This window comes from Stegodyphus dumicola, chromosome 6 (genome assembly GCF_044657685.1).
Source record: "Stegodyphus dumicola isolate Sdum_Otavi_A_Nest chromosome 6, ASM4465768v1".
Lineage (NCBI taxonomy): Eukaryota > Metazoa > Arthropoda > Arachnida > Araneae > Eresidae > Stegodyphus > Stegodyphus dumicola.
In genome coordinates, this window is record NC_140773.1 from 143,765,036 (window position 1) to 143,820,741 (window position 55,706).

The 55,706-nt window shown below is 32.3% G+C and overlaps 2 protein-coding genes and 1 long non-coding RNA gene across 3 annotated transcripts in view; 1 reads left to right on the forward strand and 2 right to left on the reverse strand.

Annotated features, from left to right (window-relative positions):
- The window catches only part of LOC118195167 (uncharacterized), an 8,868-nt gene extending 1,997 nt beyond the window's left edge, over positions 1-6,871 (reverse strand). Inside the window, exon 1 of the long non-coding RNA XR_004759207.2 lies at positions 6,725-6,871. This is a non-coding gene — a long non-coding RNA (uncharacterized LOC118195167). The remainder of the gene's footprint in view (positions 1-6,724) is intronic.
- Positions 6,872-14,276: 7,405 nt separating this feature from the next.
- LOC118195168 (uncharacterized) lies at positions 14,277-20,104 on the forward strand. The gene has a single exon (XM_035366426.2). It carries the CDS (start codon positions 15,576-15,578, stop codon positions 17,133-17,135), a length of 1,560 nt encoding a protein of 519 aa, XP_035222317.1. The 5' UTR covers positions 14,277-15,575; the 3' UTR covers positions 17,136-20,104.
- Positions 20,105-27,249: 7,145 nt separating this feature from the next.
- On the reverse strand, positions 27,250-30,649 carry LOC146996852 (uncharacterized). Its single transcript, XM_085818939.1, has 2 exons — positions 29,955-30,649; positions 27,250-27,718 (listed from the first exon to the last, which is right to left on the reverse strand). The coding sequence occupies exons 1-2, from the start codon at positions 29,987-29,989 to the stop codon at positions 27,250-27,252; spliced, it is 504 nt and encodes a 167-aa protein (XP_085675065.1). The 5' UTR covers positions 29,990-30,649.
- Positions 30,650-55,706: the final 25,057 nt, after the last annotated feature.

The following is a 55,706-nucleotide window of genomic DNA, read 5'->3' on the forward strand; positions in this document are numbered from 1 at the left end:
GAAAACAAGTTATTCTAATATTTGCGCAAAACATTTTTAACAATTTACATTCAAGTTACTTTAAAACAATTTTCGGAATTAAACTTCCTACCTCTGAGTTCACTCTTTTTAGATACTTCTACTAAAATTAATATTAGGAGATAATATAATCAATATTTCTTTAGTAAATAAATTATATATATATACATATACACAAAAGTAAGAAATTTAGAGGCAACTCTGTAATTCTCCAAATTCAAAAGCAGTAAATTTTTAAATTCCCCAACAATATTTAAATAAACCAACCAAAGGTCAGAAGAATTTAAGAAATGTGAAAAACCACAAAATAATAATAATAATAATACAAAAAAAAAAAAAAAAAAAAAAAAGGAATAGGAATTCAATTAAGACTACATTCGACACCCAAATTTTGGAAAATAGAACAAATAAATCTATTATTGATGTTCTTTAGCAGAATACTGCATGAAATGGTAAAAACTGGTAATAAATATATTATCAAAGTATAATTTTTGTTTTTTTCTTACATTGTGGGTTTGAAATATGTTAAATTTCAGAATTACTAGATATGTTCCTACAAACTAGAAAATGTTACTTTCATATTTTTTCCTTATATTTATTTACGTGAACTAAAATCCCAGTGATAAAGTAAAATATCTATTAAATATACCTGTCTAGTTATTTTTTCATTTATGCATTAGTTATTTTTTTGAAGAATTTCTCTCCTTTCATTTACAAAATTTACTGAAGAAATTTTAGATATGTACATAAACCTAACTTTTAGCTCATTTAATTCACAATATTTCACAGAATATTAGCAAAAAGTTTCATAAAATTACTATGGTAATATTTTAAGCTAATTTTTTTTTTCTAACAGAAAATTTGAAAAAAAAAAATCAAGTTTTTCAAAAAAAAAAATAGGTTTCATGCAATGCAAACACAAACAGAAGGAAAGGGAAATACTGCCAAGTACGGTGCGTATTTTTTTTTTTTTTTTTTTTTTTTTTTTTTGGTGTATTCAGAATACGGCAAAGCACACTAGGGCTATCTGCCTAAGGGGAGGGATGCTTTTGTGGAGGACTTTCTAAGGGAAACTGGCTCGCATACACGTTACACATGGGGAAAACCACAAAAACGTCCATGCAGCCAGCCCGTTCGCGGGATTCGAACCTCGGACCGAACTACCAGTGTTCAGCGTGGGACCTACTGCCAAGTATGAAAATTAAATTCGAAACTAAACATGTTCACTTAATAACAAATAGAAAGGTTCAAATTCATCTTCTGAATATCACCAAAAGTATTCAAATGAAAAATTCTCATTTTAAAGCTATTTAGAGCAGTCTGGATACCTTTAGACATCAAGTTTGGGATTCTTAAACAGAAACTTCCGGGTCATGGCATAGAACAAGAACAGGCATAATTCTGTTTCTAATGGCCGAAGAGACAAAATAAAATACTTTTAGATGTATAGGCTTTAAAATAAAGTAATAAAAAATTTTTTGAAAAATTTCATTAAAATTGACGACTAGAACAATGTCGCATACCTTAAATCTGATTCAACGTTATTGTAATGAAATAGATCACACTCAATTTAAACCCTCTTCCCAATGGGAAAACACTGCGTTTCCGTTCATCCAAAATCTGCTTATCAATCACTTTTGCGGCACAGTGTGTCCGGTCTGGACACACCTAAAAATTTCCTTCTGTATGCACAGAAAAATTGAATGAAAAAGGATTTATAGGTTACTATAGGTTACCCTGAACTTTCTTTATTTATAGTAGATGGCAGCTCAACACAAACCAGTCCATATATTTTAGCCATGTTCAGTTTTTTAAAACCCTCATTTTCCAAAGAAATCTTCCAGATTTTTTTAAGGTATAAAAAAATTGTTTGAAAAGAAATTTCTATGTTATTTTTTTGGCTGTATGCTAATCTCCTTATTCTATATTAGTTTTAAATTTTTACCTTGAAATCTTGCCTAAAATCAAACGGCGAACCCTAGGTGCGCCCAGACCGGGCTCACCGATAATCTAGAACAACTGAGAGTCTGCATTCTTTGTTTCTCCGCATCTCATCGGTCAGTTCATTGACAACAATACTCATTTCGGCACTCTTTTCTAAGCTCAATTCAATCAGTGTGCCCAAAATGGACACACCCACAGAATTAAAAAGATGCATGTATCTTTATAAAATTTTACTTGTGTACTCCTCTAGGCCTAATTAGACTGCCTACCTTTTTCTTTTTTTTTTTTTTTTTTTTTTTTTTTTTTCAATCAAAACTCCAACTTTAAAAGTTAGCGTGCCGGAAAGGGTTAATTATCACAGTTCACTCGAAAATTTTAAATTGTAACACAAACATCTCTAAAAAAGTAATAGAAAATACAATTTCAATCAAATTACCAGAATTAAAAAAGTTTGCACACAGACTGAACAACAACAGGTTAAAATTTTACAAGAAAATTAAATTTCAATTAACTTCATTAACAGACCTTTAAGAAAAGCTGGAGTAGTCTACACCCTATAAAATTTTTTCAAGGTCTAAATATTTTATCTGAAAGCTCAAACTGAGAAGAATAAAGAAGGTTAGGTTATTTAATTACGGCAAAGCCTCAAGGGCTATCTGGCTAAGGGAAGGGATACCTTCATGGAGGACTTTTTAAGGGTAACTGGCTCAAATAAAGAAGGATATTTTAAGGAATTTTATAGTTTTTCATTATAAATATTTGTATTTCTGTGCAATTTTTCTTGACATTACTTTTAACAACAGAGGATCTACTCTATTCTAAGTCATCATGATAAGCCCATAATGGGAATACTTTATTTTTTTCTAACCTTTCTTTTCTTTCACTACTTTAAAAAAATTTGAAACTTTACTCATCCTACTTTAAACTCATTCTACTTTAAAAAAAATTGAAAATTTCTTTTAAGTGTTTAATTCATAGTTTGGAAGATTTCAAACTTGCCATCACCAATGAAGCCAAATTGGCACCCCTAAGCATCTATTTCTGAATCTTACTCTTCTAGTTTTTTTTTCATAGTGAATGTTCTGACTTCATTGCACTCTGTTAATTTCGAAGTTATTTATTATTGCTCCATTTTAAATTTCAATCTTAAATTCAGTGAAACTACTTAATTTCTTTCTTTTTTTTTTTTTTTTTTTTTTTTTTTTATTAGTGACTAAAGTTCTTTACATATGAATGTATTTTATATATTTCTTTAACAGATTGCCTCAGTGTCAACTGAGTAAGTTATGATTTCAAAGTTCCTAAATATTTTCATATTTCAACATTTTAATTTCAATCTTAAATTTGGTAAAAAGTATCTATTAATTTCTTTTACTTTATTTAACTTTGGAATTTTTACATATGGGTTTCTTTGGGTACATCTCTATAACGGACCGCATTGCATCAAGGAGGAGTTCAAAATTTTGGAGTGAACTGTATAATTTAAATAACTTAGAATGGCTCATCAGCTAATTTTGAATGAATAGAAATGCAGTGGTTTTTCCAATGGGAAGAGGGTTTAATTGAGTGTGATCTACTTCCTCTTGATAACGTTGAATCAGATTTAAATGAATTTCTCTTCCAACAGTTTTGTATTTTTGCCGTTTGTTTTTCATATTTCTTCAATTCTTCTGACCGTTGGTTGATTTATTTATATATTTTGGGCTTATTTTAAAATTTTCTGGTTTTGAATTTCATTTCTTTGAGGTCTGTGGATTTGTTTCTAATTTTTTTTTTTTTTTTTTTTTTTTTTTTTTTTTTTTTTTGTCTACAACTGTTTAATTTTCAGCAGCATATTGTGTAGGAATAAGATTGGGATAGTTTTGTTTTAAAATAAAAATTTTTGATACTAGATATATATATTGATAATTAAATTTAAGTAAATAGATAAACTTCATATTTTTAAAATTTTATTTTATATCTATAAGAGTAAAAATCTAAGAAAATATTAATTCATTGAAAGAAAAATAATTCAAAACACATTCTACAGATTTTATAAAATAAATCACTTAGAACAAAAATGAAAACAAAAACTATACCTATCTATGGAGAAAAAAGTAAAGAATAGAATCACCAAATAAAGAAGTTAGCATGAAAAGAAAAAAAAAAAAGATGTATGATTTGATTCAAAATGTTACTTTTACACTTAACTATGAATACTTGTTTTCTGTATTGAATATACTCCAGAAACATATATTAAAAAAAGCACATAGTGCATAATTTGATAAATTTAAAGTAATGAGATATTTGAGATAAATATGACAGAATTAAGAGGAATACAAAATAAAACCTGTGTCATTCATTTTTGCAATTGGTTACTACTTTTATTTTATTGGAAATTTGAAATAACAACATGAGTTATATATAGCATGCACTTTATTTTACATATTTAGAGCAACAACTGTTATGTATACTGTGATACGTGACAAGTGACTGTGTGATTATGTACTTACAGCAGCAGCTCCATTTTGCTACCATATATTTTACATTTATACTAATCAGAATATATTTGTTGATGACGAGCAAATTAAAATACAAGCCAGTTTTACCAACAGACAATAAGTAGCCTAGAAGGCAAATGCTAATATTTAAAAAATATACAGCTAATCTTGTTCGAAGTTCCTGTACTGCTGTATTAAATTGTTATATTATACATATTTTGTTAACTTTCTTATAATATGTAAACACATAAGGAAGGCATACATAATGGCAAATTATTCTTTTAATGTTCTTATTCAACTTTTCATATATTTAATTCTGAATATATTTTCGAAATATTTCAATTCATGCATATCAATTATGGCATTACAATCCAGATTCTTTTAAAGCAATGACATGGCTTAAAAGACTATGCAATGCTAATTTTGGTATTTTATATAAGGGGTGTTCAAATGAAATGGTATGAAACATTGTAATAACTAAACTAGTTGAAATTTGAATATGCCACTTTGGCATTTTGTAGTGAGACATCTAAGGACGCGAATTCAGTATCCGACATAGTTGCGCGCATGCCCAAGCACCGCACCTGACGCCAGAGTGGAGTAGGCAGTTGTGTGTTCTATCCAATTGATGCAGCAGTGTGTATGATGACAACTTGGCATTCACAATGCAAAATTCGACGACTGAGGAGCAGCGAGATGTTATCAGATATCTAACTGGAGAAGGGGTTAAACCGGCTGATATTCATCATCAGATAGTGGCCGTATATGGAGCAGAACTGGCACTCAACTTCCTTTCTGATTTGTTGGACACACAAACTGATACATATAGAGCCACCATCCGGCAATAAATATAAGCCGGTTTAACCTCTTTCACAGTCAAAAATCTGATGACATCTCGCTACTTCTCAATCACAGAATTTTGCATTAGGAATGCCAAGATGTCATCACATGAACTGCCGCATTATTTGGACGGAACACACAACTGCCTATTTCACTCCAAGAACATGTGTGGCGGCTTGCGCGCAACCATGTCAAATACTGCATTCATGTCCTTAGATGTCTCACTACATTATGCCAAAGCAGCATATTCAAATTTCAACTGGTTTAATTGTTATGACATTTCATAACTTTTCATTTGAACACCTCTTGTAGTTAACATAGGATTAGTTTTACCTTCTTGTTCTTAGTGATTCAGATTATTGATGCATTTGTAAAACTCAGACGTAATAAAATATTAGTATTCCATTAGATATTTTAAATTTTTTACCTTTGGCTAATTTTATTTTCTAATTTTCTTAGACTTTTTACATAGAAACTTTCGAATAGAGAAGAAAAGCTTTAATTAAGTACTTTTAAATATGATGAAAATAAAATGAATATTACTGTGAATGATATTTATCTGGATAAACTTAGTAATGTAACATATAATGAAACAAATAAATATTAACAGATTAAACATTGGTTGAATCTTCGGATTATGGTAACTTGGCGAATTTTTGGCGACCAACCCTGCTACAGCAATCTGCTAGTTTTTTTTTTTTTTTTTTTTTTTTTTTTTTTTTTTTGACGCCATTTTGTTTTCACGAAGTAAAGGCATGTTTTTTTTTTTTTTTCCAACATTTTTTTCCAACAATCTGCTAGCCGATAGGCGATAAGGCGATAAAGGTTACTAGCTAGGACTTTAGCAGTGTGCATGGATAAAGTCAAGAGTGTGTGCAATGCCATTTTTATGCAATTCTGGGATTTTTTTAAGTGAGAATAGGTCGACGTGCACATGGATACCGTGTATGTGCAATTCTTAAAAACGCGGCAAGCAGTGGGCGATTCTGCACTTTCTCCCAATTTCGCATCTAATCTTCGTAATGATTAAGCACTTTTGTTTCATAAAAGTTCTAGCATAAGCGTAATTCGGCTAGCAGATTGTTGGGGAAAATGTTGAGTAAAAAAAAATAAATACCTGTACTTCATGAAAACAAAATAGCGTCCAAAAAAAACTAGCAGGGTTGGTCGCCAAATTTTCGCCAAGTTACCATAATCCGAAGATTAACCAATAAATGTAATAACTTATTTGCTAATTTTAAAATAAATGTAATAACTCCTTTGCGTTTGCTAAGAAGAATCAAAAACTATACTTCATAAAGTATCTATTATCTTGTTTATTTTGGAGATTCAAAATGTTCCTAAGTCACTAAAATAGAAAGGAATGTCGCTTTATAATATGACAAGGGAAAATAAAAACGTTTTATTTTAATGTTATTCCTTAAATATAATTTGGTACTTACAAATTATCCTATCGACTGACCAATTACAGTCGAAAGTCGTTAATCCGGACTCGTCGGGACTTCGGCGATTCCGGATTATAGATCATCAGTTTAAATCTCGTAAGATGGCATGCAGAAATTCTAAAATTAAAAATATGAAACCGTAATTTATGAAATAAAGAACAATTATGATCTAAAGGGTATCAAAATTTGCAAAAAGAAAAAGCTTAATATTTATTTGTTTACTTTATTAAACATTTCTTTCAATGTAAGTTGTTTAAGTTTTGCTTCGTTTCATGTGATAATACTTTCTCTTTAATTCTATTAAACAGACATAATTTCTTGTTCAGTTACAAAGTTCCGCCGTTCAAGTCGTATAATTGCTGTGTCAAGAACACCGACTAATTTGTCAATCGAAATTTTTTTGTTTTCAATAACCTCTGTCACTTTTCTTCGCTATCGAAAGCGAATTATAATGACGAGGAACTTGTTTTAAATCATATCAAAGACGGAGCATATCGAGATGAAATACTACATTTGGTAAGGAATTATAAGCCAAATAAAATAAAAACATCTGCGCTGAAGATAAGGATAGTGCTGACAAATCAACTTCCAATTCATTAGGCGCCCGCCGCCGAGCAGCGTGAAATTGATAAACAGATTTCGGATTTCAAAACATACTTTCGCTTTAGATCCTTTACATATTAACAAATATATATCGGAAATTCTATTTGATATAATCGAAAGTTTAAGCTTACTTTTATAAAATTGCTCTTACAGTCTGCAAAAAATAATAAGCCGGATGCAATTCGAAAATTGAGGAACAACGCAATCATCAACATTAACTGAAATAGATAATTAGATAATTTTAGCTTATACGTCCATTATACATAAAATGCGCACGCGAAAACGTATTCTGCACTTGCGCACACTCATATGCGCAGTCGTAAAAGGCCTTACGCGCACGCGTGAACGCCTCTGCGCATGTGTCAACGTGGCGCATGCGCAGAAAGTTTTTAGTTTTGATGTCCGGATTATAGATCATTCCGAATTATGGGTGTCCGAATTAACGACTTTTGACTGTAGTAAGATTTAGTGCCAATTATGGATGACCATGTCTTTTAGAATTCTGAGTAACAACTGGTGACCATTGCCAAAATTTCTGCCAACAGTCAATGGGCTAATACGTAAGTAGTTAAAATTTTAATATATTATTATTTTAATGATATTGGTACTTTTTCAATATACAACTGCCATGCCTTTTCACGTTTGTAAAAAAGAAGCCAAACACATGTTGAGACACAAGGTTAACACCATCTGTCCCCAGATATCTGATGTGTATAAACTGATCTTAAAATTGACAAAATATTGACAAGCTCATTTAGTACCATTTAATAAAAAGAATTCATATCACAAAACAAGAAAAATTGTCTTTGAAATAATATTTTATGAATTCTTGATTTGCAAAAAAGAAATAATTTCAAAATGCTTATGTGGTTGATCTTTACAATATGGTAACTGGTAGTTTGGCGACATTTTGGAGGCGATAAAGGTTACTACCTGGGACTTTGGTAATAATGTGAGCAATACTCAGTTCCGATTACGCATTATTTTGCGTGAGGAAAATGAGAGATCATGGGATATGTCATGTGATATTAATGGACGAATTACGGTTCTTTAATCGGAAAAGGGGGGAAATCGGGAAAAAATGTGGAAATTTTGTATTTAGCTTTATTCTGTGTTGTGTGAAACAGTGTTGTTTAAGTTTTGGATCCCACGGCCCTAACTAAAGTGAATTCGAAATGGGTATTTAGGCATTGTGATAAAGAGAAGTTTGCTTTTTATTTAGCGGAGGAAGTATGGAGGAAAAATTCGCAGAAAAATCTTTCAATAATTTTATTGAATGAATTAGAAAAGTGTATCCGCCACGTAATCAAGATTCTGAAGAAGATTAGGTAAGTTAGTATTTTTAATTATTTGAGGATATTATTTTTATGCATTGTTCTAAATGTAAGGTGGAAAGGAATTTGGTATTATTGGGAAAATTGTTATTAGCAATGATTTAGTTTAAAATAATTAGGATTGTAAGGTAATTTTTATTAATTTAATGTATGGGCTCATTTATATTTTAAGTAGTGTTTTTGAATTTAATTATATTTTAATGAAATGATAGTTATTTTGTGAATTTTATGTTTGTAGGAATTTGGTATACGTTTTAGTTGAAGTAAACGTGCATGGAAATAATTTAAATATCTGACACTAAGTATTTGTAATGGTTGCGGTATGAATTCGTTGGTGACGTTTATAATATAATAGATGATTTAGAGGTAAACGTTTTTGGATATTTTATTTATTTTATATGTGGAAATGTTCATATTTGGAAAGGGTAAATACTTTTTCGCGATCAGGTAATTTCATATATGTTCTTTTTACCGGGTTTAAAGATTGAAAAAATTGTCATGTATTTTCGTGAAATTTTTCTAATTTATGAGAAAAAAGCAGTGTACATGGATATAGTGAAGAGTGTGCGCAATGCCATTTTTGTGCAATTCTGGGATGTTTTTTTAAGTAAAAATAAGTCGGCGTGTACATGGTTTATGTGTATGTGTTATTTTGAAAAACGCGTAAGGAGTATGGTATTGTGCATTTTTTCCCAATTTTGCAGTGAATATTTGTCATGATTAAGCAGTTTTGTTTGATAAAATTTCTAGCATAAGTGTAATTCGGCTACTAGATTGTTGGAAGAAGTGTTCAGTAGATAAAAAGAAAAGAAACATGTCTTTATTTCGTGAAGACAAAATGGCGGCGGGGAAAAAATAGAGGGTTGCTGTAGGAGAGGTGGTTGCCAAATTTTCGCCAAAAAATCGCCAAGTTACCATAATGTAAAGATCAACCGCTTATGTTTATGCTTCGCCTCTTGGCTAGAAAATCAAATGTCACTCTCTTTATGTTAGCAGTAAGAATAAACACATATGATAACCAGCTAAATACATAATTATCAAGAACGGCCAAAAAATATTCCTCCAAAATGCTAATTTATACTCAGAATGGCAATCATAAAGACAGACAGTAATGTCAGATGAATTAGAACCTTTTGCCAATTTTAGTTGAAATTAAGGACTTTTAAAAACCAAAAGTTGTTTCCATAAAACCTAAAGACTTTTAAGGACCATATGAACCCTGTATTAAATATGTTTTGAAATTCAATTCATAAATGTAATTAAGTTTACTTCTTCCACTTATGCAAAGTAACTTTCTTTTCAGCCATACTACAAATTGCTAAAAATATAAAAAACTGCATCACAGTGATATTTCACCATCATAATTAAAAATTACGTAAGGAAATATGAATGTAAAGTTTACGCCTGGTAAATGCGCAGTTACTTCATATAAGGTAAAATTTTATTTAGGAACACATACCCAGACCCAAGGATAGCACCATCTGGGGATTGTGTATGTCCCCAGATGTCTGATGTGCGAGCGAGAATAATTAAATACATACGCACAATATTACTGCGTTATTCAGTCTTAAATATAAGAAACTAAAAAAAAATTGCAGAATTTGATTAAATATATCAACACTATAGTAAAACATTTTTTAAGTAGAACAAATGACATCCTTTGTAAATAAAGGGCATTATCTTTTACGTGTACCTACTTGAATCTCTCCTCACATATAAAAAATTACATATTAAAAACTAATAAAAGAAATAATTTTGTCTGAAATATGAATAATATACTTCAACGCAGTAATAAGGAGAACTAGAATAAGCAGTATATCAAAAGTGATTTTACGTTTTATTTTAAACAAAATGAATAAACTAACTTACACTGGTTTCATTTTATCAGAATTACAAGTGCAAAAATCAATCTACCGAACGCCCAACTTACAGAATTACTACTGAACTCTCACATATCAAAGAAAGTCAGTAGGCGCTCAATCTCGGAACGAATTCTATTGTTTGCTGGAAGAGACCAAGATTTGTAGGTATGGTACGTGAAAGTAGGGATGAGCTAAGAGGAGAAAGGAAAAGGCATTTTGAGTATAGGGAATTTCAGTGGTTCCGGGATTGAGGGCCTACTATGAACGGGCTCCTGCTTTATGAGGATAGCTAGCGCTTCGTTAGCAAGTGTATTATTTATTATTCTTATTGATTGTCTGCTCCCCTTTTTTAGAGTTACAATTTTCTACAATACCTTAAGAAAATAAAAACTTTACAGTTACGTATTGTAACTTCATGCAATACTCTGTTACTTTACCGTAATAAGAGTTCTGATAAATATTAAATTTCGTTGGAATAAACAAAATTATGTAGTTTCGCCAAAACGTTATGCCTTTAAGCAAATTTTAAATAAGCATACTATTTTACACTGCAAACACGTATTTCTGTACGAAATATTTTTTTTTGTTTCATAAATTGATAAAAATTAATCTGTCCTTAAACAAAATGTTCAATAAAACATGGAGGATAAAAATAAGCAGTGAAACTCCTTCCACGGTTCGGAAATAAGTCAGTGAGCATATCCCTTTTTACCCTAGTACCCATTGAAAGCCATTCCACTATCTAATTATTTCCGTTGGAAAATATTCCGGAACCTTTCCTTTCTATTCCTCTCACCTGCGTATATTGAACTCGCCCAGCTAACAATAGCAGGCATTCCAAGATTGACGGTCTAGTAAAGAAAGTCTACAACACATACTCTTCGCATTTACATTTGAAATCGCGCGACACAGATGTCTTGTATTGCACTTGCACAGAAGTCTTTTTGCCCGCAAGGCAAAAAATGAAGCTTATTAGCTGGAGAGGAAAAGTATATAAAATGAAAAAATATGCAAGAAAAAAAATATATTTATTTATTACTGGCTTTATCCGCGTTGAATATGTAATATTTTGATTTTTTAAATTTTTCAATATATTATTTTAGTGTTTTTCACATTCTCTGATTCCTGACCAAGCCTGAATAAAATTTTTCAATCCTCGTTTAAAAACTTGTGTACGGCATCAGTTGTATTTCTAAAGTTTCTGTTTTAACCAAGGAAGTTAGAATAGAAGGAGGGAGGGTTCGCAGTTTCCTCCACTATCGAGGAATGAAGCTCCACGGAACAAGCGGCGTCCATGTTTGTAACTTCAAAACATTTGCTATACGGTAGTGAAACGTACGTGTTTCTCAGCTGTTAAATGCAGGGATTTTCCAGTAAAAATATCTTAAATTTATAATGAAATGTTTCGCTATTGTTAGTTTTTTTGTTTTAAAGTTATAAAGATGATACCCGTAATTTACTAAGTACAGAAAATCATTAAGAAATAGTTCGAAATCTAAATGATGTTTCTGCATAACTTCAAGAATTTGTATAGGTTTTATTATCAACTTGTTGGGTATACTTTCCAATTGTTTCTTTAAGAAGTGATATTTCTGATTTATTCGCAATATTATTACAATTTATTAAAGAATCACTTAGAATAATTTTTACCTGAAATTAATAGCAGATAATTATCTAAAAAAATGGTAACATGTTGCTTTTTTAAATGAATGTTTTACATAGATTTTTTTCACAACCAACAACCTTATATCAACAAGCAAATAAATATTAATAAAATAAACCAGATTTATGTGAATTCAATGATTTCAGTTTATGCGCGTTTCATATTTATAAATCTCAAAGAAATTACCCTGAATTAAGCTGAATTACAGAAATGTACCTATATAAATTTTTGGATATATCTTTCCACATGTTCAATTGTGTAAATATTTTACTTACGTTTATCGCAATACTGCCCAGAAATTTGTAAGCTTATGCAAAAACATTTTAACAACTGAACAGTTTATCTCGATCAAATGCACAAATTATATTCGTAACAGTTCACAAAACTTAAAAATGAATAATAATTAATGCATAAAGAAAGCGTTGCTTTATTTAACACTTTTACAATTCATAAAAATAGTAACAATTGATTTCTTACTTTTCATGAAAATTATGAAACTATTTACCTAAGTGTTCAAATCATACAGTTTAATTACTAGCACATGTCATTGTATGTTAAGGAACGAAGATACCAGCTGTAAGCAAAAACATTAAAATGTATTTAACATGTTTCGATTATTATTAAGTCTTTTTTTTCACATCTGAAAAGAAAACAACATGACATTGTGATATTTTTTAACATATTTATGAAATTACACACACACACACAAAAAGAAAATCAATACTTACGAGTAAACAGTAATCCCAGGAATATTTTTTGAAAATCTATTTGTGCATCCATATGCAATATAAGCTGACATGCTTCAAAAAGAAAAGGGGGGAAATGTTACAATTACAGACTTCCTTGCACAAGTCACAGTGATAACAGTAACATGGCCGCCAAGCTTCACCGTTTGAGTTGAACCTTCCCTCCTTCTATTCTAACCTCCTTGGTTTTAACCAAGAAGGTTAGAATAGAAGGAGGGAGGGTTCGCAGTTTCCTCCACTATCGGGGAATCAAACTCCACCGAACAAGCGGCGTCCATGTTTGTAACTTCAAAACATTGTATTACGGCAGTGAAACGTACGTGTTAAGCTGTTCCGTGCATGTGTTTTCCACTACAAATATGCAAAATTCATAATGAAATACTTCGCTATTGTTAGTTTTTTGTTTTAAAGTTATAAAGATGATATCCGTAATTTATTACGTACAGAAAATCATTAATAAATAGTTCGAAATCTAAGTGCATGTGCATAACATTAAAGCCTTTAAAAATAATGTTTCTGCATATTTCAAAAATTTGTTTAGGTTTTATTAGCAACCTGTTGGGTGTACTTTCCAGTTTTTCCTTTAAAAAGTGATATTTCTGATTTATCTACAATATTGTAATTTATTAAAGAATCACTTAAAATATATTTAACCTGAAATTAATAGCAATCTATCTAAAAAAATAGTCACAGGTTGCATTTTTTTTTTAATGAAAGTTTTAAATAGATTCTTTTCACAACCAACAAACTTATAACAACAAGAAAATAAATATTAATAAAATAAAACAGATTTATGTGAATTCAGTTATTTTAGTTTATGCGCGTTTCTTATTCATGAATCTCAAAGAAATTGCCCTGAATTACAGAAATATACCTATACCTATACCTATATTTTTGGATAATCTTTCCACATGTTCAGTTGTGTAAATATTTTACTTACTTTTATCGCTATACTGCCCACAAATTTGTAAATTTATGCAAAAAATTTTAACAACAGAAAAGTTAGTTTATCTTGATCAAATGCAGAAACTATATTCTAAACAGTTAAAAAAACTTTAAAATTAATAATAATTACTACATAAAGAAAAGCATTACTTTATTTAACACCTTTACAATTTATAAAAATAGTAACAATTGGTCTCTTACTTTTCATGAAAATTATCAAACGAATTAACTAAAACGTTCAAATTATACAGTTTAAATCCTAGCATACATCATTGTATGTTAAGGAACAAAGATGCCAGCTACAAACAGAAACATTAAAATGTATTTAACATATTTTGATTTTTATTAAGTCCTTTTTTTCACATCTGTAAAGAAAACATGACATCGTGATATTTTTTACCATAGTTATCAAATTACATAAAAAAAAGAAAATCAATACTTACGCGTGAAAAGTAATCCCAGGAATCTTTTTCGAAAATCTGTTTGTGCATCCATATACAACACAAGCTGACATGCTTCAAAAAGAAAAGAAAACAAGTATTGCAATTACAAACTTCCTTGCACAAGTCACAGCGATAACAGGAACATGGCCGCCAAGCTTCACCGTTTGAGTTGAACCTTCCCTCCTTCTATTCTAACCTCCTTGGTTTTAACACGTATATACAAAAATGGAACTGTAATGCGAGTCTTGAATTAAGGATGCTTCGAAGTATCATCTGCTTCCTTCCCTTCATTGAAACCTGCAAACGTCGGTGAATATTTTCTTGTAAGCTTCATACTACTTCATAAAGTGAAATGTGCAATCTGACTAGCAATATCTTCTTCAAAATGTTAAGCACTGCTTAACAACTGTAGAAAAATCATTTCATTTAGTCGAAATGTAGCATGTATGATATTATTGCATAAATTCATAATTAAAATATTATATATTCTTGGGCAAAAAGTCATATTTCTGTAAAACGTAGTAAATTTATTCTTCGTGAAGTGTTCCTGGAATTCATGGCATGCGTGAATCGTCCATTAGATACTTCTCATGCATAATATGCATTCATATTTTTATTAGCAATTGTCAGTTTGGGATAAATACACCAGAAGTCAGTGTGAAGCCTCCAAGAATTACTTAGACAAGGGTAAAATTTCTGTAAGCCGATCACTTTTACATCTATGCAGAACAGGATTAACATTGTGAGGTTTGTAGCCAGTAATATGGTATCAAGGCTGTCAACTTATAGTTGATATATGTGAAAGAAATTTGATGATAGTATATGTGAAAGATATTTGATGTCTTGGAGGTATATAACATTTTTCCAAAAAAGAAGGGATTTTTAAAAGAATCGTGTATATCGCACAAGAAAGAAGTCTTGTGTGTGAATTATGGAGCAAGATATTTAAATAAAGGGGGGATTTAAAAAAGCATATGTTGGCCCGTACAGGAGATAAACCTCATGTGTGTGAGATATTACACAGTCATATAGAGAAAAGCATAAATTAAACATGCACATACTTGTTCACACAGCAAAGAAACCTCGTGTATCAAGCGTGTAACAAATAATTAACACTGAAGCGTATCTTGAGCCAACACATGTTTATTCATACAGAAGAGAAATCTAATATGTGTGAGGTATGTAACATGTATTTAGCTGAAGAGCAATTTAAAATTTGATTAATGTATGTTAAAGACATTTAAACAAACATATGTTTACACATACAGGAGAAAAACCTCATATATCTGAGGTACGTAACAAATCATTTGAGCTAAAGGGTAATTTAAACAAACATATGCTTATTCACACAGAAGAAAATCCTGATGTGTTTTGTGAAATATGTAACAAATCATTTAGAAAAAAGTCTGATTTAAGCAAGCATAAGCATATTCACACAGGAAAGAAACCTCATATTTGTGAGGAATGTCACAAGTCATTTAGACAAGCCGGAGATCTAAAAAGGCATATGTGGATCCACACAGGAGAGAAACCCTATATGTGTGAAGTATGTTACAAATTATTTGGAAAAAAGTGTGATTTAAGTGAGCATAAGCTTATTCATACAGGAGAGAAACCTCATGTGTGTGGGGAATGTCACAAATCATTTAGACAAACAGGTGATCTAAAAAGGCACATGCGAATCCACACAGGAGAGAAACCACACATGTGCGAGGTATGTAAACAGTCATTTAAGGAAAAGGGTAAATTAAATAATCATATGCTTCTTCACACCGGAGAGAAGCCATATGTGTGTGAGGTATGTAACAAGCCATTCAGACTAAAAGGTAATTTAAATGAACATATGCTTATTCACACAGGAGAGAAACCACATGTGTGTCAGCTGTGTAAACAGTCATTTAGACAAAAGGATAATTTAAACAAGCATATGCTCATTCATACAGGAGAGAAACCTCATGTGTGTGAGGTATGTAACAAATCATTTAGGCATAAGAGTGTGTTAAACCAGCATATGTTTATTCACACAGTAGAAAATCCTAATATGTATCATATCACATCATATACACAAAAGCATGATTTAAATGAGCTTATGTTCATTCATACAGAAGCAAAACCTCATGTGTGTCAAGTATGTAACAAATCATATAGGAGAAAATTTGATTTAAGTGAGCATAAGCGTATTCACACAGGAGAGAAACCTCATGTGTGTGGAGAATGTCAGAAATCATTTAGACAAAAGGGTGATCTAAAAAGGCACATCCAGATCCATACAGGAGTGAAACCTCACATGTGTGAAGTATGTAAACAGTCATTTAAAGAAAAGGGTAAATTAAATAACCACATGCTTCTTCACACTGGAGAGAAACCATATGTGTGTGAGGTATGTAACAAATCATTCAGACTAAAAGGTAATTTAAATGAACATATGCTTATTCACACAGGAGAGAAACCACATGTGTGTCAGCTATGTAAACGGTCATTTAGACAAAAGGATAACTTAAATAAGCATATGCTTATTCATACAGGAGAGAAACCTTATATGTGTGAGGTATGTAACAGATCGTTTAGGCAGAAGAGTGTGTTAAACCAGCATATGCTAATTCACATTGAGGAGAAGCCTCATTTATGTGAGGTATGTAACAGGTCATTTAGACAGAAGGGTTGCTTAACCAACCATATGCTTATTCACACAAAAGAGAAGCCTCACATGTGTAAGATATGCAACAAGTCATTTAGACAAAAGGGTGATTTAAAAAGGCATATGCTGATCCACACAGAGAAACCTGATGTTTATTCGAGCAAGTTAGATTAAAAAAGGGTACTTACATACTATGACAACTACCTAGATATCCCGCCAAAACTGGCAATCCTTGTAGGTTATACAGGTTATAGAAGGCACTAAGATAAAGAATATTATCCCGCACTTGTTATTACCACACCTTCTTTTGCTACATTTACGCAGATTATGTTTAGGTTAAACACGGGAAACTTTTTGTAGCAGATTATGTTTAGGTTAAACACGGGAACTTTTTGTAATTATTATTTTCCCAATGGATATCAACATTTTGCAACTTCCTTCAAACGAACAGGAAGCGATAGAATTTTTCAGAGGCTGGAATTCTACCCATAGAACGCATTTGTTTGGCCATGATGTGAAGTTTTATAATTTGTATATATATTCGGGATTTTTGGTTCTTAAGTTTTTGTTCCTTTATAATTAGGGCTTTAATTTTTAAAAGAATTTATAAACATAAACCAAAAAAACGGCAATGGAGATCTTTATAGCCACATGTTGCCAATGTAGTCATCATAATACATAAATACCAAAAGTAAGGACTTGTTGATACAGCAAAAAAGAAAAAAAATCCTCATTATATGATGTATGTAACTATTCATTTCATGTAAGCTTTTAATAAACCATTTGTTTCCATAAGAAGAAAAGGTACTATTCCGTTTTAAGGACTGTAAAAAATTGCAGCGAAAATGTATGAGCAAAAGCGCCAAATCTAGCAAACGCGCCCATCTAACAGCGCGCCAAATCTAGCATATGCGCAGATTTCAGATTGCGTAAGTTTATATAGTTCTATATTTCTTAACACGCCATTGAAATACTAGTTTTATTTTTAAATCATTTTTTAATATCCTATGGATTTAACAATTTGGGAATTGCTCATGACGAAAAGTCAGTCTGCAATAGAATTTTGGGTACAGTGCAGAATCACCCACTGCTTGACGCGTTTTTAAGAATTGCACATACTCAGTATCCATGTACACATCGACCTATTTTCACATCAAAAAGATAAAAAATCCCAGAATTGCACCGCACACACCCTTGACTTTATCTATGCACACATCGACCATTTTCACGTAAAAAGTAAAAGAAAATTGACAAACATCCAGTTGTTTTTACCCTTGTAAAAAGTGGCAAACAAATAAGTGGGCGATTCTGCACTTTAACAGAGAATTTTTTCAAATAAAAGGCATCATTCATTATAGAAAATTATGTTTGAACAACCAAAGAGATGAAATTATGCTTTCTCGATAACGAAATAGTGATGCAGGCATCCATTCAGTAACGTTTAGCAATTTTTATATAAATTATAATAATGATCTGAAATAGTTATTTACTCTTATGCTTTCATTCTGTCATGTTTAGCCTTTTTTATATAGATTATAATAATAAAAATGTATTATATGAAATTAACCTTTCATCTAAATTAAAACATCAATCTTATATAGTTATATACTACTATTATACTTCCTTTCTTGCGTTAGGATTGCCATAATTATTTTTGGCAGCACTGGCATCAATAATAGTTTGGCGATTTTTTACGCCGCTCAAAACCGAATAGTACCGAAAAAAACTTGTATGCAAAATAAAATAAATCGCAAGCCATTTTAAAGAAATGCTGCATTAAAGCAATGAATGATAGTCTTAAAGTAACATATACTTAGACTGACTGAAATGTTTTTAGATAGATTCTTTTATTCACAAGCAGACAGACTCATAGCTAGGGTTTTCAGCGCCCAAGGACAGCTGGAGATTTCGCGCCCCCTACTGCTTGCCAAGGACGGAAAACATTTAATTTTAAAATGTCGTAACATCAGTTTGGCGCCCCTTGGATCCTGCGCCCGGGGACAGATGCCCCCCTCTAGCTACGCCCCTGCAAGCAGATGATTTTATTGGCCTAATATCTGCCCATCTCCAAATATGAATCAGTTGCACTTTTAAAAGGTATATTTTAAAATGAACAAAGATGTGAAATGCCGTTGGCGTGTTATTTCTCGCTTTCTTGTCAAAGTTGAAACTCTCTCACTATCCTAGTTTTAAGAAATTGATTTTTGAATTGTGCTACCAGTGCCTTTGATACAGTATGGAGCTTGAATTGTCTCTGATAAAAATGAAAGTTTTTGGAGCAAATATATATATATATATATATTTCTTTTTAGTCCAAAGGGGCATTGACCCTGAAGAACTATTGTTTTTGTTATGCATCAGAACCCTATAAACGGCGTATCACTTTTCTAATTGTTGCCATCAAATACTATCACCCTGTGTTATATTTGAAGAAATTAAATCATGAAGAATCTGCGTAAATGTATGTATGTTTCTTGCGCTGTGATAAAACAGTGGTACCTAGAGCCATCAATTTTGAATGACATAATCCTACTATGAATATGGACATCTGAAAGCCCAAATTTCAAATTTGTTTTATTATCGATTTCATATTTTGTAAAACGTTAATGAATTTTTGATTGACAAACTCAATGATTTCAAAGCGAGCAATGGCAATGTTGTACAGAAAAAACATATAACAAATTCTGAAGTTATGCTTAATTTAAAACTATTTTGTGATATTGTTCTTGAACTGAATTTTATGGTTTAAGTGAGAAAAACGTGATATTTAATAAATAAAGGTAACAGATAAAATGTTTAAAAAATGACCCTTTGGATGTAATTTAAAGTCTGAAACCTTTCAATTTTTTTCTTTTCTTTTTTTTTTTTACTTTCTTTTGGCTTCAAGCTTATGTTTTTATATAGTAGGCACTCTTCTTTGTCTATCCTTGAGTCTTTAGTCCTTACCAGAATATGCTATGTGGATCACTTTCATTTCATCCCCTTGAAATACTACTTCTAAAATTCTGAAGCAAGGCACTGTAGCTTGACTGCTTCAGAGCATGATACAGAATTTATTAATGGATCTGTGAAGAGTCGTATACCGTATTTGATGGCTTATAAGATACACTGGCATATAAGACGCACCCTTATTTATCTTTATTTATTATTATTACCCTTATTATTTTAAGGCTACAGACAAGGAAAAAATGTTTCAATAGACAGTGCGGTGCCACAATAACTTAATATGTGGTTTCTTTTAGTTCTCACGTTTCATAAAAGCCAAATAAATAATTATTGAATGCAATTACCAAACATATTTTTATTAGGGAAAATTAACAAACGGCAAGCTATTTTAAACATGATATGTAGATTTCAATAATGAATAAATGAATGAACGGCAAGCAATCAAACATAATACAAAATATAGCAGAAACAACAAAAAACACAGATTCAAGGAAAACATTGCCTATCATGAAATTAGATTTTAATCACTTTCAAAACCATAAAAATCCTTTTCACTATCATCATCATCATGGAAAATGAGAATATCGTCATCGCTACTGTTTTCGTCATATCACCTTCTTCGAATAATGCATCGTCTTCTGTTCCGTCAAGAGCAGGAGTCTTGTTGGATGGTACATCAAATGTGAGTCGAATTTCATCCATATTTCCTGTTTGACCGAGCTCAAAAGAAGTTTTCTTGTGTGCATTTATAACAAACCTATGTATATTTTCTTCATAATCTGCTGGCATTTTCTGTGCAATAGTTGTTTTTGTGCACATTGATAAGCCTTGCCTTTTCATGAACCTGTAGCACCAGCCCTCAGACCCTGAACAGTTCTGATTCCCATGTTTTTCTGCAAATCCTTTGGCCTCATTGACTATCATTTTGGTTGAAACACTTATCCCAGATTTCCTCTTATCTATCACCCACATTTTTACCACATTTTCAAGTTCAGGCCAAGATGGAGCTGGGCATCCAAGGTTATGTTTTTGTTTTTTAGCAGTCTTCAGTTGATCTTCCTGCAGTAGCCAAGTACGTATTATTTTTTCGATAGGCAGTTGACCGAAATGCCTTGCTGCTGCTCTATTTCCATGCACTTTGACTTAGTTTAACACTCCTAGTTTATATTGAATTGTATAGCTTATTCTCTAGTTTCCCGTAGTCATATTTTCCAGGGTATTTTCTTAAAACAAATACAGTCAAAAGTCGTTAATCGGACACCCATAATCTGGACCTCAAAGCTACAAACGTACTACACAAGCGCCGCATTGACACGTGCACGTAAGACCTTTAAGGCCCATTCACACTTGACACTCAACGACGCTATCGGAGCTAACCGGCGCATGAAACACGGCTCTACCTAACCTAGCTCGTTCACACTTACTAGAAGCGTCCACTAGCGACAGCCAATAAGCGAGTAGGAGTTCGCGCGCGCTTTCATTTGTTTACGTTTCGTAGCAGACAGTCTTCCGCCGTTAATCTTCGAGCGATAGAGCGAATTTAAAAAAAAAAAATGGTTCGATCGAAACGTGTGGTGAGCAGAAAACAACGAAAATGTATTTTGTTGCGGAGTTTTCTTCTTGCAGCATATGTATTGTATAAGACTTTAGTCAAAAAGCCACGAAGTGAGTGGGTGAAATCCATTTACCAGCAGAGAGCAATTCATGGACATCATTCTGCTTTGCTACCTCATCTACGAGAGAATTATCATGACTTATTCTTCAATTTTACGAGGATGTCGGTAAGTACAATTTTCATTGAATATAACAATAATATAGTTATGTTATAGTAGCATTTCCCAAAATTTCAAATTTTAATATACAGTTTTGTTGTAATCCATGCTCATCATGTTTTTTTAAGAGCCTGCTAAACATCAAAATCAAAATCATCATCAAATCAATGAAGGAGATTACATTTTCTGCTTCTTGCAAAAAAATAAATTGAAAATTGCAATTTCTGCATTTTTCTTAAACATTGAGAATTTTAAAATGCATAAAGAAAAGAATGCTTATGTGAAGGATGATTAGTTATTTGTCATTTCCTTTTATGTATGATTTGCAATGTAAAATGAAAGTATGATTTGCAATGTAAAATGAAAATGCTTAGCTTATTTGCTAATTGAAGAATACTAAGAATTGCACAAACTCTGTGTCCATGTACACATCGATATATTTTCACTTATAAAAACATCAGAGAATTGCAGAATCTTGGCATTGCGCACAGCCTTGACTTTGTCCATCAATCTGGTTTTACTTTAAAAAAATCAGTAGAATGATGATGTCATATAATTTTAAACAAAGTTATTCATTGCCAAAATTGAACCAAATTTGTAGCCAATCAAAGCTCCGTAAACTGCATTTTAAATCACACAGTGAAAACTAACTTTAAAAAGGAAATATCGACTTACCTTATTTAGAAATTTCTGTGTCTCCAATCTGTGGTACACAAAATTCCTTAACAGCATCCAAAAACTTTCTAAAGTTATCTGAACTAGAATATGCATACTGCTGTCGCCACATAAATTCACAAAAATAAGAATAAAAAATATCCTACGTAGTGCCGGACTGTAGGTGGTATTTCTTCCGAAAATCCCTTTTTATTATATTCCACATATCTTTGATGGTTTCGAGATGAGCTCCAGTTTCTGAATCCTTAAATGTCACTGTGTGATTTACTGAGATGTGAACGAAGCCATTATCAAAAAGCCAATTGTACGACTTCCAGCAGTTGGATATGATCATTGTTCAGGTAAAATATTCCATTGAATTACATTCGACAAAATTTAATTTCTTCTGTTCTCAACCACTTAAAAAAAAAACACCTTCTATTCTCATGTACTATGTCACCAAACACCCAGTTTACTACTGTCAGCCATTTTACCATGCAAATCACAAAATACTCAATGTACTTAGACACATCGTGTTTTCTTTTTCACAATAATTGCGGAACTCAAATGGAACAAAGAACTAATCGACATCTAACGCAGAAATAAGAACTTACATATATTTTCCCCATCAGTCAAATTCACCTCAATGATGCAACCAATCATGTCTTAATAGGGTTTCTATAACATTCAATTACTCAGGTTACTATAAATGAAACAACAATTTGGCAATAAATTAAACAACAACTTGGTGATAATCCAAGGGACACCCTAAAATATAGACTAACTCAAATTGTAAAGTAAGTTTAGTATTTTTTCATTCACTTCAAGCAGAAAATTTATCTTGATTTCAATAAATAAGGTTGCCTTGATTTTTCTCATATTTCAAATTATTATTGTCACTGCTAGTGATGGGATATCAATTATAAAAAAATGAGTTAACTACCCTAACTATTTTAGGAAAAATGTATGGAAATATATATTAACAAATATATATGTTAAAAGTTTTTTTTTTTCTCTCACATGCACATTGTATATTAATGAATGTATGATAGATAAATAGTAGTAGTAGCAAAATTAAAATAATCCGTGCAGATCGCAATAACACTAATAATTCTATACGTCTTTATTTTCCCTTTTTATTCAGCTCTAACCCATACTGAGTTGTCCGAAGGTTAGTAATTGTGTGCATAAGTAGACTTTGTAATGACTTGCTTGAAGTAATACTGAATATAATTTTAATAAGCATTTTATGGCATTAAAAAGGCCTAGCAGTTCTTTATTAAGGTATGATCAAAACATTCCAAGTACACACTGCCATCATAATAATATGTAAATTTTTATTCTTTATCTTTTGTACAAGCTTCCTCCCCTTTCTAGAATAGTAGCTTAAGTATTCAATGAGTTTTAGTTAACCTTACAGAAATGTTATGATCATTGCATTTCAGTGACCTTTTTTTAATCTCATGAAAAATGCATGTATATAATATTATTGGAATAAAACAAATTTAAAAATTTAAATTAATGAAATACACAGATGTTTAAGCTTTAATTAAAAATACTTTTTTAAATTTATACCTAAATCATATATTTATATTTAAATAATAGGGCAATCAGTTTGATCAGCTGCTTTCCCTGATTGGAAAGAAAATTGAAAAGAAGACGACTCGTTTAAGAAAGCCAATTTCTCCATCAGAAAGGCTGGCACTTTGTTTGAGGTAAGTAAAGACTCATAAATTCAATAACCTCTGTAGTTTCCATTAATTATGTAAAAGAAAATGTGTGTGAGTATATGTACGCACATACACACACATATTTTCCATGTGTATACATATATACAGTGGCATAACTAGGGTGTGCCAAGGGGGGACATCTGTCCCCAGGCGCAGCATCAAAGGGGTGCCAAATTGATGCTACGAAATTTTTTAATGAAATGTTTTCCATTATTGGCACACAGAAAGGGGCGCAAATTCATCAGTTGCCCTCGGGTGCTGGAAACTCTAGCTACGCCTCTGCATATACAGTGCAAAGTCTCTAATCCGCAGGTCCATAATCCGGACCTCAAAGCTACAAATTTTATGCGCATGCGTAAACGTACAATGTGTTTACAATAAGCTAGGCTAAAATTATCTAAGGCATTTCAGTTAATGTTGCAGATTGCGCTGTTCCTTAATCTTCTAATTGGATCCGGCTTATTATTTTTTGCAGACTGTTAGAGCAATTTTATAAAAAGTAAGTTTGAACATTTGATTATGTCAAAAAGAGTTTCAAATTTAGGAGCTGCCAAAGGATCTACAAAGCGAAAGCATGTTTCGATGTCCATCAAACAAAAATTGGAATTGCTGCAAAAAATGGATAAAGTCTCAAAATTATGCGATGAGTATGACGTTGGAAAGTCAACTGTATATAAGCAAAAAGAAAAAGGAACTTTTTGAATATTTTGTGAATTCCGACACCCCACTTGCAATGACTAACAGAAAAAGGGTTCGTTATGATAAAAGTGACCATATGACAAAATGATGAATGTTTAATAAAGTAAACAAATAAATATTAAGTTTTTTTTTGTAAATTTTGATACCCTTTAGATCATAATTGCTCTTTATTTCATAAATTACAGTTTCATATTTTTAATTGTATGATTTCTGCATGCCATCTTACCTGATTTAAATTGATGATCTATAATCCGGAATCGCCAATGTTCCAACAAGTTTGGATTATGGACTTTGTAGTGTATACATTATGTTTCTTTACTTTTGTAAGGTAAAATAAATAGATGTATGTAACATGAGGGAGGTATGTATGAAAGGTATGTGTGTCAGATGGATACCGAGTTTGTGCAATTCTTTGACTTGTTATTTTAGCTTTGCGTAGCGGTGATTTTAGATACACAAAGCCAAAGTAACAAGTCAAAGAATTGTGCAAACTCTGTATGCATGTACCGCCAAAAATTACCAATGTTTACCCGTAAATATACTTTTACCCTTCTATTTGCTATAATAATATGCTTATGAAATATCAGGTACATCTTGTGCTAATATACGATAGCTGATATTTGTTTTTGGAAAGTTGTGTTTTCCAGTTATAGTTGCATTTATCTATTACTAAATATAAGCAAAATGAGTTTACTTTTCTATCATATATACTATTGGTCCTTTTTTTAAAAAAACCTGCTTGTTTTGAAAAAAGTTATTTAAAACACATTTTGAGTAAAAAAAAGTAAATAAATAAAAGTTCTGAAAATAGACTCGCATAAATATTCAAACAAACAGTTGATGAACTAAAATTACCAAAACAAGCTTATGTTTAACAAATATTTTTAATAAATTGTTTAACAAATATATCAGATTTTTCTTTTTTCATGTGTACAATGGCAAACCAGTTCTATTTTTCAGATATTTTATTTCAGAATAAATATGTATTTTTATTTATTTTTTTTATAAGGTTTTCAGCTACTGGTGGAACATATGCAGATCTTTCCTTTAGCTTTAGAATTGGCAAATCGACAGTATGCAGTATTATACATGAGACCTGTGAAGCAATTTGTCAGACTTTAGGCCCATTGTATTTGCCTGAAATACGTTCACGAAACCATTGGACTGAAGTTTCAGATGGTTTTTCATACAAGTGGAATTTTCCTAACTGTGTTGGTGCAGTTGATGGTTAGTGGCATACCTTTTATTTTGAAATAAAGTATTGACCCTGGCAGTTCATTATTTAATTAAATGCTATTGAATATATAATTACACCTATGACATTACAAATAATGATATTTAGTATTCTAGTTAAACACTATAAATGACAAAATCTAGTGTTATGTTTTAATGAAATTTGATATATGAACAAAATAATCTTTTCTCAGCATTGAAATTTTCTTCTTAATAGAAAATAATTGTGATTGTAATTTATCATATCTTTATTACATATTCACAAAGATTCATGAATGATGAAATCTTATAAAATATGTTTTTATTGATAGTGTTTTTTTCCCTTTCATTATAGGTAAACACATTGCTATACAAGCCCCACCAAATGCAGGATCGTCCTATATCAATTATAAAGGATTCCACAGCATTGTCTTAATGGCAGCATCTGATGCTCATTATAGGTTTTTGTATGTGGACATTGGAAATTTTGGGCGAATTAGTGATGGTGGAGTTTTTGCCAATTCTTCGTTAGGTCAAAAATTACAAAACTCAAAATTTTTACCTGAGCCAGCATTGCTTCCTGAAAGTAACAAGGTTTTGCCATTTGTTTTTATTGCAGATGAAGCATTTCCTTTAAAAACAAATATGTTGCGGCCATTCCCAGGGAAACTCCTTCCTCGGAATAAAAGAATATTCAATTATCGTCTGGCAAGAGCAAGGAGGTGCATCGAAAATGCATTTGGAATTTTGACGGCTCGATGGAGAGTACTTCGAAACATTCTCAACGTTCAGCCAGACAGAGCAGATAGAATTGTGTTTGCTTGCTGCTGCTTACATAATTTTCTGATGAGAAATGAAATGGGTAAGGCTGCAAAGAGCTACTGTCCATTTGGATACGCAGATTCTATGTTTGAAGATGGATCTGTTCAAGAAGGTCTGTGGAGGCAAGACGAGAGCCATTTACCATCAGTTGGTAGACAAGGTGCCAATAATGCTACCGAATGTGCAGCTGCCATTCGAGAAAGATTCATGCATTATTTTAATGAAGAAGGAGCTGTTCCCTGGCAAAATAAATTTATTTAGTTTTTCTGCTTTCTTTATGTTTCTTTTTGTATGTAAATTATGTATTATTTAAGCTAATTTCATATATTTATTGCATACTAGTAATATTCTATAATAATAAAAAAAAAGACATTTTTCTCTTCGCAAGTAATATATTATGTAGCAAATAAAAAAATGAAGTCAATGAGCATGGAAGAGTTGAAGCTACTTTATTTATTTTCCCAACTCATGCAATAAGCTCAGAAAACCCATTTTGGCTTTGTATTTTGCCTCTTTGCTTAATTCTTTAAAATCCGGTAGCATACTCAGTAAGAAATTTCTGTCGGGATCATCATCATCTTTTTCCGTCAATACAGAGGTAGTACTTCTCATGAAATCCAGAATTTCATCTGTTGCATCTTTTTTCCTCTTTTTAGTGCAGACATTGGATTCTGAATTGCCATTCTTTAATGCAGATGTTTTGGAGCCTGTCATAGCAGCTTCTCTGCTAAAATCGACCCTTTCTGTCATTGCCTCTGTCCTGTCTGTCATTATTGATAAACTTTCTAAATCGGTTACACCTCTTTCATCATCAGAAGGAACAGTGGCACTCAAGTCGAATTCTGAGTCATGTACAGAACTATTGAGGCTTGGCTCCATATTTTCTTCCATCTCCTCATTCCAAATATCATTAGTGATTGTTCTGCAAAAAAAAAAAAAAAAAATTTGTTTCATTTTACAAATTATTTTACTTTTGTAAAAGGGGAAACAATTCTAAAAGCTTTTAATTTGTAGAAGCAAAAACATTTTCATGTCATTGATAGAAAACACAATGTCACTCTTTGATATGGTATTAGCAACAAGTAAAAATAATTTTAGATAATTTCTGGGTATATCTAGCATTCTGTTAAGTGTCCATGATGGTTAAGCTCAGTGGCTATTCATTACGTTTGACCTGTTAATTCAACATTTAGAAAATGCTTCAAAGTCACATAAAAAGTAAACTTCATTGCTACCTATGTTTCATATTCCCCGAAAAGAGAGTTTTTTAATATGAATATTAATGAAATACTCATAGAATTTTTAAGAAAAATTTCCTGTTTGATATGTTAGTTATTCTGTTGTTAAAAATTCTGCAATTAGTTACATTATTAATGCAATAAAAACAATGTCATTATATGCATAAAACAGGGTATCAAATTGTTTTAGTCATACTATGATTATTTTATTATTAATGGGAATAACTATTAATCTTCAGTTGAACATGGAAAAAAATGGATATAAAAATATTAAAGATAAATTATGCATTTAATCATTGAATACAATTTGTAAAACAGAGGACCAAAAAGTGAACTTGATAACCGAGTTAAAAGTATTTTTTAGTGAGGGCTCTTATTTTTCAAAAAAAAATTTAATAAAATTTTAACTTGAATTTATGAATTTATGACCAGGATTTCTTTCTCCTTATATTTAGAAATATTATAAGATTTAGACAAACAGATGAATCTTTGGTTATATATATTATTTACGTGTCATATACATGACATCATGTGTTTGTTAGGCACAGAGGACTTTCTACAGAAAACTGTCTTGTATTCACATAACATGCGTGCTAAACCAGGCATCGGCAACTTATGGCACACAGTACAGTTCTCAGTGGCACTCTACACCACTCTTAAGAAAGTTATCAGACAAAGATAAATCTTCCTGTATTTACTCTCTGCACTGTCAGGAAAGTTTAGTTGCCAGAATTTCATCACAGTGCTTAATTTTTCTAATGAACACTTTTGTTAAAGTAATATATAATATAACTCTAAATCTTTATTCTCGCCTTCTGTTCCCTAACTCTGCATGTATTGCTGTGTGAATCAAATTGTTTTAAATATTTCCTACTGTACAGCATCATGAATTATATTAGTAAACTGGTTTGGCGCACTACAGCTACAAGGTTCCTACTCCTGGGCTAAACCATGAAAAATACCCATGTGGCTAGCGTGTGGTGTGAAGTTTTTTTACTGAAATACTTGAAAGGGCTTACATACAAAGAAAAGTATAATCGCCTCCAAATGAACATGTATAGACAGTGGTAATGATAGTGCTTGAGAGATGAAACTTGCTAGTGGTATTTATATATATGTTCTCAGAAATACTGATCACTTTTAGAACTAGTCATCTGAAGTAGATGGTCATTAACTGGGGAAATTATATTTTGAATATGAAGACCAATGAGTACAATAATGGTTAATATGCTGTAATAATTTATGAAAATTGTATAAACAGAAAAAGTCAGAATGATCATAACATAATAAATAATTAGTTAAAACCATTTTATCTCAAAAACAGCATGAGGTTAGTAAAAGACATTGTATCTAAGTTTGTGTATCATTAATCATTTAAAAATTATATAATAATCCGCTTTTGAACAATGAGTGTACTATTTTATGCTTATACCAATGTGAACATACAGAGTAGATTTATGTTTTGTGAAAATGTATCGTTCCAAAATAAATGGCAGACAAGTAAATTTCTTATCACCTACGAGCAGTAATTAATAGCATGTCTACAACACAACTGCTTTGGGAACAGGTGAAAACAAGTCATTCTTAGTGTAAAGACAATGAAACTCATGCTTTTTACATTTGTATGAAAACCTGAATTTTTATGAATTTAAGCACACTACTGTAAACTAGTGATGATCTTATCTGTCCTGCCAGTTTATTTACATTTGAACACAAACTTGAAATAAGGGCTTAATCATCGACATAATACTTTTAATAACACAGTAAACAACCAGTTATAAAAAATGTTATTTTGGCAATCTGATATATAATTCATCGTAAATAAATCCATTTTCAAAAAATTATATGATCTGTCAAGAAGAAGGTTCCTTTAAAAAAAAACATATACAGTGTTTTAGAAGACATGGAAGTATAGCTTACTTTCTTGAAATCACAACAGGAGCCAGAAAAGACATCTGGGCAGCAAGAGGCCAAGGTTTTTGAACAGAGTTAGCCCCATCTCCACTCTTGGCTGTTCTTTTTTTTTCTCGAATACAATTTTCTTAAATTCTGCCACCTGTACATAATCTCATCAACTGTAATAAATGAATATTAAAAGTTTAAAAGCATTGTCCCAAACTGTTTACAAGGCAAAATTAGGAAATGTTTTAAGTGAGATATTGCATTAACTGGAAGACAATTAGGTAAAGTTTTTAGAACTTAGTTCAAAGCAGTAAAAGTTAAAATATTAAGATAATTATCATTACTTGAGAAAAATGGGAATGCTAAATATCAGTATTATATAATAACCATTATTCTTTTCTGGGTTGACTAATTAAGTATGGCAAGGGGTTATTCTTTCCTTTTGTTCAAAATTGGTCATTAAGTATACAGGTTCCAAATCATCAAAAATTATTTAGAAAAATAAAAACATGTTTTATTGTTATTAATAGTATTTTTATTCCAATTGATTAGAGAGTGCGCGAATTTATAAAGTTTGTGCGATTTATTTTATTATATGAGGCAATAAACAGTACCTTTCTTTTTATGAAGAGAAAAGTTAAGAAGGAAGACAAAAATTACATTAACGCTTTTGTTCATGTTTTGCTTTCACTACTTTTAATTTCATTGCTAACTTTATAATACAAATAGATATATTATCTGAGATCATTGATATCAGTAATTCAGTTAATACTCCGAATTCAAAATCTAAACACAAAAATGTAGAAAAAAGAAAATTACTTACCATTCCGATGGAGACGATCAGCAATCATCATCCACGCGCATTCTTTTTTTATTTTATTTTTATATTCCTTAAGTCTGTTATCCCATATAACGGGATGTCGCTGGATTTCAGCAATTAGACTGCAATCGTCGCTCATATCTTCAGCCATGTTGTTTATTGAACTTAGCGTGCAAGCTGCTGATGATGATTTGAAATACTCTCCTGATTGGTCGGTTCCATGTGTCGACTAGCTCCGTTTTGCGTGAAGTTCAGATTTTTCAACTGGGCCCGTAGTGACGAAAAACTGGTTTTTTCTAGCTGACCGGCTGTGTTGTTTGCGTCGGATGTGTTCGTTAGCTCCGATATGTTCCAGTGTGAACGGCGCTTTACAGCTGCGAATATGCGTGTGCGTATGCCCAAAATACATTTACGCATGCGCATTTAATGTATAACGGATGGTATAAGCTAAGCTAAAATTATCTAATTCAGTTAATGTTGCAGATTGCGTTGTTCCTCAATCTTCGAATTGGATCCGGCTTATTATTTTTTGCAGACTGTTAGAGCAATTTTATAAAAGTAAGCTTGAACTTTCGATTATGTAAAATAGAATTTCCGATATATATTTACTAATATGTAAGGGATCTACAAAGCGAAAGTATGTTTCGAAGTCCATTAAACAAAAAGTGGAATGGCTGCAAAAAATGGATAAAGGCATACCCTATGTTTATCTAACTATTCCGAAATCTGTTTATCAATTTCACGCTGCTCTGCGGCGGGGGGATGCCGCAGCGCGCAATGAATTGGAAGTTGATCTGTCAGCACTATCCTTATCTTCAGGACAGATGTTTTTTATTTTATTTGGCTTATAATTCCTTACTAAATGTAGTATTTCATCTCGATGTACTTTGTCTTTGATATGATTTAAATCAAATTCCTCGTCATTATATTTGCTTCCGATAGCGAAGAAAGTAAAGTAAACAAATAAATACTAAGCTTTTTTTTTTTTTGTAAATTTTGATATTCTTTAGATCATAATTGCTCTTTATTTCATAAATTACGGTTTCATATTTTTAATTTTATAATTTCTGCATGCCATCTTACCAGATTTAAACTGATGATCTATAATACGGAATCACCAAAGTCCCGACGAGTCCGGATTAACGACTTTTGACTGTAGTAGTTTTAAGCACCGATACCGACACATTTATACAGAGTAGCACCGATACTGACACGTGTGTCGGCCGAGTAAAAGAAAGTTTATGTAAAGAAGGAAAGGCTCCATAGATGTAATGTGACCGTTGAACCTGTTCGAGCTTTGGCACTTTTTGGCGACAGATATTTTACACATGTGCAAAATAATTATGGCAGATGTAGAAAAATTTATGTGTGTCTAGACCTTTATCCGGGCTAAAAATAGCATTTAGTGTTGAAAGTTAACATGTGTCCTTCACGTATAAGACGCAGGTAATTTTTTTAGACCAAATTTAGGAAAAAAAGTTCGTCTTATATGCCATCAAATACAGTAAATGTATTTCCTCTCATGGCAGAATGTACTAGGTTAAAGTGACCACATTTTCATTGAGACAAAGCGGGACAAATGGAATGAAATGAGAATTATAATTTAGTTATGAAAGCAGACCGATAATTCAAAAAAATATATTTTATTATGTACATTCATATGCTTGTCTATAAATATACAAAAATATATTTATTATTAACTGTTGGTAACTATAAAAATATTTTTAAAAAACAATAATTTGAATATTATGTTTTTAATGAATTTGATATTTTATTTTTAAAAACTTATGATTTTCTTTCACGGTTATATTTTTTATCCAAGTGAATACTTTGCAATAGATTCGCATCATTTATTAAAATGTCATGAAATTTCTCTCATGATTTGGTCAAATTATATTTTAGGCTTAATACAGATTTTAATGTTCAACTGCATTTTTTTTTCAATTGTCCATATTTTATTAATAGTACTAGAAAAAACATGTTCTGTTGCTGCATTTGTTCCTGGAAGGGAGAGTGTGTGTTCTACAATTTTCAAAATATTTTCATAAGGAATATTATTCTGTTTAAAATGAAGGAATAACTCCATCCATTTTTGTGTTTCCTAATATTTGCAGAGACAACCAACATTTAATTTTTTCATCAGTAACGTATCTTTTTACCAATCACATCTTATCAAAAAGATCATTTTCACAAATATTATTTTTCGGAAAATGGTTACTAATATATTAAAAAGATTTTTCTACATATTCCCATAAAATCTCCTTTTTGAATGTCACCCAAAAAAAGTTTTTAATATCCTAGAACTGAACCGTTCGTTCTTCAAGATATTCCAAGCAATTAATTATAAAAATTTCTGACTTCTCTCAGAAAATCAGGTTGTTTAATATGGCATCTTGTTCTTCCAACCTAAATAACTAAAGGAACGTAATCGTTATCAATTCTTTCTTGCAATTTTGTTTTTAAATTATTGATTTCATTTGACACTTTCGTAATTAAAATTTTGTCCCCTTCAATAATTTTCACAGCATTGTGAAATAATGTAGCTTGGCTGTAGATGAATTGAAGACAAATTTGTGATATGTCATTTTCAAAAAACAGCTGCAATGTTCTTGGACATTTATCTTGTGATAAAAAGTATGATTGTAATGGTTCGTATATTTTTAAAATATTTTCTACTGCTGGTAAAAGAGCTAGCCATTGTGTTTTGCTGTATTCAATAATTCTTTTATATTCGATTTGTGCGCTTTCACAAAAATCCTTCAAACGTTCGACACGCACAGTATATATATAAAAGTATGAATAAATTTTTTAAATAATATTTTCAACATCCACTGGAAGTAAGTCAGATGCTGTTTGAATAGTATTGTGTAGAATGTGAGCTACAAAAACCTACTCGAATAATTTTTTGGTTCAAAAGTTTCGTAAAAACGTTATTGATGCCTCTTCTAGCTTTCATCAAAATTTGCATTAGTGTCAACAATGAAATTATTGCCTTACAATAGGCAATAATTTTATTGTTCAAATTATTCTTTTTTAAAATAGTACTTATTGAATCAAAAATTATTTATGAAGATTCACCTGGCTGCTGCCCAGACAGTATAGTGGTTAGGGAAGCCTGACTGCAAAACCAAAAGGCCTGGGTTCAAATCCCAGAGAAGATATGGTTGTAAATGTTCATCCCCTTCATAGGAGGCAATGGTGGCCCACCTATTAGGTGTCTCCATAATAAAGAGACCACTACATCTGGCCTTAGTATAGATTAATGGACTCTGTTATGAAACTGTAACTGTTCACAATATGCCATTGGAAAAAAAAATGTTTCACCCAGCAATGAAACAAATTCTAATTTTAATTCCTGTTTCTGGATCAAAAAGTCAAACAACTATGGGAAATAATTTTAAATCTTTATGATTGGAAGCATCATAATATATGCACATAAATGTGCATTTATCTAATTCTTTCTGCAATTGTGAAAACAAATATGGTGAAAAACAGTACAAATAATTGCTTCGGTTTTTGTCTTTGCACGAGCAAATTTTTTGTTGTACAATGTTTTGATCATTTACAATGTACAATCAATTAGTCTGAAACTTTGATTATGGTTTATGGTGTGGAAAGCAAATAGCCCTTCAGCTAATGCTAGCTGTTCCTTTGTTAACAATACATATTCCTTGACGAGACGTAACAACAATGATCGAACACCACCGAGTAAATCTAACTCATTACATCGCCTAATTTAGTTTACCCTGCATGCATTTTATGTGTTTTTTATATCTCTATATTCACTATAATAATTAATAAATAATAGGTATTATATTTTTACAGTACATTTAAAATAAGAAGTGCAGATGTTTTCAAAAAAGCGGGACATTTTTAAAAATCGGCGGGACATGGGACAGTCCTCCAAAAAGCAGGACTATCCCGCCAAAATCGGGACGTGTGGTGGTCACTTTATACTAGGTGCTTCTAAATAATGAAGCTCAAGGTTATCTAACTTTAATTTCAAAGACATAAATACATAATGTTTAAGAAACAAGTACAAGCTACCACATTAATATTGAGAAAAAGAAATAGAGGCTATCAAAATTTTCAATCAGTTTTTGCATATATATTCATACTGCAGTAAAATCACATGAGTATAAGATATATAAGAAAGCATTTGAGAACACTTTTAACAAGCAGACAAAAAACCCATATATATTAGATGTTTTTAAAAAAATTATATGCTTTTTTTGACTGTAGTGTAGAATTGGGTGCCCCTTCGATTAGCGACAATTTTTTGTAAAATTTTGGTGATGAAATCTCATTTCTGGTTACCATGATAGTTTATCTTTGTTTTAGCCGACTGATTTTTTTTTAAATAAAAATAGATAGATGTGTACATGGACAAATTTAAAGCAGTGCACAGTGCCTAGTTTGTGCAGTTCTGGGATGTTTTTTTTTAGTGAAAATAGATCGATGTGTACATGGACACAAAGTTTATGCAATTCTTTGACTACTTATTTTGGTTTTGTGTAGCGGCCATCTTGAAATTGTGTCTTCCTGGCGCTGATCTTGGCGTCAAAAAATAATCGCCAAAAAACAAGGGGCACTTAATTGTAAACTTTTAACCTTTTTTTTATCTGAAAGAAACATGATTTTTAGTTTGCAAGGTCACATGTCTTTATTAGCATCAATGCTTGAAGAATTTCATCTTATGATTCCTGCTTTGCTTATAAGTGTTTGTGGGAATTAACATTATGGGGAGCAAAAGCCTGAAAATGGTTTAGTTTGAGAATTAGAGAAAGTCTGACTAAATGGTTCTCATAATAATGTAGTTTCTAAAGATTAATAGGAACTATTCATACTTGGCTCTTTAATCTCATCTTTGTGACTTTTAATTGATAGGGCATCCTATTATGGAATTACACTCAATAGATTTATACAAAAGAGGATTCTGTTACAAATAACTGGTACTAGATAACTTAAAAAGGATTTTATTCTGCTTATTATAACAATTCAAGATTTGTTTATATATGAATGTTTAAATTGCACATTGTAATTTCTATGGTATTATCGTATTATTTACTTAACTCTGATAAGAATCACCTGGCAAAGTGCTATGTTACAAGACTTTTATGCTAAGGCAACCCAGAATTTTATGAAAATGTATTTATCTGGTAACTCACTAATGGGTGCATGACCATAATGCTACCATTTGCCATGTTAGTAATGCCCATGATTTTAACTTCAAGAGTTGTGTTTGTGGCTTCGATTTATTGAAATTAGTGTGCAACCTTTTTTTTTTTTTTTTTTTTCTTGTAATGAATCATAATTCCAATTTACAGTTTACCTGCTAACAAAGAAGACGGTGTTGAACTTTTTTCAGAAATATTGCATTTTTTCTAGTAGTAGAGAGTGTAGGTATGCTTATTCCATGCAGTTTATTTGTGCAATTCCCCCCCCCCCAAGTTAAAACAGGTCAATATATACAGAGTAGTGCTGAGAATTTTCTGATGTTTGTCTAAGTTAAAACAGTTCAATGTGGACATGGACAAAAGACCGGGAACAAAGGAAGTCAGTTATTTTATTATGGATGTTTGTTGCATTTTTATTTTAGTTCATTTGTTCCTGTTTATGTAATTTTGGGTGTGTCATTATGGATGTTTCGTGCATTTTTAATTCAGTAATTCATTGCAGTTTTATATAATTTTCTACAAGCTGCTATTTTCCACATGTTAGTTGATAGAAAATTAGTTGCCAATGATTGCCAACTTTGTTGGAGGGTTGGATGGATAATGAGAGAGTAACATTTCTATTTATTTGATAAACGTATTAATGTTTAAAGCAAACGTTAACTAATGTGTATGTAAAAGGTAAGTTATGGATATAGAGTTTTGCAAGGGTAATTAAATACAGGTTTTTAAAAAATAATTAATGATTAAATATATTTAGGCTTACTTATTTTTAATATTTAGTAGATCAAATGTAATTCAATCAATCAATAAAATGTTACTTCATTAACTTTAAAAATCTGTGCTTAGAAAATTTTAGTTTGCAGTTTTTACTCTCATTTAATGCATTTTGCCATAATTTTCTGATGAATTAAATTGAGAAGAGGTGGTCAGATAAAAGGTTTGTTTATGTGATCATATAGTACTTATTATGTACAATATTCTAGATTTGAAAGGTAACTGTGATGTCAATGCCTCAGTAACAATATACTGCGTGTATTATGTTTGAGGAACACCAATGTTTGTTGGCCAAATAAAGTTCTTTTTTCTTTTCTTTTGACTGCATATAAATTTTTTAAGTATGTTTTTACATAATAGTCGCTCTACCTTATCTAACTTAAATGTTCGATATTGACATCTGCTTCTTACCAGACTATGCCATATTGATCACTTTCATGTTGCCACTTTGATATGCTAATTCTGAAATACCAAAGAATCACTAAATGTTACATAACGGTATGCATGCACTACCTGAAATCTAGGATATTGAATAAAAAAAATTCATAATTTATAATAGTTGTAAGTGAACGATATACACAGAGCTGGGATGAGGATGACAGAGGTGATGCCTCAGGTGAACAAATAGGAGTGCCAAATTAGAAATGAAAATTCAGGAATTTATTTTTTAAGAGAAGTTGATTAACTTTTAATTTTGGAATACATCAAATAATATCAAGAGAATTTTGTTTCATAAACAATCAAGTGGAAATAAAAGAAAAATTGAAACTAAGATCCAAAGAAAAATTGTTTTGAGGACCATAACAAAATGCCAATGCTGCCAAAAATAATTAAGGCAACCCTAATGCAAGAAAGGAAGCATAATAGTAAATAACTATCTCAGATTATTGTTTTAATTTAGATGAAAAGTTAATTTCATAAAATACATTTTTTATTATTATAATTTATATATATATATAAAGGATAAACATAACTGAATGTAAAAATAATATTAAATAACTATTTCAGATTATTATTTTAATTTATATGAAAGGTTAATTCCATGTCATACAATTTTTTATTTTTATAATTTATATATTAAAAAAAAAAGTCTGACTTCTTAATCCTTTCTTCTCATTATACATTTTTTTCCTGCACCGCCATTTCGCTACCGAGTTTCCTAAAGCATAATTTCATGTTGTAGTTGTTCAAACATAATTTTCTATCATGAATGATCCCTTTTCTTTGAAAAAATTCTATTGCAGACTTTTCATCACCGGGCAATTCCCAAATTGTTAAATCCACAGTGTTATCGAAAAAGAATTAAAAAATAAAACTAGTACCAAGACTTACAAATATAGAACTACCTAAATTTATGCAATTTGAAATCAGCGCATTCGCTAGATTTGGTGCGTTGTTTAAATGGGCACATTTGCTAGACTTGGCGCTTTTGCGTATACATTTTCACTGCAATGTTTTGTACAGTCCCCAAAACAGAATTGTACCGAAAAATTAATAGCATTAATTTATTCCACAAAGAGATGAGCTTTCACAGTAGCGTATGTATTATATTAAAATTTATTACTGAAAGTAGTATTATAAAGCTAATTTATACTTTGTGTAATGGGTTATATAGTCTAAACTTTAATAAAACTGCTGACATTAGTAGTTGCTGTTTCTCATTAATTTGAACTAAGCTCTTACTGCTTCTTCTTTATCATAGCATAGACATCCCAATTAAGCATAGACAGCAATGCTGCAATGTTTTGTAATTCTGAGGTTTTCAGTTGCATAAATACCTTTTGATATAGCATCCAAAGAATAAACAAGGGTTACTGAAAATGAAATATATAATATGATTAGCTATTGCTCCTTTTTTTTCTTCTGAAATCTTCTAGTGAACAAAGCACATGAATCCAAGGCAAGTTTTTGCCTTGTATTCATATTCAGTTTGTGTGGCAATTGTACATGTAGTTTCATTTATAGTTATTTCTAAAGCAGATGCATAATGCTAAAAATTAAACAAATTGGCTCATTAGTTTGTCTCAATCCTTGTCAAATGGAATGTAAATATATAAGGTAGAATATAATTTTTTTGGAATTACTCTAGGTAAAAGTATATTTAAAGGGGCCCCTTGGCGAAAATTGGCAGTACATGGATACCGAGTTTGTGCAATTCTTTGACTTGTTATTTTGACTTTGTGTTGTGGCGGTTTTTGGCATCAAAAATTGGCAGTACACAAAACCAAAATAAGAAGTCAAAGAATTGCACAAACTCGGTATCCATGTACACAACCTATTTTCACTTAAAAAACATCAGAGAATTGCACAAACTTGACATCACACGCTCCCTTGACTTTGCCCATGTACACGTCGATCTATTTTCACTTAAAAAGTCAAAGGAGCAGTCAACAAAAAAAATATATAATCTCAGTAAACTACATTTAAAATCAAACAATGAAATAACATTAAAAAGTAATTTCATCTTAGTACGACACAAAGGAAATATCCACTTACCTTATTTAGAAATTTTTGTGTCTTCAATCAAACAAAATTCCTTAGCAAAAACTTCTTAAAATTATCTGAACTAGAATCTGTATATTGGCATCGTCACATAAATTCACAAAAGTAAGAGTAAAAATTATCCTGAGACATTTGACCATACACATTTCCTTCGTACAAACAGATCACTTGTAACGGCTACTAAGTAAACGTTCATTTGCACACCAGTCAATTGATGCTTTTTTCCCTTTTATTCCAAATAATACAGAAACTTCAAATTAATCTTACCACATCCAGCCATTTTTACCATGTAAATTACAAAATAACAACGTACTTCCTAACTAACACACACCACAAGCCCTTACAAATTTTTTCCCGTAATTCATCAAAAGCATAGGACTTTGTTCCATGTCAACCATTAAAAAGTGGACAGCTGAATTTAAACATGGTTGTACATCCCTCGAAGATGACCCACGTGAAAGACACCAGAAACCATCGGAAAAGTCCATGGCATAGTTTTGGACGATAGGTGAGTGAGATAGCTGAAACTGTGGTGATATCAGAAGAAAGGGTGAAACATCTTGCACAAAGAATTAGAGAAGTGAAAGCTCTGTGCAAGACAGGTGCCACATTTGCTGAGTGCCGATCAAAAGCAAATGCACAAACGATTTTCACAGCTATCTTTGGACTGATTCAACAGGGATCTCACCGATTTTCTGCAACGATTTGTCACCATGGATGAGACATGGATCCACCAATATACGCCAGAAATGAAACAGCAGTCCAAGCAGTGGATGAAAAATGGCGGTTCAGCGCCCAAAAAAAATAGTCGGTTGCATCTGCCAGATAGGTCATGGCCAGTGTGTTTTGGATTGTGAAAGAGATCTTCTTAATTGACTACCTTGCAAAAGGCAGAACAATTATAGGCAAATATTACTCTAGCCTTCTTGACCAGCTAGATGCCAAAATTCACAAGAGGCCTGGCTTGGAGAAGAAAAAAAATCATCTTTCATGAGGACAACACACCTATGCACAAGGATGGTTTGGGGATGGGAAAACTGCAGGATTCGGGGTACAATTTTCTTAGCCATCCCCCCATTCTCCAGACTTGGCACCCTCAGACTTCCATCTGTTCCCAAACTTGAAGAAATTTGTTTTTAGGAAGGGCTTTGCATACATGGAAGCAGTTGAGAGGGTCATAGATGAATATTTTCACAACCTTCTAGACTCTCACTTCTTAGAAGGAATACTGATGTTAAAGAAATGCTGGACCAAGTGTGTTGAAGTCAAGGGAGATTATGTAGAAAAATAAAATAATTTTTAACTGAAAGTTGCAGTCTTTCATTGTCAGGCCAAGAACTTTTCACCTTAACCTTGTAGGCAGCTGAGGAAAATGGTTCTGTATTTAAACCATTGAAACTAGTCCTGCAAAATTTACAAATATTACGCTGATGCTAATTGTTTGACTTCTTCAATAGCAACATATGTATGAAAGCAATATAATTAGTTGCAATTAGCAATATCCATTCCATTTATATTGCGCCCACCAGCGGCCGAGAGCGGTAAAGTGGCTGAACACTGGTAGTTTGGTCCGAGGTTCAAATCCCGTGAAAGGGCTGGTTGCATGGGTGTTTTCGTGGTTTTCCCCATGTGTAACGTGTATACGATCAAGTTTCCCTTAGAAAGTCCTCCATGAAGGCATCCCTCCCCTTAGGCAGATAGCCTCTGAAGCTTTGCCGTAATTAAGTAACCTAACCTAACCATTTATATTGCTCGATTCCTTAACCATCCTATGTAGCCATTGTTTTTCCCATTTTGTCATAACGACTTATATGAAACAAGTAGCAGCCAAAAATATTTTTTAAATTGAATTATTCATCAAATGAGTTATGCAACTGTCGTTTATTTACACTTATTTTACATTCAGGGCTGGTACCCAAGTCCTGAATGTAAATTAATTGTGGCAGAATGTAGGAATGGTACAATTTTTAGAATTTAGGACCTGTTTACTAGATTGCACCAGGTGGCAAAATGCCTAACACTATCCTTGATTACAGTGTTGTGTGTGGAGTTTTATTTTACATCAGTTTTAGAGTTGTTAAATGTAAGGTTTGTTTCGATAAAAATGGACAGTTGTTCAAAAAGTAGATTTTCAAACAGAGAAAAACTAGCATGAATAATAGCTCTAGTTTGATGTTTAAGCCAAGTATTTCCAAAGAACCAATGGAGGGCTAGAATGAAGCTGGTAACAGACATTTCGACTGTTAGGCCCTTTCTTGAAAGAACATAAAATATTCTGATGAATGTTTAGTTCAAATTTTCATTCATAAGAGATGACGACAGGGTCTAATCTGTTTTGGGTAATATGTATGGAAGTTTTGTGAAATGGAAATATGAAACTTTCTCATTACTGTTCTATCGCTTAGAAACCAAACACCAAAACTAGTAACAAAAATAAAACTTTTCAATGATGTCTAAGGCTCATGCTGTGAAATCTTATATCAGTTAACAAAGGTTAGGATAATACAGTTCAAGCATTCCACTGAATAAGTTATCATAATGCTAAAAGTACAGTCGCTGAAAACGTGTCTAAATCTATGCAAGTTTGAAGAAGAAATATTCAAATCATTAACGACATTCTCATCTAAAAAAATATTTTCTTGGAGAATCAAGGACATATCAGATGATTTTTTGGTACTTTCCCGTTTTGCCAGCGCAAACAATAAAGTCGCCAATAATGGTACAACTGATGCCAAACAGAATATCTCTGCTGGTAACCTTTTACACTTCATTTTCAAAACAAGTCGCAGCCATTTTTTATCAAATTGATTGTTTTTTTCAATACTGGCATACAATTACATAGAATTTTTACAAAAGATAGTTAAATTTTATACCCTAAGACCATTCACGGTAATTAAGTCAATTAGGATGCAATCACCCCTCTCAACAGAAGGTGAAAATATAGCAAAGGCAAAATTAAGGGTTCAATTCATCAATTCTAATGAGAATGCACTAGTGAAGTAAAGCACTGTGGTTTTACATAATTTCTGAGTAATCTATTCGTACGAATTGAAATAATTCTTGTATTTAAACTTGTATTCCAAATTAAGATTTAACTTGAAATTAATATAGATAATTACTGAGATAATTAGATTTTTGTAGCGTAGTTTACGCAAGATGAGATCACTTTGGGTCACGTGATACGAACCGGCGAATCAGGATGTTGAACCATGAAAGCATAGTAAATTCTTAAATTAATGTCTTTTTACAAATTTATTGGCTTTTTACAAAATTTTAAAGCATATTAACATGTTTATGCCTTCAAAATAAAAAATTCTTAGAACTAAAATTTTTTGTCTATACCGTATGCTGTCGCCAATAAAGTCTGCTTGGCGAGAATTGCGCCGGCGAAACGGAAAAGTACTGCCTTTTTTAATTAACAGTAACTGAAAACAAAAATTATTTTTTCTCTGTACATGTTGATAACAGCATTAAATTATTGAATTTTTCAAGAAATAGTCTTAATTATTGTTTTAAATTTAGTAAATATGAAATTACATATTAATTCACTTTAAAATAATGATAGGTTTAATATTTTACTGCAATGAGAAATCATTGATCAGTCTATTTCAAGAATGGTCAGTAAATTCATCAAATCATTTTTTTTAATTTCTATTTTACAAAAATTGACATTTTAAAAAACTATGTTACATTTTCAATGTATATATTTGAAATCAATAATGCAATAATTAGTCTTTTTGTTTCATTATATTTTTCTGGTTCTATTCATTGAAGTCTATTAATTTTAAGATATTAAAATATATAGTAGTAAGATTAATTGAGGATATACTCTAAGGGAAGTTCTAAAAAAGGAGATTAAGGATTCTCTGTGTTACAGTCTTATTAAGAGGTGTAGTGATGTATTGTGTTCTTTTACCAAACAGAGCTAGGTATGAAGAAAAATTGTAAGCCTTTCTAAAAGATGACCATGCACTGATAGAACTGGTGATCATTTTAAAGCAGTGAAATTTATGACTAGTGTTTGTTTATGTTCATAGAGATACTAGTCACATTCAAAAGTGGCCTCACTTTCCAATGGTTGATAATACATATGTTCTTCTAACGACTTTTTATGCAAGTGATTTACCACATAGCTCACAAGTATGACATTTGTCACTTGTAATTTCACTTTCCAATGGGAGAGAATATAGATATGTTTCTTTAATCCACCTTTTTTGTGCAAATAACTTGCTATAAATCTGACATTTATCAATGATATATTCACTTTCTAATGAGTGATAATGCATCTGCTTCTCTAATTCACTTTTTTATGTAAATGAATTATTACAAATCTGCAAACATTTATCATTTGTATGCTCACTCTCTAACTGGTGGCAAAGCATATGCTCCTCTAATTCACCTTTTTGTTCAAACAACTTTCTACATAACTGACAAACATGACATATATCCTGTTTATGTTTACACATATGCAACTTCAACGTGCAAATGTTTGACTGCATAATTTACACTCATAAGGCTTTTCACCAGTATGAATACGCATGTGCCGAACCAATCGATTAAGAAAAATAAATGATTTGCCACACATATTACACGTATATTTCTTCTCTCCATGAATAGATGCTTTATGCGTTTGCAAGTTCCGCTTTGTTGCACATGCCTTATTACAAATGCCACATATATGAGATTTCTCAACTGGTTTCTTAGAAAGTTTCTTACTTGTATGAGTATTCATATGCTTCATCAATCTGTACTTAACTGTAAATGACTTATTACATACATTGCATACATGAGGTCTATAGCCAGTATGAGTGCTCATGTGATACTTTAGTGAACATTTCGATGCAAATGTTTTACAACATATAGCGCATGAAATTTCAACACTGTTACACAAAAACTGTGGTTCATGAGTTTTAGCATGTTCTTTTAAAATATAATTTTCTAAAAATGATTTATTGCATACAGTACAAGTGTAACATTTCTCACCAGTATGGGTACTAAGATGACGACGTAATTTATAAATTGTTGGAAATGATTTATTACATTTCACACACATATGAGGTTTATGAGGTGTATGTTCATATGAATGCCATTTTAATTCATGTTTGTATGTAAAGGCTTTTTTACATACTTCACATATATAAGGCTTTTCTTTGACATGTTGTTTATTTATATGATTCTGTAACGAATTTGCACGCCAAAATGATTTTTTACGTATGTCACATATGTGTGGTTTTTTGCCGATGTGCATATACATATGCATCTGTAAAGAAACATTCTTTGCAAATAACTTCTTGCACACTGTATGTATGCATTCATACATCTTACTGTGTGTATGCTTATGTGCTCGCAATCTAGCTTTTGTGGAAAATGAATTGCCACATTCTTTGCATAAATACAACTTTTCAACTGTGTGAATATTTATATGTTGTTTCAACCCATTACTTGATGTGAAAGCTTAATAACATATGTAACACACATAAGGTTTTTCACCTGTATGAGTGCGTCTGTGGATCTGTAATGATCTTTTTTTCGAATATGCTTTGCTACATATCTCACATATGTAAGGTCTATCAGTTGCATGAGTATCTGCATGCATCTCTGAAATATTCCCTTAAAATATCAATTATAAATCCTGCATCAATTCTTGGCAGATTACAGAGTCAATACCTCGCACTTTTAACTAGATTAAGCTGTGACAGATTAAATGCCCCTACATCAGATGCTGTTTAACATCTACTGTAAACACAATGAAAAAGAATAATCTAGAATTCTCTGATATCAAAAGCTTCACATTTAACCCACGAGCACACGCGGCGGGTATGTCATACCCATGTGCATTTTTCTTTTTGTATATTTCTCGCCCATTATTTCATAAAAGGTTGAAACTTGGTGTAGCTGAGTTCAAGGTCACATACTTAAATGGGGGAAATTCCTGAGGTGGCAAGTGCAACGGTTTTTTAGGAACAGCATTGTTCGGGCATATCATACCCGTGCGTGTACTCGAGTTTCTCAGTGAGTCACTTCGCACTTCTCGTTTTCAAGCTTTTAGTATAGGTTTTTCTTGAGTTGTAAGCATGGCGCCGTATATTCATTACGATGAAGAGATGAAAAGATTGAGAAATCTCCTTGAAACAGTTTCTTCTGATGAGTATTCATTTAGTGAATAAGAGGAAGATGTTGATGACGAAGAATATAATAGTAATCATGATTCACCCATAGAGAGTAGTAATTCAGATACAGAAACAGAAAATGAAACTCTAGAATGTAGCAATGAGTTTTTATGTTGGAAAAAATGGAAAAAAATAAATTCCGGACAAATGTTAGAATTGGCGCCAAAAATATTATAACTAAACTCCCTGGAAATACAAAGTATTCCAAAGACTTCTCAACACCTTTAGATTCCTTGTCATTGCTTATCGATGAAGATATGTTAAAAAAACATGTAGTTGACAATACAAATATTTATATCGATTTAATACGAAAAAATTTTACTTGTAAACGGGATGAGTACTTTTCTCAAAGCCTTAGGAATGCAGCTAATAGAAAATGTTCAAAATGAACGACGGCGAGCATCTTCCTGATTCTGGACAAACACTGACCACCGATGAACATGTTAACAATGAAAGGTCTCCAAAAAAACCTAAAATGACTTACAAGAGGTGTACAGAGTGCTCCAAGAAAAAAGATAGAAAGACTAGATTCATTTGTGAAAATTGTAGCAAAAGTATATGTATAGAACATATGACCTCATTTTGTAAACAATGTTCAAGAAGTAAGTAAATAATTTTTCCTCTCCTTATTGTTTCCTATTTTGTCTAAAATGAAGTATTAACTTGGTTTTACATTTAATTTCTTTTAAAAAACGATTAATTTTTTTTTTAAATTTTTAATTACAATTTTTTTATTCGGGTATGACATACCCGGCGCGTGTTTTCGTGTTCGTCGGGTCGGTGCATGTGCTCGCGGGTTAAAGAAAAAAAAGTCATTAACATTCGAAATCGAGACATCAAAACTTCCCGTCTGTATAGCCAAGGCCAACTTATAGCCAACTCAAGGCCTGCCAGACTGAACGAAATTCCGGTTCCCAGTTTTCAGTGGCTTTCGCGAAATTCATCACTAAGTGGCGCTCGCATTCTGCTACAATTTTGCTATACGCTCGCTATTTGTAACGTGGCTCGTTATTAACAAAAAGGGTATTTTATGTCTAGCTGCTGTATATTTAAGGGCTATACTTAAATAGCTTGTTTTTTTTGCCTAACTTTATATGCATATAGGTTTAAAATTGTGTATATACCTCATTGAACTCAGTTCTGAAATTCCTCATTCTGCTTATTTAATTCTGAAATCTTTGTGCATCTAATGCTGTTATTTTCAAAACTTTGTTTGTAACTTTCTTCTAATTAATCTGGAATGGGAATGGTACACATGGATTTATGTCAGGTAGTTACATGTAGGTAATGTATCAAGATGGCACTCATGTATATGTGTGCTTAATAGTGATAATATTGTTTTGTGAAATTCAGCAATTTTATTTCATGTATACGTTATTCTTGATAATGAACTATATCAGTATTTCACGCTGCCAACGATAAAATTTTGTACACATGCCATTCTGATTAATGTTGTATATGTGTAAAAAATGTCTAGCTGCTGTATATTTAAGGGCTATACTTAAATAGCTTGTTTTTGTTTTTTTGCCTAACTTTATATGCATATTGGTTTAAATATGTGTATATGCCTCATTGAACTGAGTTCTGAAATTCTTCATTCTGCTTATTTAATTCTGAAATCTTTGTGCATCTAATGCTGTTGCTTTCAAAACTTTGTGTGGAACTTTCTTCTGATTAATCTGGAATGGGAATGCTACACATGGATTTATGTCATGTAGGTAATGTATCAAGATGGCACTCATGTGTATGTGTGCTTAATAGTGATAATATTGAGACACAATAACACGCCGAATAAATACTAATTCAGAAGTCAAACAACAAAAATCAGCATTATACCAACAAAATTTTCACAGGACTAGTTTCGATGGTTTTATCGAACCATCATCTTCAGCTGCAAAACCGCAAATGAGCAAGATAGGAAATAATGATTAGATAAGATAAGAAAGCCTGGACAAGAATAAGCAAGTGGCGCCATCTGTTGGCGAAACCAGAACTAAAACATAATTTCTCTAAAAGCCGATGGCAAATTTGGATTGGAATTAGGATCGTTAACTAGAACAGAAAGATTTTTATGAATGTGAAATGCCTCTAGAAAATCCAGTTCTCCAATGGAAGATGTTTTTTGAATAATTTTGGCAGCAGAAAAATTGAAAGTGTGATTTTTGGACCAACAATGTTGAGCAACAGAAGACCTCTGTGTTTCCTTTTTTCTAACATATGCCTCATGTTCTTTGACGCGAAATTTTAAGGCTCTCTTAGTTTGGCGAATGTAAATTAAATCACACTGGCAAGGAATCCTATAAATACCCCAGGAATTCATATCCGGAATGGGGTCCTTGAGTATAGAAGTTGGAATTTTATTGATGGGAGAAAAAACAACCCGAAAGTTAAATTTCTGCAAAATATGTGCAACTTTATAGCTAATTGATGGAAAGAAGGGAATGACAACAGAATTTTTATAATCTCCTAAAATAAGAGTGTGGCTTTTAGTGTGTTGAGATGAGAATTTTTTAACTGCTTGATTAATAATGTTGGGTGAAAAGCCCCTGTCAATAGCTATTGCTTTTAAATAATTTAGTTCTTCATCAAGGGCTAGTTTGGAGGAGCAAACTTGAAGAGCACGGAAAACATAGGAATAAAATGAAGCTAACTTTTGTTTAGTCGGATGACATGATTTAAAGTGTGGTGGAAGGCAAACCGATGAAGGTTTACGGTAAACTGTAGTACTGAAGTTGGATGTGTTACGTGTGACCAGAATGTCGAGAAACGGAAGAGAATTGCAAGTCTCAAGTTCAAAAGTGAACTGAATAGCAGGATCAATAGAATTAATTGTTGAAAGAACTTTATTTAAATCATCTTTATGACCTTCAAACAGGGTAAAAGTATCGTCTACGTAGCGGAACCATGCCGGGAAGTTTAAAGTTTCAAACAATTTTGATTCATAATAATGCATGTAGATATCAGCCAGGATGGGACTGAGGGGACTTCCCATGGCTAATCCCTCAGTTTGCTTGTAATATTTATTTTGGAAAACAAAATGTGTTTGTTTCAAACAGAGTTGAGTGAGAGAAATTAGCTCATCAATTTCGATGCAAGAGAAATGAAATTCGCAAAGTCTGGTTTCTAGACATCTTAATGCACCCTCCACTGGGACATTGGTGAATAATACTTTTACATCAAAAGAACTACTTTCAGAAGAACAAGAGAGAATTCTAAAATATAATTTTAACTTCTCACAAACCTGTAAACCCTCGATTGCAAAGATTTTGGCTCCTATCGAAAAAGCTTTCAAGTTCAGTAAAGTTTCAGATTCACAGAAAGAAATGATTAGGCATCTTATCGCTCATAATGTGAAATTCAATAATAAACCTTTGAAACCAAATCTAACTGCGAGAGAAAGAGCTACAATGCGCGAAATTCATTCTAACCCGGATATTATCATTTCAAAGGCCGACAAAGGTGGCCAGATAGTCGTCATGGATAAGAACACTTACATCGATGGTGTCACTAAACTCTTAAACGAAGGACCATATAATCCGATCCCTAAAGATCCTTCACCTTCGGACTTATCCAAAATAAAAACTGCGATCAAATCTTCGCAAATCATTTCAAGCAACTTAAAACATTCGCTTATCCCATCTGTTGCGAATTGTGCCAGATTATATGCTCTTCCCAAAATTCATAAAAGTGGTATTCCTTTCCGCCCTATTGTATCAAATTTAGGTACTGCCTCGTATCCTTTAGCTAAATATTTAGTTTCTAGATTTTCCACTCTATTAGATAATAACATTTACACCATAAAAAATTCAATAGAGTTTGTAAAAAAGGTTAAAAACATTTCTCCTAGTAATTTACTCATGGTTTCTTTTGATGTAAAATCATTATTCACCAATGTCCCAGTGGAGGGTGCAGTAAGATGTCTAGAAACCAGACTTCGCGAATTTCATTTCTCTTGCATCGAAATTGATGAGCTAATTTCTCTCACTCAACTCTGTTTGAAACAAACACATTTTGTTTTCCAAAATAAATATTACAAGCAAACTGAGGGATTGGCCATGGGAAGTCCCCTCAGTCCCATCCTGGCTGATATCTACATGCATTATTATGAATCAAAATTGTTTGAAACTTTAAACTTCCCGGCATGGTTCCGCTACGTAGACGATACTTTTACCCTGTTTGAAGGTAATAAAGATGATTTAAATAAAGTTCTTTCAACAATGAATTCTATTGATCCTGCTATTCAGTTCACTTTTGAACTTGAGACTTGCAATTCTCTTCCGTTTCTCGACATTCTGGTCACACGTAACACATCCAACTTCAGTACTACAGTTTACCGTAAACCTTTATCGGTTTGCCTTCCACCACACTTTAAATCATGTCATCCGACTAAACAAAAGTTAGCTTCATTTTATTCCTATGTTTTCCGTGCTCTTCAAGTTTGCTCCTCCAAACTATCCCTTGATGAAGAACTAAATTATTTAAAAGCAATAGCTATTGGCAGGGGCTTTTCACCCAACATTATTAATCAAGCAGTTAAAAAATTCTCATCTCAACACAGTAAAAGGCACACTCTTGTTTTAGGAGATTATAAAAATTTTGTTGTCATTCCCTTCTTTCCATCACTTAGGTATGAAGTTGCACATATTTTGCAGAAATTTAACTTTCGGGTCGTTTATTCTCCCATCAATAAAATTCCGAGTTCCATACTCAAGGACCCCATTCCGGCTATGAATTCCTGGGGTATTTATAGGATTCCTTGCCAGTGTGATTTAATTTACATTGGCCAAACTAAGAGAGCCTTAAAATTTCGCGTCAAAGAACATGAGGCATATGTTAGAAAAAAGGAAACACAGAGGTCTTCTGTTGCTCAACATTGTTGGTCCGAAAATCCCACTTTCAATTTTTCTACTGCCAAAATTATTCAAAAAACATCTTTCATTGGAGAACTGGATTTTCTAGAGACATTTCACATTAAAAAAATATCTTTCTGTTCTAGTTAACGATCCTAATTCCAATCCAAATTTGCCATCGGCTTTTAGAGAAATTATGTTTTAGTTCTGGTTTCGCCAACAGATGGCGCCACTTGCTTATTCTTGTCCAGGCTTTCTTATCTTATCTAATCATTATTTCCTATCTTGTTCATTTGCGGTTTTGCAGCTGAAGATGATGGTTCGGTAAAACCATCGAAACTAGTCCTGTGAAAATTTTGTAGGTATAACGCTGATTTTTGTTGTTTGACTTCTGAATTAGTGATAATATTGTTTTGTGAAATTCAGTAATTTTATTTCATGTTTACATTATTCTTGATAATGAACTATATCAGTATCTCACGCTGCCAGCCATAAAATTTTGTACACATGTCATTCTGATAAATGTTGTATGTGTGTAAAAATGTCTACCTGCTGTATATTTACATCATGCATTTAATAAGCTTGTTTTTTGCCTAACTTTAAATGCATATATATCTAAAATTGTGTATATACCTCGTTCTACTCAGCATTGTGGGCATGTGTGATGGATATATTATTTATATTCAGCCATTGCAAGTTTTCAAATTTTATCCTTGATATACAGAACTGAACATTTTCTTAAGTATATATTGTGATTATGAGAGTTATTATTTTTTTTTGTGTGCTGTTAAAATGTATTTTATGATGTCTGTGTCTCTTTTATTTATAACAAATAGATTGATTTGATCAATAGCTTTATCAAAAATTTCATTATTTTCATTTGAAAAATTGAAGTTTCTCTAATGTAATTGCTGCAATGCACTTAATTCAATTACTAGCTTCTTAATGTTAACATCAATGAAATTTAGAATACAAATGAAAGTGAAGAGAAACACACCTGTGTAATATTAAAATTAGTCAAAAAAGCAACTTTGGGTTTGAGTTTCATTCAAAATCTATGCCACGGTAAGACTTTTTTTTTTTTTTTTTTTTTGCCTAATAATTTTAGAATGTCTTTGAATATCTGCAATGCAAATACTGCACAGAGATCAAAATCTGCATTATTTAAACTTTTATTGTTTAAGATTTCCTAAAAACAGTTATTTAATAATTAAAAAAAATTCTTCAGTATGTAAAATTTAATCTCTTTAAGTAATATCTTTACTCCAATGCCGTGGAAAAAATATACAAATTTTAGATCATGGTGTATTAATATGTTAATTACATCTTTGATAGGGAATACTAAATTATTTTTTGACCCAGTACAGCCGATAGAAATATTTTGAGAATTTTTCACTGAAATAGTACATGATCTTCTTACTATATAAATAATTAAAAAATAAGGTGTATACTCTGAATTACCTTTAAATTTGAATAAATAGTTGTAATGCGTACAATTCAGAATAGCGCATGTCTAGATGAAAGCAGGAATTAAAATCGAGAGCAAATAGCTGGTGTTTATGTGTGAAAAAAAAAAAAAGGTGAGATAGCTTAAAATTCCATGCTTTCCTTCTAATTACTAATAAGAAATCAACAATTTCTGACTACTATGGATTAATCATTTTTAAACTTTGCATATAACAAGACAGAATTCGTGTTTGGTACTTTTCCCGATTTTTGTAAATATCGCAAAGTGTAGCAGAATTGTAGCGCCATCTTGCGGTCAGTAGGAATATCACGCAGGCAACCGAAAACACAAAAGAATATTTTCACACTGGCAGGCCTTGAGTATAAGTTGGCCTTGGTATAGCTTAGAAGCTGACTGTCAAAAGCAGCATCCTGTTCACATGAAAAGTCATCGGAGAGGAGAAGGAGGAAGAAATACTGCGCATGCGTTTAGTAAGGAGCGAAGCGTCGTTTTCGTCTCGGCGCGAGGTCGCTGTAAACAAATACCAGGAAGTCAAATTAGGCATAAAATTATGGACTAGCGGCCGAAACTAATTTCCATTACTTCATTGTTGGATGAATTTCCTGTGCTTCTGTCAGGTCCGAAATGACACCATAGCTAAAAGATTTCATTTTATTGAATTAAGTACTTTTTTTTTGCAGTTGTATTTTACGTACCGATTTTGACCCCATTCTACACTGTCGCACAAAAATGAGTGACCACTATATTTTTAAAGTAATATTAGAAAAGCTTTGAAATAAAATAATAAAGAATATTTTTCTTTGAATACATATTTTCTTCCTTCTCTCTTTGTGCTTAATAAATTAGAAAAAAAAATTAAATAGTAAATTTAAAAAAATAGCATTTTACTCTGAAATAGATTTAAAAAAAGATACCACAAAATTAATTGGACATTTTCAAAATTTCCAATTAAATTCGTCTGAAATAAATAAAAAATGAAATTTTATGGAATTAGTCTGGATAAAGAAGCTAGGCAAAATGTAAGAATCGTTTGCTTTTTAAAAAATATTGGTTATTTTAATGTTTTCTTACAATGGCTCGGTCACGGAAGGAAACATCGTTAGAAACCAGCAGATTAGTTATTTATTTGCATCAAAAGAAAGAGAAATCTATTAGAAAAATTGCTTATTTAACTTAAATAATTCTACAGGTTTTGATATTATTGAGCGTTATAAAAAACAGAATCGTATTCAGAACAAAAGATCCGGAAGACCCTTTAAGTTATCTGACGAAATGAAACGCCTTATTCTAAGGAATATTAAAGAAAATCCAAGACTGAGCGTTCCTAAACTTGTTGTGCAACTTCGTGATTATATGGAACATACGTAAATCCAGAAACTGTAGGAAAAGTAATGCGAGATTTGGCATGCCTACCACCATCACTACTGACCAAGGCCGACAATTTCAATGTCACTTGTTCGCATCCCTCACCTCCCTTCTTGGCATTCGCCATATTCGCACAACACCATACCATCCATCTGGAAATGGGATGGTGGAACGCTTTCACCGATCTCTCAAACAATGTCTGAAGTGCCACAGTAGCACACACTGGACAGAAGCCTTACCCCTAGTCTTGCTTGGTCTTCGCACAGCATTCAAAGAAGACATTGGTAGCACTTGTGCTGAAATGTTATATGGTGCAACCCTCCGTCTGCCAGGTGAATTCTTTCACCCGGAATCTATTCCAGTAATCGACCCTCCAACATTCCTTCAACGTAAGACATCCAAGAAAGGAAACTGAGGGTTGACCAAGTACACATTTGGATGGATTTAGTTTTAATCCATGATCTTTAAGGCGAGTGAAAATCTGACGCAGATGTTGAAAATGCTCTTCCGCATCTGTAGATGCAACCAGGATATCATCAAAATATGGAATGCAGAAATCGAGGCCAGACAGTACTTGGTGTATGAAACGCTGAAATGTTTGGCCAGCATTGCGAAGGCCAAATGGCATATATAAGTACTCAAAGAGACCAAATGGTGTAGTCACTGCGGTCTTAGGCACATCTTCAGCATGCACTGGGATCTGATGATATGCTCTGGCAAGATCGAGGGTAGAAAATATGTTTGTTCCATGAAAAAGATGGGTACAGTCTTGGATATGTGGGACTGTGACGGCATTAAGTCGACGATAATCTCCACACGGCCGCCAGTCACCATTAGACTTTTTAACCATGTGAAGTGGACTGGCCCATGGACTTTTAGATGGGCGAATGGTTCCCTGTGCTAGCATGAATTCAAATTCTTTGCGAGCAGCTTTTAGCATCTCTGGAGAAAGACGACGAGGCTTGGAAAATACAGGTGGGCCATGTGTTTCAATGTGATGATACACTTCTGGCTGATGAGTATGCTGCCCTGATTTGGATGGGTTTAAAATGTCAGAGAATTCTGCTAATAACCGATGAAACCGTGTGCTGCCCGATACAACACTTATGTTGGTAGGTACGTTCGATAAGTGAGAAGCTTGGCCCTGTGATGTCAGCTGAGTTGTAGCATCAATTAAGCAATTATTCTTGACATCCACTAGAAGGTGGAAATGTGTCAAGAAGTCGACACCAATAATTGCTTGAGTTACATCTGCAATAATAAAAGGCCAGTTGAAAGTCCGGCGCAAGTTTAAATCAAGTGTCAATAGTTTGGTGCCGTAGGTTGCAATTTGGGTACCATTGGCTGCATACAGTACAAGTTTATTAAGTTGGTGAGCATTTGTTTTAGTTCTCGGGAGCACTGATATGTCAGCTCCAGTATCTACTAGAAAACATAACTGAGTTGAACGATCAGCCAGTACTATTCTGTCGATGTGGCGGACATTCTGTTGGCCAGCAGAAGACCGCCCATTTAGTTTCCCGCTTGTACAAAAGTGCATGGAGGGGCACACTTGCGAGCTTGAGAGCCAAACTTCATATGATAAAAACATATGCCACTTGTGGGTTCTTTGTACTGCGTTCGAGTATTAAGACGAGATGGACTCCTGCTTCGGGCACGAAATTTATTACGTGGGCCCTGATTTGATCGATTGTATCTCCGTGAAGCATGAAGACTTGTAGAGTGTTCAGATACTTTTTTGGTCAATTCAGCCACTTTTTGTTCGAGGGATGAACTGGAAGGTGCAGCATTAGCAGCACTGACATAAGCTGGAGTAACAAGTTCATTAATTTTGTCAGCCATTGCTGCTAAACGGGTTAGATCTTCATTGGAAGCAGCAAGAATTATTTGTATGTTATTTTTAGTCAGTTCTTCAGAATGCCTTGGATGCACGTGGCTTAGGGTCGTTGAAAATCCATTGTCAGTAGCGTGCTCAGTCAAAAGGTCACCACTTTTGGTGGTCGTGTGTGCTTAATGCATGATATAATTAAAGAAAATAAGATTAGACAATCTCCTATAACAAAAGAATATATTAAGTACTAAATTACAATTTAAATTACATTGCAGAGATCAACACAGAGCTCGGAACACAGTTCGTGCTAGCGTCGCGTACACTTGTCCGACGAGAAGTCTGAGTGAGTAAAGATGTCGCTTTGCTGCTCCGATTAAGAATTGGATTTTACACGTGGCGCCATCTCATGAATAAAAGTTGAAGTATCTGTCGGAACGCCACAGATATCATGGGCGAGTAGCAAGAAGAAAATTTTATGTCAGGTAAAAAAAAAGGAGCAAAACCTTCGACTCGCTTTCGCAAAACCGATGAAACAAATGACACCCGACTACTGGAAAAAAAAAGTGTTGTTTGTAAAAGCAAATCTTCTGCTCAGGTGAACGAATGCTTGTGTGGAGGAAACCCCAAAGACGAATTTCGAAAGCAAAACTTAGTACCAAGTGTTAGGGGACCTATTGTACACTGCTCAAAAAAAAAAAAAAAAAAAAAAAGGGACAGTGCTGTATCTCGCGTTCTACTGGGGCGATTCACGAAATTCAAATTGCCTTCTTCATGTCTCGAAAGCGCGACTGAGGATATATATTAGATTTATAT

What these genes read in the sequence shown, in the direction of transcription:
- LOC146996852 (XM_085818939.1), bottom strand. Translation starts at nt 29,989, where the DNA reads ATGTCTTTTCTGGCTCCTGTTGTGATTTCAAGAAA. An exon ending in CCTGTTGTGATTTCAAGAAA is followed by an intron (nt 27,719 to 29,954) that starts GTAAGCTATACT and finishes TTTTTTTTGCAG; the next exon opens with AACAATCACTAATGATATTT.
- LOC118195168 (XM_035366426.2), top strand. Translation starts at nt 15,576, where the DNA reads ATGTTTACACATACAGGAGAAAAACCTCATATATCTGAGGTACGTAAC.